Genomic DNA, 72089 nt, shown 5'->3' on the forward strand with positions numbered 1-72089 from the left:
TAGCCACCATACTTGCTAGTCGCTTGCTGCAACTCCACTCATATTTTACCTTGCCTTACCTATAAGCTTAAATAGTCTTGATCGCGAGGGTGCGAGATTGCTGAGTCCCTGTGGCTCACAAATTACTATTACACCAGATGCAGGGCCTGATGATTCCGCTCCAGGAGACGCGTGTGAGCTCAAGTGGCAGTTCGACGAAGATTCTCAATGTTACTATGTTTCCTTTCCCGATGATCAGTAGTGGTGCCCAGTTGGGGGTGATTGGGACCGTGTCGCATGTTGGGTTCTCTTTTATTTTGGCACCGTAGTCGGGCCATGAGTGTTTGGATGATGTAATGTTATTTATGTACTTGATTGACGTGGCGAGTGTAAGCCAACTGTGTTATCTCCCCTTTATTATTTACATTACATGGGATGTTGTGAAGATTGCCTAACTTGCGACATATGCCTTCAATGTGATTATATCTCTAAGTCGTGCCTCGACACGTGGGAGCTATAGTCGCATCGAGGGTGTTACACTATTGCACCAATTGGAATTGTTAGAGATGTTGAAGTCTTGTGTGGGAAAACTAAATATCCTGCTGATTTTCTTGTTCTTACTTCTCCACGAGATAGCTTTTGTCCAATTATATTTGGTAGACCCTTCTTAAATACTGTCAATGCCACCATAGACTGCACTAAGAATATTGTTACTGATGGTTTCGATGATATGGTTCATGAGTTTAATTTCTCTAAATTTAGTAAACAACATCGTGAGGAAGAATTGCCTAGTAAGGATGAAATTATTGGTCTTGCTTCTATTGCCGTACCTCCTAGTGATCCTTTAGAACACTATTTGCTAGACCATGAAAATGATATGTTCATGAATGAAAGAAGGGAAATAGATGAAGTATTCTTTAAACAGGAACCTATTCTAAAACACAATTTGCCTGTTGAAATTTTAGGGGATCCTCCTCCACCCAAGGGTGATCCCGTGTTTGAGCTTAAACCTTTGCCTGATAATCTTAAATATGCTTATCTCGATGAAAAGAAGATATATCCTGTTATTATTAGTGCTAACCTTTCGGAGCATGAAGAAGAAAGATTATTGAAAACTCTAAAGAAGCATCGTGCTGCTATTGGATATACTCTTGATGATCTTAAGGGCATTAGTCCCACTTTATGTCAACATAAAATAAATTTGGAAGCAGATGCCAAACCAGTTCGTGATCCTCAACGACGTCTGAATCCTAAAATGAAAGAAGTGGTAAGAAAAGAAATACTCAAGCTTCTAGAGGCAGGTACAATCTATCCTGTTGCTGATAGTGAGTGGGTAATTCATGTCCATTGTGTCCCTAAGAAGAGAGATATTACTGTTGTTCCTAATGATAAAGATGAATTGATTCCATAAAGAATTATCACAGGTTATAGGATGGTAATTGATTTCCGCAAATTAAATAAAGCTACTAAGAAAGATCATTACCCCTTACCTTTTATTGACCAAATGCTAGAAAGATTATGCAAACATACACACTATTGCTTTCTAGATGGTTATTCTGGTTTCTCTCAAATACCTGTGTCGGCTAAAGATCAATCAATGACTACTTTTACATGCCCTTTTGGTACTTTTTCTTATAGACGTATGCCTTTTGGTTTATGTAATGCACCTGCTACCTTTCAAAGATGCATGATGGCTATATTATCTGACTTTTGTGAAAAGATTTGTGAGGTTTTCATGGACTACTTTTTCGTCTATGGTTCCTCTTTTGACGAATGCTTGAGCAATCTTGATCGAGTTTTACAGAGATGTGAAGAAACTAATCTTGTCTTGACTTGGGAAAAGTGCCACTTTATGGTTAATGAAGGTATTGTCTTGGGGCATAAAGTTTCCGAAAGAGGTATTGAAGTTGATAAAGCCAAGGTTGATGCTATTGAAAAGATGCCATGTCCCAAGGACATCAAAGGTATAAGAAGTTTCCTTGGTCACGCTGGATTTTATAGGAGGTTCATTAAGGACTTCTCAAAAATTTCTTGGCCTCTGACTAATTTATTGCAAAAAGATATACCATTTGTCTTTGATGATGATTGTGTAGAAGCATTTGAAATACTTAAGAAAGCATTAGTCTCTGCACCTATTGTTCAGCCACCTGATTGGAATTTACCCTTTGAAATTATGTGTGATGCTAGTGATTATGCTGTAGGTGCTGTTCTAGGGTAAAGAGTTGATAAGAAATTAAATGTTATTCATTATGCTAGTAAGACTCTAGACAATGCTCAGAGAAATTATGCTACTACTGAAAAAGAGCTTTTAGCAGTTGTATTTGCTTGTGATAAGTTCAGATCTTATATTGTTGATTCTAAAGTAACTATTCAAACTGATCATGCTGCTATTAAATATCTTATGGAAAAGAAAGATGCTAAACCTAGACTATTAGATGGGTTCTCTTGCTACAAGAATTTTATTTGCATATTGTTGATAGAAAAGGAGCTGAGAACCCCGTTGCAGACAACCTGTCTAGGTTAGAAAATATTCTTGATGACCCACTACCTATTAATGATGACTTTCCTAATGAACAATTAAATGTTATAAGTACTTCTCGTAGTACTCCATGGTATGCTGATTATGCTAATTATATTGTTGCTAAGTTTATACCACTTAGCTTCACATACCAACAAAAGAAAAAGTTTTTCTATGATTTAAGACATTACTTTTGAGATGACCCACATCTTTATAAAGAAGGAGTAGATGGTGTTATTAGACGTTGTGTACCTGAGCATGAACAGGAACAGATCCTACGCAAGTGTCATTCCGAATCTTATGGAGGACACCACGCTGGAGATAGAACTGCACATAAGGTATTGCAATCTGGTTTTTATTGGTCTACTCTCTTCAAGGATGCTCATAAGTTTGTCTTGTCTTGTGATGAATGTCAAAGAATTGGTAATATTAGTAGACGTCAAGAAATGCCTATGAATTATTCACTTGTTATTGAACCGTTTGGTGTTTGGGGCTTTGATTATATGGGACCTTTTCCTGCCTCTAATGGATACACACATATTTTAGTTGTTGTTGATTACGTCACTAAGTGGGTAGAAGCTATTCCAACTAGTAGTGTTGATCATAACACTTCTATTAAAATGCTTAAGGAAGTTATTTTTCCGAGGTTTGGAGTCCCTAGATATTTAATGACTGATGGTGGTTCACACTTTATTCATGGTGCCTTCCGTAAAATGCTTGCTAAATATGATGTTAATCATAGAATTGCATCTCCTTATCACCCACGGTCTAGTGGTCAAGTAGAATTGAGCAATAGAGAGCTCAAATTAATTTTGCAAAAGACTGTTAATAGGTCTAGAAAGAATTGGTCTAAGAAACTTGATGATGCATTATGGGCTTATAGAACTGCATACAAAAATCCTATGGGTATGTCTCCGTATAAAATGGTTTATGGAAAAGCATGTCACTTACCTCTCGAACTAGAACATAAGGCTTATTGGGATATTAAAGAGCTTAACTATGATTTTAAACTTGCCGGTGAGAAGAGGTTATTTGATATTAGCTCACTTGATGAATGGAGAACCCAAGCTTATGAAAATGCCAAGTTGTTTAAAGAAAAATTTAAAAGATGGCATGGCAAAAGGATACAAAAGCGTGAGTTTAATGTAGGTGATTATGTATTTCTTTACAACTCTCGTTTAAGAATTTTTGCAGGAAAACTTCTCTCTAAATGGGAAGGCCCCTATGTCATCGAGGAGGTCTATCGTTCCGGTGCCATAAAAATCAACAACTTCGAGGGCACAAATCCGAAGGTGGTAAATGGTCAAAGAATTAAACATTATATCTCAGGTAATCCCATAAATGTTGAAACCAATATTATTGAAACCATAACCCCGGAGGAATACATAAGGGATACTTTCCGGAACATTTCAGACTCCGAAAAGGAATAGGTATGTGGTCCGGTAAGTAAACCGACTCCAAAACAATTTTTAAGGCAATATTTCTCCGTTTTGGAATATTTAGAAAAATAGAAAAATAAGTAGCAGTCCAGGAAGGACACGAGGGCCCCACGAGGGTGGTGGGCGCCCCCCCCCCCTAGGGCGCGCCCCCTACCTCGTGAGCGCCTCGTGTGCCTTCCGGACTCTGTTTTCTTGCACGTTACATATTTTGGTCGGTAAAAATTCATTATATATTCTCCCGAAGGTTTTGACTTCTGTATCACGCAAAAATCTCATGTCTTTGTTTCGAGCTATCCTGTTGCAGATTAAATCAACATGTCTTCCCAGGATTCGGAAGGAGAAAGCTATGTGGATGATTACTTAGCAAATCCAAAGGTCTACGGAGATGTGGAACATAATGGATGGACCACGGAGGAAGAAGAGGACTATGAACCCAAGGGGAAGGAGGAGACGAGCTTAGATGAAGATGAAGCACCATTACCTCAACCTGGGGACATGCAAGTGGAGTTCAAAAAGTCAAGTCTCCCTGATAGGGTAAAGAAACCCAAGTTCAAGTTTATCCCTTTTCGTCTCTTCCAGGAAAATAAGCAGGACCTATGCAAAAAGATATTAAACCTGGTGTGGGAAATTGATGATCTGAGGGATCAAAATGCTGTCCTCAAACGCAAATTAAGGGAGAAGCCTAAGCCATCAACTAAGCCTACAACACCTCCGTCGTCTCCTCCAACAAAGAAGAATTGAGTATCTGGGTATGGGCACTCCCCTTGGCAACTGCCAAGCTTGGGGGAGGTACCCCAGTATCGTATCACCATCACAACTCCTACCTTTACCGTTTTTCTTAGTTCGATCCTATTAGTAGTATCTTGATCTAGTAGAATAAAGTTTATGGCATGATCTAGTTTTGAGTTTTGCTTTATAATCTCTCTATGTAATCGAGTCCGTGAGTTATATATAATAAAGATTAGTGTTGAGTCAAGGGCTTGATTATTTTGCCATGATCTTGGGTGAATAAAAGAAAAGAGAAAAAGAATAAAAAGAAACAAAAAGTTCATATTGATCTTATTGAGAGTAATTACTTCACATAGAAAGAGTATGATGATTAAAAGTTGTTGGGAATTGGCAGACATAGCTTTGGTCATTGTTGCAATTAATAGGAAGTAATAAGGAAAGAGAGGTTTTCACATATAGATATATTATCATTGACATCTTTTATGATTGGGAGCACTCATTAAAATATGACATGCTAAAGAGTTGATGTTGGACAAGGAAGACAACGTAATGAGTTATGTCTTTCTTATATCTGATATAAAGTATGTTGTCATGGTTCCTCTAACTTGTTGAGCTTGCCTTTCCGCCTCATGCTAGCCAAATTCTCAGCACCAAGTAGAAATACTACTTGTGCTTCCAAATACCCTTAAACCAGTTTTGCCATGAGAGTCCACCATATCTACCTATGGATTGAGTAAGATCCTTCAAGTAAGTTGTCATCGGTGCAAAGCAATAAAAATTGCTCTAAATATGTATGATTGATTGGTGCGGGAGAAATAAGCTTTATATGATCTTGTGATGTGGAAGTAATAAAAGCGATGGACTGCATAATAAAGGTTCATATCACAAGGGGCAATATAAAGTGACGTTCTTTCGCATTGAGATTTTTTATATCCAACCATAAAAGCGCATGGCAACCTCTGCTTCCCTCTGCGAAGGTCCTATCCTTTATTATTATCTTCTACCTTATGCAAGAGTCACGGTGATCTTCACCTTTCCTTTTTCATTTTATCCTTTGGCAATCTCAACATGTTGGAAAGAACATGATATATATATCTAATTGGATGTAGGGGAGCATGAACCATTATTGTTGACATTACCCTTGAGGTAAAAGGTTGTGGGGCAAAACTATAAGCCCCTATCTTTCTCTGTGTCCGATTAAAACTCTGTAACCACAAGTATCGCGTGAGTGTTGACAATTATGGAGGACTAAATGATAGTTGAGTATGTGGACTTGCTTTTTAGCTCTGACATAGACTCTTTCCGATGTTATGATAAATTGCAATTGCTTGAATGAATGAGATTATAGTTTGTCGGAGTCCAATAAGGTTTATGATTTATACTTTTGCATTGTGAATAGATCATCACTTGAACATAAGTAATCATATGACAAAATCTATATATGTTGCTGTTATAAGAATAATCATGATGCCTTCATGTCTGTATTTTATTTTTATCGACGCCTCTACCTCTAAACATGAGGACATATTTATTGTTATCGGCTTTTCGCTTGAGGACAAGCGAGGTCTAAGCTTGGGGGAGTTGATACGTCCATTTTGAATCATGCTTTTATATCGATATTTATCGCATTATGGACTGTTATTTCACTTTATATCACAATACTTATGGCTATTCTCTCTTATTTTACAAGGTTTACATAAGGAGGGAGAATGCCGGCAGCTGGAATTCTGGTCTGGAAAAGGAGCAAGTATTATAGACCTATTCTGCGCAACTCCAAAAGTCTTGAAACTCCACGGAACGTCTTAAAAGAAATAAAGAAAAATCCACGCCAAAGATGAAGGCCAGGGGGCCCACACCATTCTCACGAGGGTGGGGGGCGCCCCCCTACCTCGTGGGCCCCCTGGTGACTCTCCGATGCCCATCTTCTCCTATATGAGGTCTTTCGATGAGAAAAAAATGAGGGGGAACTTTTCGGGACGAGACTCCGCCGCCACGAGGTGGAACCTTGGCGGATCCAATCTAGAGCTCCGGCAGAGCTGTTCTGCCGGGGATACCTCCCTCCCGGAGGGGGAAATCATCACCATCGTCATCACCAACGCTCCTCTCATCGGGAGAGGGCAATCTCCATCAACATCTTCACCAGCACCATCTCATCTCCAAACCCTAGTTCATCTCTTGTATCCAATTCTTGTCTCGAAGTCCGGGATTGGTGCTAGTAGGTTGCTAGTAGTGTTGATTACTCCTTGTAGTTGATGCTAGTTGGTTTAATTGGTGGAAGATCATATGTTCAGATCCTATATGCATATTATTACCCCTCTTATTATGAACATGAATATGCTTTGTGAGTAATTATGTTCGTTCCTGAGGACAAGGGAGAAGTCTTGCTATGAGTAGTCATGTGAATTTGGTATTCGTTTGATATTTTGATAAGATGTATGTTGTCTAGCCTCTAGTGGTGTTATGTGAACGTCGACTACATAACACTTCACCAGTATTTGGGCCTAGAGGAAGGCATTGGGAAGTAATATGTAGATGATGGGTAGCTAGAGTGACAGAAGCTTAAACCCTAGTTTATGCGTTGCTTCGTAAGGGGCTGATTTGGATCCATATGTTTCATGCTATGGTTAGGGTTTACCTTAATACTTTTGTTGTAGTTGCGGATGCTTGCAATAGAGGTTAATCATAAGTGGGATGCTTGTTCAAGTAAGAACAACACCCAAGCACCGGTCCACCCACATATCAAATTATCAAAGTATCGAACGCGAATCATATGAACATGATGAAAACTAGCTTGACGATATTCCCATATATCCTCGGGAGCGCTTTTCCTATTATAAGAGTTTGTTCCGGCTTGTCCTTTGCTACAAAAGGATTGGGCCACCTTACTGCAATTTATTTACTTTTGTTACTTGTTGCTCGTTACAATTTATCCTATCACAAAACTATCTGTTATCACTTATTTTAGTACTTGCAGAGAATACCTTGCTGAAAACCGCTTATCATTTCCTTCTGCTCCTCGTTGGGTTCGACACTCTTACTTATCGAAAGTACTACGATAGATCCCCTATACTTGTGGGTCATCACTGCACAAACGATCAAACACTTGCACCCAACGCAATAAAGGGGTTGTCAATCTCTTCATGGTCACATGCAAAAGTGAGATCTGATAGAGATAGATAAAAACTAAACAAAAGATAAAGTAAATATTTTGGGGGGTTTTTTGGTTTATATATCAGAAAGTAAAAGATTGCAAATAGTAGATCAGAAACTTCTATGATGGAAAATAGACTCGGGGGCCATAGGTTTTACTAGAGGCTTCTCTCAAGATAGCAAATAATATGGTGGGTGGACAAATTACTGTCGAGCAATTGATAGAAAAGCACAAAGTTATGACGATATCCAAGGCAATGATTATGAAATATAGGCATCATGTCCGTGTCAAGTAGAACCGACTCCTACCTGCATCTACTACTATTACTCCACGCATGACCGACTCCTACCTGCATCTAGAGTATTAAGTTCATGAAGAACAGAGTAACGCTTTAAGTAAGATGACATGATGTAGAGGAATAAACTCAAGCAATATGATGTAAACCCTCTGTTGGAAAAGACAGTGCCTAGGAGGCGCTTAGGCACGCCTAGGCGCTAGGCAATGGCCCAACGCCTCGCCTAGGGCATAAGCAGAAGTCTAGGCAGAGCAACTAAGAAATTGTCTACCCAAGCGAGAAATCATGCCATATTGCACTGATATGCCAAAAGGGCCATATTCCAATCGTAATAGCTGATCGTTAACGTACTTATATGCCCTAAATTAATAGAATACACATATAATAACCACATATACACCCTAATAGTAAAAATTATATAATCGCCTAGGCTACGCCTAGGGCGTTTAAGCACCGCCTAGGCACTAGGTGAAGGACAACCGCCTCGCTTACGCCTACCGCTTTTTCCAACCTTGTGTAAACCCCATCTTTTTATCCTCGATGGCAACAGTACAATACGTGCCTCGCTGCCCCTACTGTCACTAGGAGAGGACACTGCAAGATTGAACTCAAAGCTAAGCACTTCTCCCATTGCAAGAAAACCCAATCTAGTTGGCCAAACTAAACCGACAGTTCAAAGAGAATTACAAAGATATCAAATCATGCATAAAAGAATTCAGAGAAGATTCAAATAATAATTCATAGATAAGCTGATCATAAATCCACAATTCATCGGATCTCGACAAACACACCTCAAAAGAAGATTACATCGATATATCTCCAAGAACATCGAGGAGAACATGGTATTGAGAATCAAGAGAGAAGAAGCCATGTAGCTACTAGCTATGGACCTGTAGGTCTGAGGTAAACTACTCACGCTTCATCGGAAGGGCAATAGAGTTGATGTAGTGCCCTCCGTGATCGAATCCCCCTCCGGCAGGATGCTGGAAAAGGCCCCAAGATGGGACCTCACGGGAACAGAAGGTTGCGGTGGTGGAAAAGTGTTTTCGTGGATGCTTCTGGTGGTTTGGGAATATATGTGATTATATAGGAGGCAAAATTAGGTCAGGAAAGTCACGAGGGGCCCACGAGGCAGGGGCGCGCCCTACCCCCCTAGGCGCGCCCTCCCACCTTGTCGCCGCCACGTGGCTCTTCTGACTTGATCTTCAAGTCTCTGGGTGTCTTCTGGTCCAAGAAAAATCATCTCGAAGGTTTTATTCCGTTTAGACTCCGTTTGGTATTCCTTTTCTGCGAAGCTCAAAAACAAGGGGAAAACATAAACTGGCATTGGGCTCTAGGTTAATAAGTTAGTCCCAAAAATAATATAAAATAACATATTAATGCATATAAAACATCTGAAACAGATAATATAATAGCATGGAACAATAAAAAATATAGATATATTGGAGATGTATCAAGGGTTTATACCTGGAAAAAAATCAAGAGGAAACTTTCGGGACGAAGCGCCGCCGTCTCGAGGCGGAACTTGGGCAGAACCAATCTAGGCTCCAGCGAGTTGTTCTGCCGGGGAAACTTCCCTCCCGAAGGGGAAAATCAAAGCCATCCTCATCACCAATGATCCTCTCATCGAGAGGGGGTCAATCTCCATCAACATCTTCACCAGCATCATCTCCTCTCAAACCCTAGTTCATCTCTTGTATCCGATCTTTATCTCAAAACCTCAGATTGGTACCTGTGGGTTGCTAGTAGTGTTGATTACTTCTTGTAGTTGATGCTAGTTGGTTTATTCGATGGAAGATCATATGTTTAGATCCTTAATGATAATTATTACTCCTCTGATTATGAACATGAGTATGCTTTATGAGCAGTTATGTTTGTTCCTGAGGACATGGGAGAAGTCTTGTTATAAGTAATCATGTGAATTTGGTATTCGTTTGATATTTTGATAAGATGTATGTTGTCTTTCCCCTAGTGGTGTTATGTGAACGTCGACTACATGACACTTCACCATTATTTGGGCCTAGAGGAAGGCATTGGGAAGTAATATGTAGATGATGGGTAGCTAGAGTGACAGAAGCTTAAACCCTAGTTTATGCGTTGCTTCGTAAGGGGCTGATTTGGATCCATATGTTTCATGCTATGGTTAGGTTTATCTTAATTCTTTTTTTGTAGTTGCGGATGTTTGCAATAGGGGTTAATCATAAGTGGGAGGCTTGTCCAAGAAGGGCAATGTTACGTCTCCAACGTATCTATAATTATTGATTATTCCATGTTGTTATATTATCATTCTTGGATGTTTTACAATCATTTTATAGTCATTTTATATCTTTTTTTGGGTACTAACCTATTGACATAGTGCCAAGTGCCAGTTCCTGTTTTTTGCATGTTTTTTACATCGCAGAAAATCAATACCAAACTGAGTCCAAACGCAGCGAAACTTTTTGTGGATTTTTTTTGAACCAGAAGACATCTAGTGGTCCAAAGAAGTGCCGAAGAGGGAGCCCGAGGTGAGCACAAGACACCAGGGCGCGCCTGAAGGCCCAGGCGCACCCTGGTGGGTTGTGCCCACCTCAGTGGCCTTCCGAACCGCATTGTGACCTACTCCCTCAGTAAACTTTTATAAGACATTTTAGGTCGACCTAAAACGTCTTATAAAAGTTTACAGAGGTAGTATTTATGATTTCCTCGATGTCCTATGCATATGTTCATTTTTGTTTGTGATCACGCAAGGTAATTTTTATACAGATTATGCGGTGTTCTAGTTTTGTATGAACACTAGAATGAGCCGCGGACCTAATTAAATGGGTTGCTTTCTTTTTTAATCAACTAGATACGTGTCTGTGCGTTGCCACGGGGTCAAATATTTTTTATCTCAAAATAATTTCGTAGTCTAGGTTATGCATGGTAAGTAAATTAATATAATTAAGCGGCATACATGAAGGTGTGATGAAATATGGTGTGAAATTGAATGGCGTAATTCCACGTTATTGGAAAAGGTAAGTTAGTTAAGCTGGAGTTCATGTAGTGCTGCAAAAGGTAAGTAAATTAATATGATTGAGTGGCGTATTTGAAAGGTGTGATCAAATATAACGTGGTGGGAAAAAACAGCTAAATAAAAAATAGATGGAGGAACATGGTAGGAGGGGAGAAAACCCCGTTGACGAAGAAGAGTTTGACAAAAAAAGGAACACTACTTATTTATTGGGAAACGTTCCCTGCCGGACGACCGGCCGCGCGTTGAGCCGGTCGCGTGCGCAGCGTACGATCCGCCTTGATCAGTGACCGGTGGGCCCCGATCAGTTTTTTCTTTAGCTGCTAGACCGCTTTTTTCCCTACACTTGTCTCTATCCTTACCGTGTCCACTCATTTCTTCTTTCCATTTTTTCATTGCACCTGCCATGAACAGTTCGTCGGAGCCCTAATCGGTTGATATCGAGCTACAACTGGCGAGTTGTTTTTTAGGGACCGGCGTGATTTTTTGCTGCGACTGGCGACAGCGAGGCATTTTTTCTACAACCGACGAGTAAATTTGCTAGGACTGGTGTGACCTTCTGTAGCTACCACCGACGACAAACTTTTTTTCTACGAACGACGACGAGTTGTTTTGCTTGGACAAGCGAAATTTTTTTTGCTGTGTCCTAGCGATGGCAAGCCATGTTTTTTGCTGCAACCGGCTATTATTTTTGCTGGGATCAATGAGATTTTTTGTCGCGACCGGTGATAATTTTTTTTGCTACGACCCGCTGATGGCAAGTCATTTTTTTCTGGAACTGGCAATCATTTTTGCTGGGACCGGCGAGAATTTTTTTGTGAGAAGCGGCCGACGAGAATCTTTGCCGCGACCTGGCGATGGCTAGCCTTTTTTATGCTGCAACCGACGATCAACTTTGCTCATACCCGGGAGAATTTTTGTTGAGCCAGCGACCGGCGTGAATTTTTGCTAAGACCGGATGATTGCAAGCCATTTTTTTTGCTGCAACCGGCGTTTATTTTTGTTGCGACCAACGAGAAATTATATTTTTGACTAGTGACCAGCGAGAATTTTTGCTATGACCCGGTGATGGCCATTTTTTCTGCTGCAACCAGCGTTCATTTTCGCTGGGACCAGCAAGAATTTTTATTGCGACCGGCGAGAATTTTTGTTACGACCAATGACCGGCGAGAATTTTTGCTACGACCCGGTGATGGCCATTTTTTTTTTGCTGCAACCGGCGTTCATTTTTTCTGGGATCAGCAAGAATTTTTGTTGCAACCAGCCAACGAGATTTTTTGTGGCTGAGATTGTTTTTGCTAGGATAGGGGAGATGATTTGCTGGGACTAGTGAGACGGAAAACTGCAACCGGCAAGACAATTTGTTGGGATAAGGAGAGGCCATGCTACAACGAGCTTTTTGCATGAAGCAACGACGTCCAGTTGCAATGGTGATGCAGGGCGGCGGCACCGAGCTACAACAGTGGACGGGATATTCATGGGAGCTGGGGTATCAGGAGTCGACGAGCAAATCATCGGAGCATGACACTGGCAACTCGTTTCGTGCACGCGCGGCTGGACGACGGAGTGCCTGCGAGGCGACAACAGCAAGTTGCAACCACGATGCAGGGCAGCCATGGTGTGCTATGACAGTGGACATTCACGGAAGCTGGGCGTCATGAGAAAAGCTACGGCGCATGGCAACCACTACCCGTTCCATGCGGGCCGACAAAGCGGGCTCGTTTTGCATGGGATTCAGTGGTTTCAGTTTTGCATGACCCAACGTTTCAAACGAGCTAGATCCAATGTTTCAGAATGGAGGAATCCAACGGATGCAAGTGGATCGGCGGAACGACTCGGCCGGTCGACCGGCGCAGAGTAGCGCCCTTATTTATTTGTTTATAATAGGTGGCAGAGAAATGGTAACTGCGGGTGGCATCCGGCGGGTCAAACTCAAACATTACTCAAAGATGCACATGACAGCGTGTGTGGAACAGTGGAAGTTTAAGTGTGAGCATTTATGATTCCTCTAAACTAATCAACCGGCAAGCTCCATCACGTCCACACTACTACTACACGGCCTAGTACTGTATATGTACTTTGGATTACTCTTAACACAAGAGCACAGGACACTAGATAAAAGCTCTGCTGGCCATCGACAAGCCATAGCTAGCTCCCAAGCTCAGGCTCCATGGCGCGCCTTCTACCAGCGGCCGCGTTAGCCGCAGTCGCCGCGCTGGCCGTCCTGGCAAGCCCGGCGACGGCGCAGGACGCGCCGTCGGCCTTGCCGGCGCCGCTGGCGTACATGAACCACACGGTTGGGGGCGCCGACGGGTGGTTCTTCAACGCGACGAGCAACACCACGTCGGGCAACTACTCCTCCTGGGCCGCCGGCGAGACATTCTACCTCGGCGACTACCTCAGTACGTTCCAACCTAAACCAACTGCTACTTCAATTTGCTTCTGCTTCTTTCCGCGGTACAGTTCCTGTCGCGCAATGTGCAGTGAGTGTGAGAAAGAAAGAAACCAATCGAGCTAGTGTTCTGAACTTCTGATGCATAATGAGGAAAATGGGGATCCATAATTCTAGATGTCATAAAATGGTTGGGTCTTGGCGGTTTAGCTAGTTAAGCAGATTATAATGAGAAGTCCAGTACTATATGCGAGTACAAACTTGCTTCATCCTAGAAAAGGAGGACAGGTCCTGAAGAAGTATGTAACAGAGGCCATGAAACATGAAGCAGCCAAGAATTCAGAACTTAGATCCAGATCTAGCTATGCAGGAAGGAAGCCAGTAACTTCCGAGCTTCATGCGCCAAGAACCAAGGAAAAATAGAATCTTTCTGTAGTGGAAGGCATGTGCCGGCTGATCTCTAATAGCACCACAAGTCAACGCTCTGGCTAAAATAGCTGCCCCGATTCTAATCTACTAGAAACTTTAGACCTCTTTTGATTCATAGGATAGGATTATCATAGGAATAGGAATCTTGTAGAAAATGAGATGGTATGTATCTCAAATCTTATGAGTAGGAATAGGAAACAAGATGTCATTTGATTGACACCAAAGGAATTTTTTCATTGAGTCTAGACTCTTTTTTATTTTCCTATGAAATATGAAGGATAGAAACCAATCCTATCTAGAAATAGGAATCCATTCCTATGAACCAAAGTGCTCTAAAGGAAAAAATCTTATAAAAATCATATTCTCTAGAATTCCTATGAAATTCCTCTAAACCAAAGGAGGCCTTAATGCTACACTACATTGAGAAACACAGGTTTAATCAGTGGATCTTCACCTCTGTTTTGCCCTCTGAGCGTGGATTTACATCTCTGTTTACATTCTGACATTCGTCGACTTTAATATACTGGTAGGTTTTTGTATGTCACCTAGTAAAGTACATTTTTATTTAATAATAATGGAAGATGCACCTCCCTTAGCCTCCGCACCATGTCATCCGCACAGTGCAAATTTATTACAAAGTTCAATCCTCTCAAGCACAAAATAATCTAACAAAAACAAATTTAGTGTTACAAATGTTGGCACGGAACTTCCTCAAATCAAACTTAAAATGTTTTAACTTAGGACAGAGCTTAAACTTTTAAAAAAGTTGAAACAGAGTTTAAATATTTCTCTAGCATCAGCAATTAAGTGATCATCCAGTGTCATGTACTGGTAGTAGTTCACTTAATCACTGATTTGTGTAGCTATATTTTTCTTTGCATCGTACAGCTTAACCATGAGCCAGTTATACTCAACTAAACCAAACCCATGCTCATCAGCTACCTTTCTTCTTACTACCAGTATTCAAGACGAACGATAACTCGTCGGTGGTGGTCACCTCGAACTCCACCACCTACTCCCTCTGCGATCCCAGCGAGGACGACGGGCTGGAGACCTACATCTACAGCGGCGGCGTAAGCGGCCTCGAGGAGACAGACGCCATCTCTGTCCCTCTCCTCTACGAGGGCACCAACTACTTCTTCTCGGAAGCCGACGGCGGCGTGCAGTGTCAGCAGGGCATGCGCTTCCAGATCAAGGTAGCCCACGGCCACGGCCTGCCGCCCGCTCTCGCCCACCCGCCGTCGCCACCGCCAAAGGAAGGCGCCCTCGCACCGGCACCCACTGGGCCAGCCTTCTCGGTCTCGCAGGGGCCGGTCGCCGCTAGTGCCAGCACCGGCGCCGGCACCGCCAGTGACTACACGGATGGCAACAACGCTGGCTGTAGAGCGGTCGGCAGTCGTTTCTTGGGGGTTGCTATTGTGGTTAGCTTAGCATTTTTGGTTGCTCCCTGAGCGAACAGGGTCACGCTGTGTCGCTCGTGGTTGGAACTAAACGGTATTCCAATTTATATGTAGTCAATGTTTCTGCTGGTCAGTGAAGAAATATAAGAGCGTTTAGATCATTAAAATAGTGATTTAAATGTTTTTATATTTCTTTAAGGAGGGAGTAGTTTTTTTTCTCATCGTAACATGTTTTTTATTTGAGATATGCTTTTGTACATTCATGAAAAGTTTACAATCTTCGAGGCATATCTATGACACAGATTAAAACCTTTTCTTTACAGGTTTTTTTAACTTTTCCCTTGCTCAAAAAGTAATAAAAACGGTTGGCCAACCAACTAACTAGGGAGCCTCCACCCAGTTCGATATGCCACAGAGTGGCCACTGCAAGCATCTGAAAGCGAGGGAGGAAAACATTCACCTTACGTCGCTCTTGTGTGGCGACACAAGTGGCTCAAACCCTAGCCGCCACCGGACTCTCCGGACTCTTCCTCTATCCCGGCCCCCTCTCCCGTAGTCATGTTGCCGCTGTTGGAGGTGGATCCGACATGAGGTTCTCTAATAAGCTTGCATGCCTGCAGGTCGACTCTAGAGGATCCCCGGGTACCGAGCTCGAATTCGCCCTATAGTGAGTCGTATTACAATTCACTGGCCGTCGTTTTACAACGTCGTGACTAGTGCTCTGTGGGATATAAAGCTCGCTTGGATGCTTGGTCTTCCTTCGCCCATTGGCCACCATATCAACATCAGCTACGGCGGTTGAAGATCAACTCAATATAAGTCTTCGGTATGCCGCTACATTAGCTAGGGTTGATGCCTAGCGCCGATCCCGTTAGTTGCCATATCCAACTTCAATCAAGGGAGGCACTCTTCCCCTTGCCCATCTTCGGCAAAGTTATGGTCGGGGACAGCATCCTGAGCTTCTCTCAAGACCGGATTGTGTTATTTGTGTCATATTTAGAGCATGTATAATAAGCTTATGTAAGCAGGATATAAGGGTTAAAATATTATTTTTCTACCGACATGAAGGGGACAGAAGAGGAGAGAGAAGAGAAACTGGCTATAGAATAAGAGCCAACTGTAGCACGTGCTCGTTTGACACTATGTGAGAACAAGAGGTGGACCGTGTATTAATAAAGTAGCACATCTTTATATCTTATTATTGTATCTGCCAGCTACAAGGTTGGCTACAGAAGACATGGCACTATCATATAGCCATCAGCTGGTTGTACTATTAACCATGCTCTTAAAGAAGGGATGACCGTCGTGTTTCATTTGAAATCCTCTGTGCAGTGTTGTAACAGTTTTGCAATCATTCTGCTTCTTCCAGACTCCAGATAGTGAGCGTGATCAGAGAGGCTGAGCCGCAAGCGTGGCGGCCGCCCACCAAGATGGGAAATTCACACTCTGGCACTCTGCTGAGGTGAGGCAGCGGCAGATTTCAGCCATGAAAGCACCTCGGTGCCAAGTTCCGGAGAGCAATGAAGCACACATGCATATTTATTTATATACAGCTGAGAAATGAGTCACACACAGACAAGTTGTGTTCAAGACTTCTGGGAAATACATGCGGGGGAACAGCACCATATGGTTCACGCACTAGTTGTTATTATGTAAACGACCATACTGGAGGAGGCTGCCATATGTTCTATCCCACACACCGACGAAAAGAGCGTCCATATCCGGGCTGAAGGAGATCCCAGATATCTCGCCAAAGAAGTCCAGCTCTTGCCTTTTGGTGTAGTCGCTCCGGGCGTCGAAGATCTGGACGAAGTCCGCATGTTCCGCCATCGCCAGGAACTGCCCGTCAGAAGTGAAGCGGATCGACCTAATGGCCCCAAGGTTGCCCTTCAGTACATGGACGGCTTTCGACAGGTTTCTAACGTCCCAGACTCGGCATGTCTTGTCTTGGTTCCCGGTAGCGAATGTTCGTCCATCAGGGCTCCAGGCCGATGCGAAAGAGTAGTCGTGATGGCCTTTCATGGAATGAAGCGTCTGCATCCAGAATAAGAAATGGTGCTCTCACTTAATTACACGTCAGCTATTCAATTCGAAAAATAAATCAGAGTTTGGCTAACATGGGATCTTTGATGTATGGGTTGGCATGGGCTAGTAGTATACCTCTCCTGAATTCGCATCAACAAGTAAACCATCAGGATGGTCCCCCACGGCGAGAACAAGCTTTCTGTCGGGACTCAGCGATGTATGCTGCATTAACAAAATAATAGTCAGGCCAGAGTAAACCAACAAGTGCACTTAGAGCATTCACTGATTCCGATACTGGTATTGGTCTCCGTTTACTATGAATACTATGTCGAAAAGGCAGCCACCCGAAATGAGGGGCATGTGAAAGACTAGCCCTCAAGGATGCCAATTGCTGCAGATGAGGCACCATAATTCTCAGTTCTCGTTAAGCCCTAGATCCAGAAAACAGAAGTACTGTACATAACTGCATAGTGCTGTCAGCTCTGGAAACAGATTTTTATTCCTTTTTTTTAACACTGCCAACTTAAAGTTTGATACTCCTGTTTTGCACTTGACATCACAAATTCTTGTCTAATTTTATTAGATTGGTGAACAACAGGGTACCAAAAGTAAGCCCCACATGACATATGACATATCAAGATGATTGTAAAGAAGCATGTTGACGGAAGCAATGCGACGAGATCACAACGCCATGTACCCAAAAAAGAATGTTCCAGCTTTCCAAAACAAATAAAAGAACTAAAAGAAATAACCAAAGGGACTTACATTCACTGGACAATCAAACTGAAAGTGATTGCACAACTGGAATCTCTCCATGTCATAGTCTCTTACACCGTTGTCATTACTCGATGCCATGAAATGAACAGCGCCACTAGGGGAAAAAACAGAACTGGCATGAACATACACCCAATGAGGCCGCATCATTAATAACGGGGACATGACATTACCTAGAAGTATTGAATATCTCAATTGCATTAGTCATAGCATTATCATCATGTGATGTTCGACAACAAAAGCTTATCCCCTCTCGATCAAGGTGCTGCATTCCACATCAACATTAGATCAACACTCAGAGTTCATAAACATATTAAGCAATTTGAGTACATGCACGACAACATTGCATTTTGATTCCAAAGGATTCGAGTCAAACTGTCAATCACCATGCCAAAAGATAGCACAATATGGATTTGATTCAGAAGGTTTGAGTCAAATTGGGGAACATACCTTGCAGATTAGCTCCCCTTGAAATCCACCAGCTACCAGCAAATTGTCCTTCACTGCCATGGTACTAACCTTAGTCTGAGAAAACCCCTCTAATAGACTTCCTGGGTGCTTCTGTAATAAGAGATCCATAACCATCAATAGAAGAAGAATAACAAGATAAGCTGTAGCCTATAGAGGATGTGAAAAATGGAGACAGATAATAAATTGCAATCAGGTATATAGTACCTCCTTTGGTGCCACATGACCACGGACGTTCATAAGTTCAGTATCCACACCACTCAATGCAGACCAGTGAAGGACTGAGTAATGATACATCAGGTAGACATCATGCTTGGATGTGGCCCATACTAAATTTCTCAGCTGCAGGCACAATTCAAGTCAATTGTTTGATGCTCTTGACAGCGCAGATCAAATCGGTTTAAAAATAGGAAGGGTATCAATGAAGAATCTGATACCAAATGCAAATGGTTAGCTGAAACACAGCAAAAGCACTTATTCACAAGAGATTACACAGAGACACATAATCAGGACTTGCAGAGATCCCTGAACAAATTAAATTCATACGGTAAAAGTTTCTTCAAACTGCCATGTAAATTATAATTAATCCAAAAGATACAAGAACCAGCCTCAGTCCTGATGTTCAAGACTACCTCCATCTCTTCTTTCACGTATGGATGCATTTCATCATCTATGCAATTTTTAAGCAAGCATTTCAGAGACAGAATAAAAAACACACCTGGAAATGTAGTATAGTTGATTTTACAGATCTAGTATTTTTTCTGAATTCGTAATACATTCCGTCTTTCTCAGTCTGTTTGCATTCCTGTTTTAAGACATGTATCAACTGTTAGAAACATCTAGACAGAAAACTTTGCATAAGCTCTTGAACTTTCTACAAGACACACCTCGGCTGCTTCTTCTCCAGAATTAGGAATGCTCTCATAGTTTTTGTACTGCTGCAACCTGGTCTGTCTGTACTGTTCCCGTGTGATATCCAGCCTCTTCCATTGTATTCCTTGGATGTCTTTTTCTTTTCTTGTGGGCGCTGCCCCCCAAGTATCTGGAAACTGACTCTAAACAGAGAAGAAGGAATAACTATTTAGAGCATCACAGCTTGGTTTATGTAATTAACACAATGGTGGATTAGCAACAAAATCATATTTACACTCTTGTTGTTCAAGTTCAAGATTGGTCCATAAACTTAACAGCTGAGCAAGACAAATAACTGCTTCTTTATCCTATGACCAGAATTACAACAAACCCAGAGTGGTTTAGAAATGGAAGACAGAATAGACGGAACAATAGAAACATTTTACATAGCATGGCAAGCAGATACCATTAGAAGAGAGACTTGCAACAGATATCTATGTAGATGGCAAAAAGACAGGGCAATGAACAGTACAAAACAAATGACATTGTGCAACTGGTAAGGGGACAAGCTTCATAGATCCAGACAACCCTCTAAACCAGAAACAAATGTATCAGGCTCCCAAGCATAAAATTTCTGCCACTTCATTCACCCCTCTCAAAACAAGAGAATGAACAATCAGTGCCCCAATCAAGCCAATCATATGGTCATATAACTGATTCATGCCTAGTAGTTAGTACATTACAAACAGAGCTACATAATTGAATCCTAACAGCAGCATTCAAGTGTCCACACTTGCAGTTCTAGTCATCATTGGAATAGTAATGTTCAAACTTCTGCTAACCCAATACGAAGTGCATTTAAACCAATCTTGCGTAGGCTTAGTTCCAACCGTGATGACACGACAATACAAAACAACTGATGGACATACCAAAAAGGTCCGATCTTCATCATCCAGGTCTAAATCGGAGTTCCTTGCTCCTTGCTCATGGTGCCTATCATCGCCCGTGTCTTCGGCGTGGTCATCCGTATCAGAATCATCATACCAGTCATCGACGTCGCCACCGCCATAACTGCACATCGATCCTCGCCTAGGAGAGAAGCGTCACAAACCTGTAAACAGAACAAACACTGCCCACCATCAGCAACCGCGCTCCCGCCGAAATGACTAGCACATCAGATAAAGAGACAGGCACAGCTAGCACTTCCTACGCCAGTCCACGAGTAATAGCAGCTGCTAATTAAGCACAACAGCAATTAGAGCAACTCCAACGGGCCGACCCAAACGGACGGCATTTTTGTCCGCTTTTTGTCCGTTTGGGTCGGCCGTCCGCCCTCTTTTAGTTTTGGGTCGGCAGTGCGCCCAACGGGCCGGCCCATTTCATGACCGCGCGCGTTTAAGATCATGCCGTCTAGAGCGTGGGAAAGGTTCGCGCGCGGGGGGGGAAGCGGCCTAGCGCGGGGGAAAGGTTCGCGCGCGCGCTGCGGCCGGCGCTCGTTATAAAGAAGGCGCTCCCTCCACACTCTGTCCGCCCCCCACTTTCGCCGCCTCTGCGCCACCATGTCGATCCGCCGCCTGGGCGCTTCGGATTTTCGCGGAGTCCGCGAGCGCCGCTCCGGCGCATTCTCCTCCGAGATCTGGTTTTGCGAGAAACGTCTCGTCCTCGGCACCTTCAACACCGTAGAGGAGCCGGCCCGCGCGCACGACTCGGCGGCGTGGCGCCTCCTGAGGCCTCGTCGGGATATGAATTTTCCCAACGTGTCGAGCCAGCGGGCGCAGGATCTGGCGCCTCTCCCGCGGCTTTTCACCGACGAGGATCGTCGTGTCCACCGGAGGCGGCAGCGTCGCCTCGCCATCGTAGAGAAAGACGTGGAAGCCTTGGTGGTGTGGCGCGGAGGCTTCCCGCAGGACATCGTCGACGAGCGTCAGTTCTACAAGCAAATGAGATCGAAGAGGGACGCGAGGAGGAGGGAGCGAGCCGCCTATCGGGAGGACAAGCATTCGCGGAAGCAGGCAGCTCAATTGAAACTGAAGCTACGAGAAACGTCGGGTTGGGACTTTGAAGACGAGCAGCTAGCTGACGCCTACCTTCAGACGTCGGAGGAGGACATTACCGAGTCGGAGTCAGAAAGCGACGAGTAGTGGTCCTTTTCTTTTATCTGTGTGCGCTAGAACTATCTACGTACTGAAAAAATGGCCGGCGGTAGCAGGCGGGCGAAGGGTGTGAATCCACAGTGCCACCGACAAGCGGGCCCGGTGAGGAAAGAGGGCGAGCACACGCGTGTCCGTCTTGTGTACGCGCCGACGCAAATCAGGCTAAAAATGGCCGGGAATGGGTCCGCAGGCGGACGAAAGCGGACGCGCGTCCGTTTGGGTCGGCGCGTTGAGCCGGCTTTTTTGTCCGCGCCGCCCCAAACGGACGGCCGCGGACGAAATGGGTCGCCCCATTGGAGTTGCTCTTACTACAAATCTAGCGGCTCTCCGTGCAGTTTCTATTAGCACCACAGCATATCAGCAGGTTCTGAACATCTGGACACTTACGGACAATCATAAGCAAACACGATGTGAACTGAACTAAGTCAACACGGGGAAACGGATCGAACAGAGAGCCAACAGTCGCATGATTAGCCGCCCCAAACCCTAGGAGCCGCGACCTCAACCCGCCCACCGCCCAGATTCACCCCTGATCGAGCCGATCGCGGTTCCCCGCCGCGGGAAATTTCACAGAAGGATCGCCAAAAACGACGGAGAAACGGAGGGCGCGACAGGACACACTGTACCTCAGAAGACGTCGCCCGAGATGGCTCTTCTCCCGGAAGTGTGAGGAACTGCTCGTTGGCGGAGCGGCTTCTTCCTTCTCTCCTCCCTCCCGAACAGTAGACTGTTTTCCAATTTGTACTCATGTTTGCGTGTTCGTCAGTTAGATGGATGGGAGCGGAAGCGGAGCGGCGATAGCGCCTCGGAAGAAGCAATGGGGTGGCGGGGGCATTTCGGTCACGTTGGTATCTGGGCGATTGGAAGAGGTCACCGGTAAGATCTCCAGCCGCGCCCCAACAGTGGCCCTCCTCCGACGATATTGTCGCGCCGGCATCAAAAAATCGATCCAGTCGCATCTTTAATAGTCTGTTTTTCGCCGGTTTAGGCCGAAACTGACGCCGGCGGATCCAGGCCGAACCCAGCACGCTGGGGGGTGCCCGGGGACGCCAGGGCGAACTGTTTTGGCGTGAAAGAGCCACGGGCCAGGCTCGTCTTCCTCAGCGCGTCTCGGTTTCCCGCGGGGGATCAATGGAAGGCTAACCGGCGGCAGCCTTTCATTGATTCCTCATGGGCCGGCGCGTTACGGGCGGCGCGGCGACGCCTCCCCTCCCACCACGCGTACACATGGCGCAGACTATAAAGACCCCCCCCCCCCGCCCTGCCGCTGGCCACACCATCCCGAGCCCAAACTAGCCGCCGCTGAGCTCTGCTCTCCCCCAGTACGCCGCCGAGCTCTACCCTCTCCCGTCCGCGTCGCCGAGCTCTACCTCCTCCGTCCTCCCCTTTCCTCCTTCCCTCTCCAGCGATGGCCGAGCGCTTCCCCGGCGACCAACGGCTTCGGCCGCCGCTCGCTCCAGTCGTCGGAGGCGTGGCTTCTGTTCGAGGCCAACATTCCGGGCTCGCCGGCGGCATCAAGGAGGAGGAGCTCGACGACGAGGCGGCCCTGAAGTGGGCGCGCGACGACTGGGCACAGACGAAGTTGCAGCGCCAGATCGCCACTTTCGAGCGCTTCGAAGCCCAGCGCCGCGGCCGGGACGAAGGAGGCGTCGTCGTCCTCGACGACAGCGACGACGACGACGCGCCGCCGCCACCACCGGTCCGCCTTGGAGACGCCGGGCAGGGGTCCAGCAGGGGTTGCCGCTCCATCAAGAAGGAGAAGGCCGCCGACGACGAGGAGGACGTCGGTGACTTCACAGTGCTCAGCGACTTCTTCGCCCCATAGATGTATTTTTTAAAATAATTTATATAAACGCCGAACATGTTTAATATGAATGTCAAGTTAACCGAATTTATTTTGAATTTGGCCAAATTTTGCCGAATTCATATGTTCTAAAATTAAAAAAAAATGTGCGTCCGGGGCGACCCTGGGGCGAGTGGCTGGGAACCCGCTCGCCCCCACGCGCCAATCTAGCGTCGGCTCGTCCCCAGGAGGCTTTTTTTCAGCATCCTGGGGGGGGGGGGGGCAACGGCTGGAGATGCTCTAACGAGGGCAATGGACTGATAGCGAATCAATGGTCGCGGTTGCAGCAGGCTAGACCGTCACTTTTTGGCCGTTTTTTCGTGTTTTGAAACCCTTTCGATCTTCGATGGAATCAAAAGGACTTTTTTCTTTGCGTGGAGAAAGAGTTTATTCCATTAGTAAAGGGTTACAGTCAAAAGGCAATAATTCCTCAATACACAGAGGACCATGATTAAGCCACACAAACAGTGGTATGTTTTGTACGACTGTAAAAAGCCAATCGATCTGCTATCGTATTTTGTTCCCGTCTAATCTGATGGGGAATGAACTCCTTGTTCTGCATTAGAGCTTTGATCTCTGCCACTAAGTGTCTGTATGCCGATCTACATAAGCGATCATCGATGAGACTTGATAAGGCTTCGGAAGAATCAGATTGCACCATCACAGTACCCTTTGAATGTTGACAGACGAGGGCCATTGCCTGCATGAGAACATGTAATTCTGCTTCCAACGCGTTATTGCAATTGAAAATAAATCTGTACATTGCAAAAATCACATTCCCATCCTGCCTTCGGAGTACCATATCAGCCGCCGCCGTGCCATCCACTTCTGAGTATGACCCATCAACCGACAGCGCCACTTGACCCGCCAAAGGTGCCGGCCAAGGAGCAGCATGACGAGTCAACATTGGGGCTTTAGTTCCAGGATCAGCCAACGCCATCTTCCCTTTAATAATCTCTTCTACTGTGTAACGTTTTGATAGCATGAGTGAACTTATGTAGCTCTGGAGGGAGGCAACAGAGGTCTACAACGGTGGAATATCTTTGCCGTGCATCATATCCGACCGCAACTGCCAAATCCTCCAGGTAAGCATCAAAAGGACATATTTAGTGACGTGTAAAAAAGGGACATATTTAGTGATGTAAAAAAAGGACATATTTGATAGAATCATAACCATAGAATACGGTTGAAATGGAGCAGCAGAAATGCCTAGTGTATGCACGGTTTCTCAATAAAATAAATATGCATTGAGTGTTATTATTACATCAACCAAATACAATCATAATTTGACCTGCAAAAAAAAACCATAATTTGATACACCATCTGTTCGGGGAGTATTAGGCTAGTGAGATCCATTCCTACTAGGTCGTTGCAATTAAGTCACGTGAAAACCTATGTGGCTCAATTACCCTTCCAACCGTCGAGATAAATTAATTAAATTGTAAGATTCTCTTTACGATTTTTTCATACCACCTACTTTGTATGGAATCCATAGGAAAACGCCCATTGAAGTCAACCTCGTGGGAATGTTTTAATGACAATCATGACATGTCCCTAGTCCTTTAAAACATATTTTTTGAGTTTTTTCGTTGTGTGGCCAAATAACTTTTCTGACACATTCGTGTGTTATCAATTCATGCATTATTCAACATGTCATGACATCCAGTTCATATGTTTGTTATATTATTTTGATTTGGAAATCATGCAAAGCAAAAAGACCATGAGATGCCAAACATATCCAAACCAAAGGTAGCAAGAAACATTATATGGTATCTTAGAGGAATGAGAGTCACAATACAAACCCTACCCGTGGCAAATAGTGTAAGTTTTACTCTCCGCCCACCCTACTCATAGGAGATAGCCATTTTTCGCGTGGTGAGATGGGAGGACCACGGTCCACTGATCATGTCTGGTGTGTAATTCGGTACCTCTTTTGTGAGTTTTATGTCATTCGTGGCAATAGTACAAGCATTGTCATACCGAATAAAATGTCTCCCAGTTCTATTTCCGGCCTAGAGTAGCAATCCCAGTCTACTCCATGGAGCAAGTGGTTCTCACAGTCTAGACCACAGTGTTCTTGGTCCTTCATCATTGGTTTGGCTATGGAGCGGCAATTTTGACGACCTGGAGCTTGCGAGGGGGTCATCCCCTATTTCATTGCATTCATCCACATTAGGTTTTCACCTTGTACAGTGGTGACTAGTCATGTGAATCTTCAAAATCTGTAAGATTATCTCGGTTTTCATTGGTCTCATCTTCTGTTGTTTTATTATCATCAGACATGGAAAATTATTAAGATGCAGAAGACGAAGCTAGAGATATGACTTCAAAGAACCTTGATATAACTTCCAGTGCTTATTAGAGGTCTATGTTGTTGGTGTTCATTTCAGTTATTCGGTCAATTGTACTCTCTTTACTAAACATAACCAAATCTAGATAGTTGCTTCTAAAAAAGACCAAGAGAGAGGTATCAATATGAAGAAAGAAAAAAGAACTAGACTACCATTCATGTTGTCCACATGGGAGAGGGGAGGATCCCTGATCAACCCTCCAACTGTGCACTTGTTACCTCCACCATCTCTTTCCCTTTTTGCGACAAACCAACTCTTTCCTTTTGACTATTGAAGCATATGCCAAACATAAAGACAGAGTGTAGATCTACAACGAAGAAGAGTTTTTCCCCTTAGCAAAGACCATGTCATTTCAGCATAGCCATTGGGACCAATAGGGGTCATTGCCCCAACCAAGATTTTGGTTCTTAGTTTTGTACGGAAACAAACAACAAATTACCAAACGTATTGGAAACACAAAGAGATACACACGTGCATATGTTCAGAAGCATGCTCGGCCCAAAAAGTAACTAGGGGGGCAAGTGAGTGGGAGCGCTTTATTCGGCTAACTAGGGCCCACCCAACTAGTAAATTATTGGGCTTCAAAGATGAAAAAATAGAAACCGAATGAGTACCAAGGCCCCAACTTGACCCAATGTGGGTCCTGTTGGGGAACGTAGCAGAATTTTAAAATTTTCTACGCATCACCAAGATCAATCTATGGAGTCATCTAGCAATGAGGGAGAGGGGAGTGCATCTGCATACCCTTGTAGATCGCGAGCGGAAGCGTTCAAGAGAACGGGGTTGATGGAGTCGTACTCGTCGTGATCCAAATCACCGATGACCTAGCGCCGAACGGACGGCACCTCCGCGTTCAACACACGTACGGTTGGGAAGACGTCTCCTCCAACTTGATACAGCAAGGGGGAAGGAGAGGTTGATGGAGATCCAGCAGCACGACGGCGTGGTGGTGGAAGCAACGGTGATCTCGGCAGGGCTTCGCCAAGCTCAGGGAGAGGGAGAAGTGTCATGGGAGGGAGAGGGAGGCGCCAGGGGCTAAGGTGCAGCTGCCCACCCTCACCCCCACTATATATAGGACCCCTAGGGGGGGCGCCAGCCCTAGGAGATGCAATCTCCTAGGGGGGGCGCCAGCCCTAGGAGATGCAATCTCCAAGGGGGGGCGGCGGCCAAGGAGGGTGGAGTGCCACCCAAGCCAAGTGGGGCGCCCCCCACCCCTAGGGTTTCCAGCCCTAGGCGCAGGGGGAGGCCCAAGGGGGGCGCACCAGCCCACTAGGGGTTGGTTCCCCTCCCACTTCAGCCCATGGGGCCCTCCGGGATAGGTGGCCCTGTTGGGGAGCGTAGCAGAATTTTAAAATTTTCTACGCATCACCAAGATCAATCTATGGAGTCATCTAGCAACGAGGGAGAGAGGAGTGCATCTACATACCCTTGTAGATCGCGCGCGGAAGCGTTCAAGAGAACGGGGTTGATGGAGTCGTACTCGTCATGATCCAAATCACCGATGACCAAGTGCTGAACGGACAGCACCTCCGCATTCAACACACGTACGGTTGGGAAGACGTCTCCTCCTTCTTGATCCAGTAAGGGGGAAAGAGAGGTTGATGAAGATCCAGCAGCATGACGGCGTGGTGGTGGAAGCAACAGTGATCTCGGCAGGGCTTCGCCAAGCGCAGGGAGACAGAGGAGTGTCACGGGAGGGAGAGGGAGAGGCCAGGGGCTTGGGTGCGGCTGCCCTCCCTCCCTCCACTATATATAGGGGCCCTAGGGGGGCGCCGACCCTAGGAGATCCAATCTCCTAGGGGGGGCGGCAGCCAAGGGGTGCCTTGCCCCCCAAGGCAAGGGTGGCGCCCCCCACCCCTAGGGTTTCCAACCCTAGGCGCAGGGGGAGGCCCAAGGGGGGGCGCACCAGCCCACTAGGGGCTGGTTCCCTTCCCACTTCAGCCCATGGGGACCTCCGGGATAGGTGGCCCCACCCGGTGGACCCCCGGGACCCTTCCGGTGGTCCCGGTACAATACCGATTACCCGCGAAACTTTCCCGATGGCCGAAACTTGACTTCCTATATATAAATCTTTACCTCCGGACCATTCCGGAACTCCTTGTGACGTCCGGGATCTCACCCGGGACTCCGAACAACTTTCGGGTTACCGTATGCTAATATCTCAACAACCCTAGCGTCACCGAACCTTAGGTGTGTAGACCCTACGGGTTCGGGAGACATGCAGACATGACCGAGACGCCTCTCCGGTCAATAACCAACAGCAGGATCTGGATACCCATGTTGGCTCCCACATGCTCCACGATGATCTCATCGGATGAACCACGATGTCGAGGATTCAATCAATCCGTATACAATTCCCTTTGTCAATCGGTACGTTACTTGCCCGAGACTCGATCATCGGTATCCCAATACCTCATTCAATCTCGTTACCGGCAAGTCACTTTACTTGTACCGTAATGCATGATCCCGTGATCAACCACTTGATCACATTGAGCTCATTATGATGATGCATTACCGAGTGGGCCCAGAGATACCTCCCCGTCATGCGGAGTGAAAAATCCCAGTCTCGATTCGTGCCAACCCAACAGACACTTTCGGAGATACCTGTAGTGTACCTTTATAGTCACCCAGTTACGTTGTGACATTTGGCACACCCAAAGCACTCCTACGGTATCCGGGAGTTGCACAATCTCATGGTCTAAGGAATGATACTTGACATTCGGAAAAGCTACAGCAAACGAACTGCACGATCTTTGAGCTATGCTTAGGATTGGGTCTTGTCCATCACATAATTCTCCTAATGATGTGATCCCGTTATCAATGACATCCAATGTCCATAGTCAGGAAACCATGACTATCTTTTGATCAACGAGCTAGTCAACTAGAGGCTCACTAGGGACGTGTTGTGGTCTATGTATTCACACATGTATTACGATTTCCGGATAACACAATTATAGCATGAACAATAGACAATTATCATGAACAAAGAAATATAATAATAACCATTTTATTTTGCCTCTAGGGCATATTTCCAACAGTCTCCCACTTGCACTAGAGTCAATAGTCTAGTTACATTGTGATGAATCGAACACCCATGCAGTTCTGGTGTTGATCATGTTTTGCTCTAGGGAGAGGTTTAGTCAACAGATCTGCCACATTCAGGTCCGTATGTACTTTACAAATCTCTATGTCTCCATTTTGAAAACTTTCAAGAATGGAGTTGAAGCGACGCTTGATATGCTTGGTCTTCCTGTGAGACCTATTACAATTTCACATATTATATTCCCCGTTGAAAACTTCAACTAGTTTGTCATCAATCACCAAAAAGGGGGAGATTGTAAGTGCATCTAGTGCCACCCCTAGTTGGTTTTGGAGTATTAACGACAAACTTAGTTGAGGGACTAATGTGTTTGTGAGAATTGCAGGATAACACAGGTAGAAGTCCCTCATTGATTCAGTTTTCCTACCAGAGATGACCCCTAAAAATGTATGAAGACATTGATGTCAAAGGTGGTTTATGAAGATATTCTCATTGAAGACTATGACAAGAGAAGACATCGGATCAAGCCTATGGAGCTCGAAGACTTAGATCTTTCGTAGTTTTGTTTCTTCTTTGTTGAGTCATAGGAACCACTGTACTGTTAAGTGGGGTCCAAGAGAACCAGTCAGAATGACTGAAGTGATGCTTAACCAAAACCTATGTCTTTGAGTGAAGACTATGAGAGCAAATCTTGTCCAGAGTCGGACAAGTCAGCTTTACTTGTAGCCCAAGTAAAGTTGCCGTGTGTGTTTGAAATCTGACCATTGGAACACGTGTCAGTTCCTTAGTGACCCAGGGTCATTTCGGACAAATCAGGTCGGGTTGCCTAGTGGCTATAAATAGCCCACCCCCTACAACCATAAATGGTTGTAGCAACCCACCTCGAAGCCTTTGAGAGAGAATTCCTTGCGAGGATAAAGCCCTAACCACCCAGAGCCAAAGAGAGTTAGGCATCACTTAAGTCTTCTTGTCTGTGTGATCTGAAGACTTATTACACTTGAGGACTGTGAATCCTCCAGCCAGTTAGGCGTCGCGTTCTGAGCATCCAAGAGACATTGTGGATCGCCGGTGAATGAAGTCTGTGAAGGTTTGGGAGTCTACCTTGAAGACTTACCAGAGTGATTTGGCGAGGTCTGTGTGACCTTAGCTCAAGGGGAATACAGTGAGGACTGGGTGTCCTGAGCTGCGTGTTCAAGACTGGGTGTCCGGGACTGTGTGTCCTCAGGTTTAAATACCTAGCCGCCCTAACCAGACGTACAGTTGTCACAGCAACTGGAACTGGTCCAACAAATCATTGTCTTCAACGAGTCACTGGTTTCATCCTTCCCTTCCCTTTACTTACTGTTGGTCCTTGTGAAGTCATTGTATGATTGCACTATCTTTTGTCTTCACTGAGTGACTGTGTGTTCTGTTTGGCTTCATAATATCTTCCTACCTGATCTTTACTACATTGATGCTATTAGTCATTGTGCTTTCACTCCATTGAATACTTGACTATGGTTTGCCTAGTGTAGTCTACCTTCCGCTGCATGGTAATAGGTTTATTTCTATCGTTTGTCTTCAAAACTTCCATGTTTTGAAGACTTTCATAAAAATTGCCTATTCACCCCCCTCTAGTCAATATAACGCACTTTCAATTGGTATTAGAGCAAGGTACTCCCTTGTTCTGTGTGATTCGGTTTAACCACCTGGAGTTTTAGCTATGTCGACTGCAGGGATAATTAAAGTCTCCGCTGCGTGCCCCGTCTTCGATGGAACTGAATATCCCTACTGGAAGAATAAGATGTGCATGCATCTTGAAGCCATTGACGTCGACCTATGGTATGTCGTCAAGAACGGCGTTCCCAAGGCTGGAGAAGGTGTCACTGATGCTGATGTCAAGAAGTTCATTCAACTAGACTCTACTGCCATGAATATCATCTGTGGTCATCTGACCAAAGGACAGTATGGCCGTGTGAGTGCTGTGGAAACATCTAAGCTAGTCTGGGACTGGCTCTCCAAGGTCAACGAAGGCGTATCAACCCAGAGAGATCAGAGAATCAGTGTCCTTCGCAACCTCTTCAACCGCTTCAAGAGAAATGACAATGAGAATGTCCAACTCACGTTTGATCGACTCACTGACATCACAAATGAGCTTCAAGCCCTTGGCGCTACTGAGATCACCAAGCATGAAGTCGTCAATACACTACTGAGATCACTTGACAGTTCGTTTGACACCCTAGCCCCGATGATTCAAGAACGTCCTGATTTCAAGACACTCGATCCATCTGACATACTTGAGAGGCTCAACACACATGAGTTTCAGCTTTCTGAGAAAAGAGATATCTGCGGTCCAAACTATGGGCGAACTCGTGCCTTGAAGGCAAAAGCTGTCTCCTCATCTGAAGAAGAATCTGACAGCAGTTCTGATGATCCTGAAGACATTGGAAGGGAACTTGCAATGCTTGTGAAGAAGTTCCAAAAATTCACCAAGAAGAAAGGTTTCAGAAAGTCTTCACGATCAAGCTCAAGGAATGATGAAGCTTCTGCTCATCACTACAAGAAGAAAGCGTGTCACAAGTGCAAGAAACCTGGCCACTTCATCTCTGAGTGTCCGTAGTGGGACAATGAGAACAAAAAGAAGAAGAAGAGCAAGGAATATGACTCTGATGACAAGAAGAAGAAGAAATACTCAAAGTCTTCTTCCAAGTCTTCCTCAAAGTCTTCATCACATAAGAAGAGCTCATCTGGTAAGGCACGTGCGTTTGTTGGCAAGGAAATGGATTCAGAGGAGGAGTCCGCTTCTGAGGAGGCGGAGGTGGAGTCTGAGGAGGAGTCCGATTCTGGCGTTGCAAGTCTGGCTACAGCATACGTTGCCAAGTCCATCTTCAACACTGAAGACAATGACTTCATCACCGACACCGATGCAAATGACAAGGACTACTCCGCTCCTACCTATTGCTTCATGGCACGCGGTGCCAAGGTAAACACACGCACTACTCACTATCAAACATCTAGTGAAGATGACTCTGATTGTGGTTCAAGACCCAACTACAAAACACTTGCTAAAATTGCAACTGAACAACAGAAAGCTATGGAACATATTCAAAAACTGTTAGACAAAAGCGATGATCTGTTAGGCGCTGAAATGACTCGATCTGAGTCCTTAATTGAAGACATAAAAAATCTTCACGTTAAGTATGAGGAACTTGAAAGTCGTCATGAAACGCTCTCAACAACTCATGAAAAGCTTTCCTATGATTATCTTCAAAGGAAGCAAGATCTTGAGAAATTGAGAGCGGCTCATGAAGATCTTCAAAAGGAAAACGAGTCACTTCGCGCCAAACAGATCAGTTCCGCTCAGGAAGGATTTGAACCACCATGTCTTAAATGCATTGAGCGTGATAATGCTACTTCTGTTGCTGAATGTTCTACTACTGCTACTGTTGCAATATCTTCAACTATTGATGTGGGAACTAACCCCTCTGCTGAGGATACCACTGCTATTGCTGATGAGAATGCTAGGTTGAAGACATTGCTTGAAACAGGGATGTACAAAAGTCTTAAAGGGCATCAGACACTATGTGATGTCCTCAAAAGGCAGATCCTGAACCGAAACCCGAGGAAAGAGGGTGTTGGGTTCGTAAGGAAAATGAATGCTGATGGCTCTTACTGGAAACCTGAGCAGTACCCCAAAACCACATGGGTTGCTGCAAAGGAACCTTCAGCAGATCCATCCAATCTATCTGGCTTCACTTGTGCTAACCCCATTGTCATTGATAATCCTTTGATGCAAACTATAAACTGTTTAAGAATCAGAATGGTGAAGTGTTTGCCAGGTATATTGGTACTAACTGCAGGAATGGGCCGCCTATGAAGAAGATCTGGGTGCCGAAAAAGTGTTTGGAGAATCTTCCTGTGAATGTCATCATGACACCACAGGTGAAGAAGACAAACCCCAGACCACAGGCTTCATACGGTCCAAAGGCTTCATACAGACAGAGGACTCACCTGAGTCGCACTAACGCAAATGTTTTGCAGGGAAACCATACTCAGGCCTATGAATATGAGCGCGGTTCATCAAACCGCCATGTTCATAAGACCAAGAACTATTCTGCTTATTCTTATGAGTACTATTGTCCACCTGCAAGACTGTTTGCTAGGGCTCCAAAGCCAAAGTTCTCAGATGCTGCACTTAGACTTATTGCTTCTAAGCCACCCTTGAAGATGTGGGTGGCTAAGAAAGCTTAACTCTCTTTTGCAGGGAAAGGTCTCCAGCAGAAAACCAAAATCGTCTGACGCTATTGCTGGGGACCTTAAACATCTTGTAGGGCGCAAGATCAAATGCCCGAATGGTCTTACTATGTACTTCGTTCCTGAATCGCTTGCTACTCTCCCTATTAGTCCTAATCTGGATCTAAGCTTTCATAACCCACTGGTTCGTCAAATGTTTTTGCTTCACAATTCTCTTCGTGAAGCCTATCCCCCTAACTGCACTGTAGGGTACGACACCAGCGTCTTCAGAATGGATTATTGATAGTGGGTGTACCAATCACATGACTGGCAAAAGAAGCCTTCTTATAGACTCAACCTTACGTCCATCCGACAAGAGTCACATCACATTTGCTGACACTGGTAAAAGTAAGGTATTGGGTCTAGGTAGAGTTGCAATCTCAAAGGATCAACACATGGATAAAGTCATGCTTGTTGAATCCCTTGGCTTCAACTTAATGTCTGTCTCAATGCTTTGCGATTTGAACATGATCGTAATGTTTGGAAAATATCGCTGCCTTGTTCTAATGGAATCTGACAAGTCTCTAGTGTTTGAAGGGTATCAGAAAGATGATTTGTACGTGGTAGATTTCTCAGCAGGACCACAGCTTGCCGTATGTCTTCTAGCAAAAGCTTCAGAATGCTGGCTCTGGCATCGGAGGCTAGGGCATGCTGGCATGAGGAACCTCCACACCCTTGCAAAGAAGAAGCATGTCATAGGCATCGAGGGCGTCAAGTTCAAGAAAGATCACTTATGCAGTTCCTGTGAAGCAGGAAAGATGACGAGGGTCAAACATCCCTCGAATACAATCATGACAACTACTCGACCCTTCGAACTGCTCCACATGGATCTTTTCGGTCCTACTCATTACTCAACTCTTACTACTACTGCTTGTCTCTACGGCTTTGTCATTGTTGATGATTATTCTAGATATACTTGGGTGCACATAATCCTCTACAAGACTGAAGTGCAGGATGTCTTCAGACGCTTCGCCAATCGAGCAATGAACAACTATGGCGCCAGGATAAAGCACATCAGAAGTGACAATGGCACTGAATTCAAGAACACTGGCCTTGATACATATCTTGATACTTTGGGCATCACACATGAATTCTCAGCCCCGTACACGCCACAGCAGAATGGCGTCGTCGAACGCAAGAACAGAACACTCATTGAGATGGCCCGAACGATTCTTGATGAATACAAGACTCCAAGAAAATTCTGGCCTGAAGCCATTGATACTGCATGCCATACAATCAATCGTGTTTATCTTCACAAGCTTCTGAACAAGACATCTTATGAGCTCCTTACTGGCAAGAAGCCAAATGTTAGTTACTTCAGAGTATTTGGAGCCAGGTGCTGGATCAAGGATCCACATCACACTTCAAAATTTGCACCAAAAGCACATGAGGGTTTTATGCTTGGATATGGAAAGGATTCGCACTCCTACAAAGTCTTCAATCTCTTTCATTATAAAGTGGTTGAAACAGTGGATGTGCGATTTGATGAGACTAACGGTTCACAAAGAGAGCACCTGCCAAATGTGCTAGATGAAGTTCCATCCAGCGAATCAATCAAGCTAATGGGAACTGGAGAAATCATACCCTCTGAAGCTCAACCTGAAGAGGAACTTATCATCTCCGCACCTGATCAACCTGAAGACAATGCTCAGCCTGAAGACAATCCCACTAACAATGACAATGATCAGCAAGAGCTAAATCTTCGCCCTGCACATCCTCGTGTTGCCAATGAAGTGCAGATTGAGAGAATAATTGATAGCATCAATGCACCTGGTCCGCTCACTCGTTCAAGCGCAACTCAGCTAGCAAATTTCTGTGGGCACTTCGCATTCGTCTCAATAACAGAACCCAGGAAAGTTGAAGAAGCCTTCATGGAACCTGAATGGATTCAAGCTATGCAAGAAGAGCTTCAACAGTTTGAGCTGAATAATGTATGGGAACTGGTTAAGCGTCCTAATCCTCGGAAGCACAACATAATAGGCACCAAATGGATATACCACAACAAGCAAGATGAGCATGGTCAAGTTGTCAGAAACAAAGCTCGTCTCGTTGCTCAAGGATATACTCAAGTGGAAGGCATTGACTTTGATGAAACATTTGCTCCTGTGGCTAGACTTGAAGCCATACACATACTGTTGGCCTATGCAAATCATCATAACATACTTCTATATCAAATGGATGTGAAGAGTGCCTTTCTCAATGGCAAGATTGAAGAAGAAGTGTATGTTGCACAACCGCCTGGCTTTGAAGATCCAAAACATCCTGACATGGTATACAAGCTCAACAAGGCACTGTATGGCCTCAAACAAGCCCCTCGATCTTGGTATGACACACTCAAATACTTCCTGAAGAGCAAAGGCTTCATACCTGGTTCCCTCGACCCCACTCTCTTCACGAAGACATATGATGGTGAATTGTTTGTGTGCCAAATATATGTGGATGACATCATCTTCGGCTGCACCAATCAGAAGTACAGTGAAGAGTTTGGATATATGATGCAAGAGCAATATCAGATGTCCATGATGGGAGAGCTGAAGTTCTTCCTCGGTCTTCAAATACGACAGCAACGCAACGGCATCTTCATATCTCAAGAGAAGTATCTCAAAGATTGCCTGAAGAAGTTCGGTATGCAAGACTGCAAAGGCTTCACGACGCCAATGCCAGCCAAACATCATCTGGGTCCCGACGACAATGGTAAAGAGTTCGATCAAAAGGTATACCGCTCCATGATTGGTTCTTTACTTTATCTATGTGCATCTAGGCCAGATATTATGCTTAGTGTTTGCATGTGTGCTCGATTCCAAGCGGCACCAAAGGAGTCGCATCACTTAGCTGTGAAGCGAATTCTTCGATATTTGGCTCACACCCTAACTCTAGGATTATGGTATCCAAAGGGCTCAGAGTTTGATCTGGTTGGATTCTCGGACGCTGATTATGCAGGTGACAAGGTGGATCGCAAGTCTACATCAGGCACATGTCATTTTCTGGGACGATCACTTGTATGTTGGTATTCAAAGAAGCAGAACTGTGTATCTCTCTCCACTGCTGAATCTGAATACATTGCTGCTGGATCTTGCTGCGCTCACCTTCTGTGGATGAAGCAAACACTCAAGGACTATGGCATTCATCTGAAGCAAGTGTCACTCTACTGCGACAACGAAAGCGCCATCAAGATTGCCAACAACCCAGTTCAGCACTCGAAGACAAAGCACATTGAAATTCGTCATCACTTTCTCAGAGATCATGTTGTGAAGGAAGATATTGATATCATACACGTCAACACTGAAGAGCAATTGGCAGATATCTTCACCAAGCCCTTGGATGAGAAGAGATTTTGCAAGTTACGGTGTGAGCTAAATATCTTGGAATCCTCAAATGTCCTGTGATCAGGCACACATCCTAACACTTATGCATATTGATGACTTAGATGTGAAACACACGAAGTAAAGTATATCTTCAATCAATGAAGACATACATTCTAAGTGTGAATACATTAATATGGAATTTGACTTCGGAGCGCCACGATAATTGTGCGCCGTGTCTGGGTCTAATACTTCCTATACGGTGGGTAACGCCACCACAAAAGGTTCTGTTCGAAGTGTTTCACTCATGGCCTTACATTTGCTATGTCTTCACATTTGGTTTGGCTTCAATCTCAACATGTCTTCATGATTATCTTCACTATGTTGAATATATATATACTAGTGTTCTGTCCTCTACAGCATTCACTTATAGCTATGTCTTCTTGTTGAATCTTTTGAACTAAGTGAATGTGATCGGAACCTCTCTATGCTTTCTATCTCAAACTCTATCTCTCCAAATCATATGCATTCTATTGAAACTGTCGAATGTCTTCTCTGCGTCCTTGTCAGCAGAAGATACAGAGACAAACATTAAGTCTGTTTTCAATGCTCATTCCTTCACCTGAAACCCGGAGAAGTGGGAACGACCACCCGACAATCCAGACGTGCTTGGGACGTGGAACAACCCCCGATATGCTGCATGATGGCCACGTGTTCCTCAGATGTGAATCGCCAGGGGCACCTGTGTAATAACGCAGTGCCGCCCCTGTACCTATAAATACACGCCTCACAGCAGTCATTATCTCTTCTTCCACTCTCGCACGAACCCTAGCGCCACCGCTAGCCCTCGACGACACCGGCGACGAAGCGCTTCGCTGCCGCAACCTCTCCGACGCCGTCTTCACGCCGACCGTGGACATCGTCTTCTCCGCCGTCGCCGTAGGTGTCCTCCGTCGCCAAGTTAGGGCACGGACGATCGAACTGCTCGGCCTCCTCTTCCACTCCGTCTAGCAGTTCTTCGTGTGAATTCTTACAACATCATATAAATTTTCCCGAAGCCAGTTCCTGTTTGTCTAGCAAGCGAAAGCCTTTGAAGCCTTTGAACGTATTGAAGCCTTTCAGTTTAAAGTTCATGGCTTCAGAGAAATCTGCCAGGAAGGGAGGCAGACAGCGTCGTGGGGGAACATCAAAAGATTTGCATGATGACCTCTGAGAGCTTTACAAGACATATCCTGAAGAGGAGTATAATCAGCGCAAGACCCAAATCCAGTGGATTCGAAGATATTGGACAGAAAAGTGGTACAAATACAGATTCGTGACCAAGGAATATGCTGAGAAGAGTGCTATCAAAAGTCCTTGGGGTGATATTCTCTTCCGAGGCCTTCCACCCAAGAACAAAGCTGAAGCTATTGCTCAGGGTTTCTATCCATGTATGGTCCGTGGACCTCAGCCTGAAGATGCCGACCCATCATCATTGCTATGGTGTCGTGACGATAATCTCTTCAAGCGCAACTTCCAGCACGCAAAGGCATCGGCCAAGGAGAACAAGAAGTCATTGGGACTAGACTTCAACCCTGGTCCTTCTGCTCCCCGGGCTGACGGCACACGCGATGCAGAACCCAATGTCATCGGTCCTTTCTACAATCTTGAAGGTCTCATCACCCATATCTTGGTTCAAGGGACAGCCGTGAATGAGCCTGCAGATGACGCTGAATCAGATGAAGCGCCTGCCATGCCGAAGCCAAAGAAACTGAAGCAGCCAAAAGCTTCAAAGCCTGCCTCCTCACCAAAAATCTCACGGGCGAAGCCACTGGCCACTGCACCTCCTGAAGACAGTGTGCAGTCTAAAGATTTGTCACGCATCTCCAAGCCCCAGAAGGTCAAGATGCCTCTGCCACACACTGGCCAAGAAGTGACAGCTGCTGCTATTCTGCGCAACGATGCCATTGATCTGTCCAGTGATGAAGATCTTGCAGATGGCGCTCTTGAGCAACTGATCAAGAGCAAAGAAGAAGCAGAAATCTTCAATGATCTGCCTCTCTTTGACGTGGCAATCATCCACAATTTCATTGATGAGTGGTTTGAAACGCCCAACCTCAGCTTCGAAGACCTGCAACTTCCCATTGGTCTCAGTGTCGCCTTCCATGGCGCCATTGCTTCAGAGCTAGCTCTAGCTCAGCGCATCGTCGAACTGAAGCAAAAGATTGACTATGAAAAAGCTCAGTTCAAGAAGCATATGGCCAAGCTCAGTGTGCAAGAGGTCAAGAACTTCAAGATCATGCTGCACGAGCTTAAAGAAGCCTTTCTCAAAAAACGTGAAGAAGCTCAAGGTTCTCGTGAGCGCATGAAGAGCCTGGCTGACAAGTGTGTGCAAGGCTACAACGAGGCTGAGAAGCGCAAGGCCCTTGGGCGTCCGGGCATTGATCCCAGGATGGCTGCTAAGCAGAAGAAGAAGCACACTGTGGCCGAACCCAACGCACCAAGGCAGGAAGCAGATCTCATTGTCTTCCCAACTAGCATGACTGGCTCGAAGCCAAAGGCCAGGTCAACCGCTTCAGAATTGAAGAAGACGAGGACTGCTGAGGCTGAAGCCATAAAGAGGAAACATCCTAAAGCCTCTGCTACTACTCCCTCCAAGAAGAAGAGGAAGACCAAGAAGGAACGAGCTGCTCCCATAGAGCCCTTGATTGTTGAACCCATCTCCATGGTTCGCCCTGATGCTGAACCTCAGGAGCGCCAACTGACTGTCCATGAGCCTGCTTTCACAGAGGCTCATGAAGCTGAAGACTTTCCAGCAGCTGATCCCACCGCTGCTGAAGACATTGGTCACCATGACCATGTTGAAGATGATGCAGTTCTTCCTCAGATCGAGCACCAACAGGTATCATCGCCTGTGCTAACGCACAGTGAACTCATTGGCATTGGTCATCCTCTGACGCCAATTGCTCAGGATGCATCATGGGCTGATCGCCCACAAGCACAAGAGGAAGAAGACTTTGAGGCCCAGCCAACTCCAACTCCACAGGCGTCGCCAGCGTTACGCAGGCTGCGCAAAGGACCAAGGCCTCCAGTCTCTGAGTCTGAAGCTAAAGTTGCTGAAGACATTCCGGCTGCATCAGCCGATGAAGAAGAAACCCCAAAAGATGCTACTCCCCCATCCCACCAAGAAGCTGTTCTCGAGGAGAACGTGACAGTGACCGACCCTCCAGCTCGTCAAGTGGAGGTTGAGAATCTTGAGGCTGCCACCACCAACACCAATGAAGCCACTGATGCTGTCATGGCTGAAGCTAATGTGGAGCCTTCACCAACCCAAGCACCAGAAGTCAGTGAAGCCACTGATCCCACTGCTTCTGTTCCTGCGCCTGCTGCTGGTCCTCAGTTCGACTATCATGTTGAGCACAGGCCTCAGGTACAGAAGCCAATCCCAAGATTGCCCAGGTTTCTAGGTCCTGCATCAGCACCTGGATCCTTCAATGTCAATGGCTTCAAAGCAGACAACACTTTCTTCAATAGCTCCAGAAACCCCTACTCAAGGGAAAGAATATCATCTGATCAGTTCTGGAGCTATCCGCAGCGAAGCTATTACTCCTGCATTCTATACAATCAAGGTCGCATCTTCCCACATAAGCGTCTTGACATTGAAGCAATAGCTGGTCTGCCCTGTCTGGAAGAAGCTCTGGATTGCTTCAAAGAGGTTGGATTGCTGCCGTTCGTCACCGACCAAGAGCATTGGAATGAAGAGTTGCTGCTCCAATTCTATGCCACACTTCACATCCGTGGGTACAACAGAGATCCGAAGACTTGGGTCATGGAGTGGATGACAGGAAATGTTCATCACGAAGCCAAAGACTTTGATATCATTGAGCTCACTGGTCTACCCACTCCTGGCGATCTCTACGAATCTGGCTGTCAACTTCACAGTGAAGCTGTGGAGAGCATCTTTCAGAAGCCTGAACCTAACATGAGTCAGATGCTCAGTATGATGAAGCCATTGCCCCAAGATGCTGCATATCCCAAGGAGTTCTTCGTTAAAGACCTTGAGTATCTGCCAAGGACTATTTATCACATCATAAGGCAAACTCTCTGGCCCATCAAAGGACATTCTCCATAGCTAAGCTGGAAGGTGCAATGAAGACTTTGGTCTTCTATATTCTTCATGGCAAATGCTTCAATGCACAGGACTTCTTCATCCGCCAACTTGCTGCATCAGGCTCTGATCTTTTTGGCTTGAAGTTGTACGCTCCATGGATAACGCGGCTGATCAAACTCCACTCCACTATCTCATATCAGCCATCTGCTCGCAATCATCGGATCTTTCTGCCTGATGTGGATATGTCTATTGAAGCCATTTATCCTGAGCCTACCAAGGAACCTCTAAGTCTTCAGAATGTGGAGCATCAAAGTTTTTCTCAGAACATTGAAGGAGTTGAAGCAGTCACTCGTGTGTATCCTTTGGCTGGAACTACACGTGCACCACATCCCGCTCTCACTGAAGCCACCGATAGCACAATTGCCCAATGACCCAAGAAGCGCACTCGTGTTCTCAATGACCGAGAGCTTCTTGTGGCTCTTCATCAGAAACAGGATAGGCATCATGACTGGCTGAAGCGCCAAATGAAAAGCCTCTTGGTGGATGTTAACCGCATTCGCAATCTTGCCACCAAGAATGCCTTTGTTGCACACAAAACCTCTCGACGCACCTGGAAAGGGCTGACGCTAATGTGCTCCGAAGATGATCTTCAAGAGGATGGCTTCTCTGAACGCTTCAAGTTTGACTCCACACCTCCTCAAAGGGCAGTGCTACGACGAACTCCATCTCTTGAAGACTCTGAGTTCTCTTCCTCTGCTGCAACTGTGAATGCCAGAGTGATCGAGGATGAAGACGATGCTACTTCACCGCCACCTCCTTCAGCACGCTTCGACACTGCTCCAAGTTCTTCTGCACCGCCGAACACCACCGACGACCCTGCTGCTTCACCTACTCTTCATGGGAACGAGTAGATGCTCTATGTCTTCAAGCCTTTTTGGTCCTTACTGACAAAAGGGGGAGAAGCATATGAGTTTGATAGTCTTCAAGCGGGTCCATATGGGCGGTTGCTTTATATTTTGCTTCGTGTTTACAACTCTCATTTGATATATTTGGTTCTTTGAGTTGTAACACTTAAACTCGATGGTCGTCTGCTACTTATTTGCCACTTTATGATGCGATGATAAATTCCGCATGTGCGACGATAAATTCCGCACTTAGATCATTTTGCAGACGTCCATTTTCCATTATGCATGTCATTATCTTCACATACCTTCTCATGCATAATGAATTGTCATCATAAGTTGAAGAGGATCTCCACAAGCACAACCTGCCATGTGCATTTGCATTCCAAAAGCAAATTACTTAGATGCACATCTTCAGGGGGAGCCCTCACAGCTTATGAAGAAAATTCCCTATCCTCTTACAATTTCACATATTATATTCCCCGTTGAAAACTTCAACTAGTTTGTCATCAATCACCAAAAAGGGGGAGATTGTAAGTGCATCTAGTGCCACCCCTAGTTGGTTTTGGAGTATTGACGACAAACTTAGTTGAGGGACTAATGTGTTTGTGAGAATTGCAGGATAACACAGGTAGAAGTCCCTCATTGATTCGGTGTTCCTACCAGAGATGACCCCTAAAAATGTATGAAGACATTGATGTCAAAGGTGGTTTATGAAGATATTCTCATTGAAGACTATGACAAGAGAAGACATCGCATGAAGCCTATGGAGCTCGAAGACTTAGATCTTTCATAGTTCTATTTCTTCTTTGTTGAGTCATAGGAACCACCGTACTGTTAAGTGGGGTCCAAGAGAACCAGTCAGAATGACTGAAGTGATGCTTAACCAAAACCTATGTCTTCGAGTGAAGACTATGAGAGCAAATCTTGTCCAGAGTCGGACAAGTCAGCTTTACTTGTAGCCCAAGTAAAGTTGCCAAGTGTGTTTGAAATCTGACCGTTGGAACACATGTCAGTTCCTTAGTGACCCAGGGTCATTTCGGACAAATCAGGTCGGGTTGCCTAGTGGCTATAAATAGCCCACCCCCTATAACCATAAATGGTTGGCTGCTCAGAGTTAGAGTACGGCTTTTGTCGTTTGAGAGCAACCCACCTCGAAGCCTTTGAGAGAGAATTCCTTGCGAGGATAAAGCCCTAACCACCCAGAGCCAAAGAGAGTTAGGCATCACTTAAGTCTTCTTGTCTGTGTGATCTGAAGACTTTACACTTGAGGACTGTGAATCCTCCAGCCAGTTAGGCGTCGCGTTCTGAGCATCCAAGAGACATTGTGGATCGCCGGTGAACAAAGTCTGTGAAGGTTTGGGAGTCTACCTTGAAGACTTACCAGAGTGATTGGGCGAGGTCTGTGTGACCTTAGCTCAAGGGGAATACGGTGAGGACTGGGTGTCCTGAGCTGCGTGTTCAGGTCTGGGTGTCCGGGACTGTGTGTCCTCAGGTTTAAATACCTAGCTGCCCTAACCAGCCGTACAGTTGTCACAGCAACTGGAACTGGTCCAACAAATCATTATCTTCAACGAGTCACTGGTTTCATCCTTCCCTTCCCTTTACTTTTTGTTGGTCCTTGTGAAGTCATTGTATGATTGCACTATCTTTTGTCTTCACTGAGTGACTGCGTGTTCTGTTTGGCTTCATAATATCTTCCTACCTGATCCTTACTACATTGTTGCTATTAGTCATTGTGCTTTCACTCCATTGAATACTTGACTATGGTTTGCCTAGTGTAGTCTACCTTCCGCTGCATGGTAATAGGTTTATTTCTATCATTTGTCTTCAAAACTTCCACGTTTTGAAGACTTTCATAAAAATCGCCTATTCACCCCCCCTCTAGTCGATATAACGCACTTTCACTTGCACCAGCCCATAAATCGAGCGTTGGAGCTTGCACACCTTGTCAGCATTCTTAGGATCGACAAAACCTTCTGGCTGCATCATATACAATTCTTCCTTAAGGAAACCATTAAGGAATGCCATTTTGACGTCCATTTGCCATATCTCATAATCATAGAATGCGGCAATTGCTAACATGATTCGGACGGACTTCAGCTTCGCTACGGGTGAGAAAGTCTTATCGTAGTCAACCCCTTGAACTTGTCGATAACCCTTAGCGACAAGCCGAGCTTTATAGATGGTTACATTACCATCCGCGTCTGTCTTCTTCTTAAAGATCCATTTATTTTCTATGGCTCGCCGGTCATCGGGCAAGTCAGTCAAAGTCCATACTTCGTTTTCATACCTGGATCCTATCTCGGATTTCATGGCTTCCAGCCATTTGTCGGAATCTGGGCCCGCCATCGCTTCTTCATAGTTCGAAGGTTCACCGTTGTCCAACAACATGATTTCCAAGACAGGGTTGCCGTACCACTCTGGTGCGGAACGTGTCCTTGTGGACCTACGAAGTTCAGTAGCAACTTGATCTGAAGTTTCATGATCATCATCATTAACTTCCTCTCTAGTCGGTGCAGGCACCTCAGGAACATTTTCTTGAGCTGTGTCACTTACCGGTTCAAGAGGTAATACTTCATCAAGTTCTACTTTCCTCCCACTTATTTCTTTCGAGAGAAACTCTTTCTCTAGAAAGGACCCATTCTTAGCAACAAAGATCTTGCCTTCGAATCTGAGGTAGAAGGTATACCCAATAGTTTCTTTAGGGTATCCTATGAAGACACATTTTTCCGATTTGGGTTCGAGCTTTTCAAGTTGAAGTTTCTTGACATAAGCATCGCATCCCCAAACTTTTAGAAACGACAGCTTGGGTTTCTTCCCAAACCATAATTCATACGGTGTCGTCTCAACGGATTTTGACGGAGCCCTATTTAAAGTGAATGCGGCAGTCTCTAAAGCATAGCCCCAAAATGACAGCGGTAGATCGGTAAGAGACATCACGGATCGCACCATATCCAATAGAGTGCGATTACGACGTTCGAACACACCATTACACTGAGGTGTTCCAGGCGGCGTGAGTTGTGAAACTATTCCACATTTTCTTAAGTGTGTGCCAAATTCGTGACTCAAGTATTCTCCCCCACGATCTGATCGTAAGAACTTGATTTTCCTGTCACGTTGATTCTCAACCTCACTCTGAAATTCCTTGAACTTTTCAAAGGTCTCAGACTTGTGTTTCATTAAGTAGACATACCCATATCTACTCAAGTCATCAGTGAGGGTGAGAACATAACGATAGCCACCGCGAGCCTCAACACTCATTGGACCGCACACATCAGTATGTATGATTTCCAATAAGTTGGTTGCTCGCTCCATTGTTCCTGAGAACGGAGTCTTGGTCATTTTGCCCATGAGGCATGGTTCGCACGTGTCAAATGATTCGTAATCAAGAGACTCCAAAAGTCCATCTGCATGGAGCTTCTTCATGTGTTTGGCACCTATGTGACCAAGGCGGCAGTGCCACAAGTATGTGGGACTATCATTATCAACCTTACATCTTTTGGTATTCACACTATGAATATGTGTAACATTATGCTCGAGATTCATTAAGAATAAACTATTCACCAGCGGAGCATGACCATAAAACATATCTCTCATATAAATAGAACAACCACTATTCTCGGATTTAAATGAGTAGCCATCTCTAATTAAACGAGATCCTGATACAATGTTCATGCTCAAAGCTGGTACTAAATAACAATTATTGAGGTTTAAAACTAATCATGTAGGTAAATGTAGAGGTAGCGTGCCTATGGCGATCACATCGACCTTGGAACCATTCTCGACGCGCATCGTCACCTCGTCCTTCGCCAGTCTCCGCTTATTCCGTAGCTCCTGCTTTCAGTTACAAATGTGAGCAACCGCACCAGTATCAAATACCCAGGAGCTACTACGAGTACTGGTAAGGCACACATCAATTACATGTATATCACATATACCTTTAGTGTTGCCGGCCTTCTTGTCCGCTAAGTATTTGGGGCAGTTCCGCTTCCAGTGACCACTTCCCTTGCAATAAAAACACTCAGTCTCGGGCTTGGGTCCATTCTTTGACTTCTTCCCGGCAGCTTGCTTACCGGGCGTGGCAACTCCCTTGCCATCCTTCTTGAAGTTCTTCTTACCCTTGCCTTTCTTAAACTTAGTGGTTTTATTAACCATCAACACTTGATGTTCCTTTTTGATCTCCACCTCTGCTGATTTCTGTTGGGGGTCGTAGCAGAAATTTAAAATTTTCTACGCATCACCAAGATCAATCTATGGAGTAATCTAGCAACGAGGGGAAGGAGAGTGCATCTACATACCCTTGTAGATCGATAAGCGGAAGCATTCAAGTGAACGGGGTTGATGGAGTCGTACTCGTCGTGATCCAAATCACCGATGATCCTAGCGCCGAACGGACGGCACCTCCGCGTTCAACACACATACGGAACGGAGACGTCTCCCACGCCTTGATCCAGCAAGGAGGAAGGAGAGGTTGAGGAAGAGAGTCCAACAGCAGCACGGCGGCGTGGTGGTGATGGAGTGGCAGTTCTCCGGCAGGGCTTCGCCAAGCTCACACGGAGGAGGAGAGGTATTGGAGGGGAGGAGCTGTGCCAGGTTCAAGGGTGTGGCCGCCCTCCCACCCCTCCACTATTTATAGGTGGGGAGAGAGGGGGCCGGCCCCCCTAGATCCCATCTAGGGTTGGGGCGGCGGCCAAGGGGGGGAGGAGTGCCTCCCAAGTCAAGTGGAGGCCCTCCCCTTAGGGTTTCCCCTCTCCCATGCGCATGGGCCTTGGGGGGGCTGGTGCCCTTGGCCCATTAAGGTTAGGGCGCCCCCCTACAGCCCATGCTGTTGTATTGGACGTGGTGGAACATTTTCCGGACCTCCGGACCCCTCCGGAATCCTCCGGAACCTTCCAGAAGCTTCCCGGTACAATACCAGAAAAAACTGAACTTTTTCCGGAACCCGAACAACAACTTTCCATATATAAATCTTTACCTCCGGACCATTACGGAAATCCTCGTGACGTCCGGAATCTCATCCGGGACTCCAAACAACATTCGGTAATCACGTACAAGTCTTCCTAATAACCCTAGCGTCATCGAACCTTAAGTGTGTAGACCCTACGGGTTCGGGAACCATGCAGACATGAACGAGACAACTCTCCGGCCAATAACCAACAGCGGGATCTGGATACCCATGTTGGCTCCCACATGTTCCACGATGATCTCATCGGATGAACCACGATGTCGAGGATTCAATCAATCCCGTATTCAATTCTCTTTGTCCAGTGGTATAGTACTTGCCCGAGATTCGATCGTCGGTATCCCGATACCTTGTTCAATCTCGTTATCGGCAAGTCTCTTTACTCGTTCCGTAACACATCATCCCATGATCAACTCCTTGGTCACATTGTGCACATTATGATGATGTCCTACCGAGTGGGCCCAGAGATACCTCTCCGTTTACACGGAGTGACAAATCCCAGTCTCGATTCGTGCCAACCCAACAGACACTTTCGGAGATACCTGTAGTGTACCTTTATAGCCACCCAGTTACGTTGTGACGTTTGGCACACCCAAAGCACTCCTACGGTATCCGGGAGTTGCACAATCTCATGGTCTGAGGAAATGATACTTGACATTAGAAAAGCTTTAGCAAACGAACTACAGGATCTTGTGCTAGGCTTAGGATTGGGTCTTGTCCATCACATCATTCTCTTAATGATGTGATCCTATTATCAACGACATCCAATGTCCATGGTCAGGAAACCGTAACCATCTATTGATCAACGAGCTAGTCAACTAGAGGCTTACTAGGGACATGGTGTTGTCTATTTATCCACACATGTATTTGAGTTTCCTATCAATACAATTCTAGCATGGATAATAAACGATTATCATGAACAATGAAATATGATATAATAATAACTAATTTATTATTGCCTCTAGGGCATATTTCCAACAGTATCCCACTTGCACTAGAGTCAATAATCTAGTTCACATCGCCATGTGATTAACACTCACAGGTCACATCGCCTTGTGACCAACATCAAAAGAGTTTACTAGACTCAATAATCTAGTTCACATCACTATGTGGTTAACACTCAATGAGTTCTGGGTTTGATCATGTTATGCTTGTGAGAGAGGTTGTAGTCAACGGGTCTTGCCATATTCAGATCCCTATGTATTTCGCAAAACTTTATGTCATATCGTAGATGGCTACCACGTTCCACTTGGAGCTATTCCAAATTGTTGCTCCATTATACGTATCCGGCATCTCTACTCAGAGCTATCCGAATAGGTGTTAAGCTTGCATCGACGTAACTCTTTACGTCGAACTCTTTATCACCTCCATAACCGAGAAACATTTCCTTATTCCTCTAAGGATAATTTTGACCGCTATCTGGTGATCCATTCCTAGATCACCTTTGTACCCTCTTGCCAGACATGTGGCAAGGCACACATCAGGTGCGGTACTCAGCATGGCATACCGTATAGAGCCTATGACAAAAGCATAGGGGACGACCTTCGTCCTTACTCTTTCTTTTGCCGTGGTCAAGCTTTGAGTCTTACTCAACTTCACACCTTACAACTCAGGTAAGAACCCCTTCTTTGACTGATCTATTTTGAACTCCTTCAAAAACATGTCAAGGTGTGCGTTCTTTGAAAGTATCATTAGGCGTTTTGATCTATCTCTATAGATCTTGATGCCCAATATGTAAGCAGCTTTATCCAGGTCTTCCTTTGAAAAACCCTCTTCAAACAACCGTTTATGCTTTCCAGAAATTCTACATTATTTCAGATCAACAATATGTCATCCACATATACTTATCAGAAATGTTGTAGTGCTCCCACTCACTTTCTTGTAAATACAAGTTTCTAACAAACATTGTACAAACCTAAAAGCTTTGATCACTCCATCAAAACATGTATTCTGACTCCGAGATGCTTGCTCTAGTCCATAGAAGGATCGCTGGAGCCAGCATACCTTTTAGCAGCCTTAGGATCAACAAAACTTTGATTGTATCACATACAACTCTTTCTTACGAAAACTGGTAAGAAAACTTGTTTTTGACATCCATCTGTCAGATTTCATAATCGAAAAATACAGCTAATGCTAACATGATTCCGACGGACTTAAGCATCGCTACGGGTGAGAAATTCTCATCGTAGTCAACTCCTTGAACTTGTGAAAAGACTCTTTCCCACAAGTCGAGCTTCATAGACGGTAACATTACCGCCCACGTCCGTCTTCTTCTTAAAGATCCATTTATCTCAATGGCTCGCTGATCATCGGGCAAGTCCACCAAAGTCCATACTTTGTTCTGATACATGGATCCTATCTCGGATTTCATGGCTTCTAATCATTTGTCGGAATACGGGCCCACCATCGCCTCTCCATAGCTCGTAGGTTCATTGTTGTCTAACAACATGATATCTAAGACAGGATTACCGTACCACTCAGGAGTAGTACATATCCTTGTCGACCTACGAGGTTCGATAGCAACTTAATCCGAAGCTTCATGATCACTATCATTAACTTCCTATTCAACAGATGTAGGCACCACAGAAAACATCTTTCTGTGTTGCATCACTCTCTGGTTGAAATAAAGGTTCGACAACCTCATCAAGTTCTATATTCCTCCCACTCAATTCTTTCGAGAGAAACTCCTTCTCGAGAAAGGACCCGTTCTTAGCAACAAAAAATTTGCCCTCGGATATGAGATAGAAGGTATACCCAACTGTCACCTTTGGGTATCCTATGAAGATGTGTTTGTCCGCTTTGGGTTCGAGCTTCTCCGGCTGAAGCCTTAAGCATCGCAGCTCCAAACATTACGAAACGACAACTTTGGTTTCTTGCCAAACCAATGTTCACACGATGTCGTCTCAACGTACTTAGATGGTGTCCTATCTAAAGTGAATGCAGCTGTCTTTAACGCATAACCTCAAAATGAAAACGGTAGATCGGTAAAAGACATCATAGATTGCACCATATCTCATAAGGTTCGATTACGACGTCCGGACACACCATAACCCTGTGGTGTTCCAGGTGGCTTCAATTGTGAAACAATTCCACAATGTCTTAAGTGATTGCCAAACTCATAACTCAGAAATTCTCTTCGATCAGATCGTGGGAACATGATCTTCTTGTTATGATGATTCTTAACTTCACTCTGAAATCGCTTGAACTTTTCAAATGTTTCAGACTTGTGCTTCATTAAGTAAATATACCTATATCTACCCAAATCGTCAGTGAAGATGAGAAAATAGCGATATCCACTGCACGCTTCAATTCTCATTGGATCACACGTATCAGCATGCATGATTTCCAACAAGTCACTTGCCCGTTTCATTGTACCTGAAAACGGGGTCTTAGTCATCCTGCCCATGAGGCATGGCTCGCATGTGTCAAGTGATTCAAAATCAAGTGACTCCAAACATCCATCGACATGGAGTTTCTTCATGCATCTTACGCTAATATGACCTAAGTGGCAGTGCCACAAGAAAGTGGTACTATCATTATTAACTCTACATCTTTTGGCGTGAACATGTGTATTACCACGACCAAGATTCAATGAACCATTCACATAGGGTGCATGACCATGAAAGGTATCATTCATGTAAACAGAATAACCATTATTCTCTAACTAAAATGAATGACCGTATTGCAATGAACATGATCTAATCATATCCATGCTCAACGTAGACACCTGATAACATTTATCTAGGTTCAATACTAATCCCGAAGGCAGATGGAGCGTGCGATGGTGATCTCATCAACTTTGGAAACACTTCCAACACACATCGTCACCTCGCCCTTAGCCAGTCTCCGTTTAGTCCGTAGCTTTTGCTTCAAGTCACCAATAATAGTAACTGAACCGATATCCAATACCCAGGTGCTACCAGGAGTACTAGTGAGGTACACATTAATAACATGTATATACTTTGAAGTTGCCAACCTTCTTATCTACCATGCATTTGGGGTAATTCCGCTACCAGTGACCGTTCCCCTTACAATAGAAGCACTTAGTCTCGGGTTTGGGTTCAACCCTGGGCTCCTTCACTGGAGCGGCAACTGGTTTGCCATCCATGAAGTTTCCCTTCTAGCCCTTGCCCTTCTTGAAACCAGTGGTCTTGTTAAACCATCAATACTTGATGCTCCTTCTTAATTTCTACCTTTTGCGGTCTTAAGCACCGCGAACAGCTCCGGTATCAACTCCATCCCTTGCATGTCATAGTTCATCACGAAGATCTAGTAGCTTAGTGATAGTGGCTAGAGAACTCTATCAATCACTATCTTATCTGGAAGTTTAACTCCTACTTGATTTAAGTGATTGTAGCACCCAGACATTCTGAGCACATGCTCACTAGCTGAGCTATTCTCCTCCATCTTGTTGGCAAAAGAACTTGTCAGAGGTCTCACACCTCTCAACACGGGCATGAGCCTGAAATCCCAATTTCAGCTCTTGGAACATCTCATATGTTCTATGGCGTTTAAAACATCATTGGAATACCGATTCTAAGCCGTAAAGTATGGTGCACTAAACTATCAGGTAGTCATCAGAATGTGTCTGTCAGGTGTTCACAACATCCACAGACGACGTTGTAGGGGTTTGCACATCGAGTGGTGCATCAAAGACGTAAGCCTTCTGTGTAGCAGTGAGGACACTCCTCGGACTACGGACCTAGTCCGCATCATTGCTTACAATATCTTTCAACTTAATCTTTCTCTAGGAACATATTGAAACAGAGAGCTACAACGTGAGCTATTTATCTACAACATATTTGCGAAGACAATTTAGACTATGTTCATGATAATTGATTTCATCTAATCAAATTAATTTAATGAACTCCCACTCAGATAGACATCTCTCTAGTCATCTAAGTGAAACATGATCCGAATCGACTAGGCTGTGTCCGATCATCACGTGAGACGGACTAGTCATCAACGGTGAACATCTCATGTTGATCATATCTTCTATACGACTCATGTTCGACCTTTCGGTCTTCCGTGTTCCGAGGCCATGTCTGTACATGCTAGGCTCGTCAAGTCAACCTAAGTGTTTCGCATGTGTCCCGAGGCCATGTATGTACATGCTAGGCTCGTCAAGTCAACCTAAGTGTTTCGCATGTGTCCCGAGGCCATGTCTGTACATGCTAGGCTCGTCAACACCCGTTGTATTCGAACGTTAGAATCTATCACACCCGATCATCACGTGGTGCTTCGAAACAACGAACCTTCGTAACGGTGCATAGTTAGGGGGAACACTTTTCTTGAAATTTTAGTGAGGGATCATCTTATTTAAGCTACCGTCGTTCTAAGCAAATAAGATGTAAAACATGATAAACATCACATGCAATCAAATAGTGACATGATATGGCCAATATCATTTTGCTCCTTTTGATCTCCATCTTCGGGGCTCCATGATCATCGTTGTCACCGGCATGACACCATGATCTCCATCATCATGATCTCCATCATCGTGTCTTCTTGAAGTTGTCTCATCATCTATTACTTCTACTACTATGGCTAACGCTTTAGCAATAAAGTAAAGTAATTACATGACGTTTATGTTGACCCGCAGGTCATAAATAAATTAAGACAACTCCTATGGCTCCTGCCGGTTGTCATACTCATCTACATGCAAGTCGTGATTCCTATTACAAGAACATGATCAATCTCATACATCACATATATCATTCATCACATCCTTTTGGCCATATCACATCACAAGGCATATGCTGCAAAAACAAGTTAGACGTCCTCTAATTGTTGTTGCAAGTTTTTACGTGGCTGCTATAGGTTTCTAGCAAGAACATTTCTTACCTACGCCAAAACCACAACGTGATATGCCAATTTCTATTTACCCTTCATAAGGACCCTTTTCATCGAATCCGATCCGACTAAAGTGGGAGAGACAGACACCCGCTAGCCACCTTATGCAACTAGTGCATGTCAGTCGGTGGAACCAATCTCACGTAAGAGTACGTGTAAGGTCGGTCCGGGCGGCTTCATCCCACGATGCCGCCGAATCAAGATAAGACTAGTAACGGCAAGTAAATTGACAATATTGACGCCCACAACTGCTTTGTGTTCTACTCGTGCATAGAAACTACGCATAGACCTAGCTCATGATGCCACTGTTGGGGATCGTAGCAGAAATTTAAATTTTTCTACGCATCACCAAGATCAATCTATGGAGTCATCTAGCAACGAGGGAGAGAGGACCGCATCTACATACCCTTGTAGATCGATAAGCGGAAGCGTTCAAGTGAATGGGGTTGATGGAGTCGTACTCGTCGTGATCCAAATCACCGATGATCCTAGCGCCGAACGGACGGCACCTCCGCGTTCAACACACATACGGAACGGAGACGTCTCCCACGCCTTGATCCAGCAAGGAGGAAGGAGAGGTTGAGGAAGAGAGTCCAACAGCAGCACGACGGCGTGGTGGTGATGGAGTGGCAGTTCTCCGGCAGGGCTTCGCTAAGCTCACGCGGAGGAGGAGAGGTATTGGAGGGGAGGGGCTGTGCCAGGTTCAAGGGTGTGGCCGCCCTCCCACCCCTCCACTATTTATAGGTGGGGAGAGAGGGGGCCGGCCCCCCTAGATCCCATCTAGGGTTGGGGCGGCGGCCAAGGGGGGGAGGAGTGCCTCCCAAGTCAAGTGGAGGCCCTCCCCCTAAGGGTTTCCCCTCTCCCATGCGCTGGGCCTTGGGGAGGCTGGTGCCCTTGGCCCATTAAGGTTAGGGTGCCCCCCTACAGCCCATGCTGTTGTATTGGATGTGGTGGAACATTTTCCGGACCTCCGGACACCTCCGGAATCCTCCGAAAGCTTCCCGGTACAATACCAGAAAAAACCGAACTTTTCCCGGAACCCAAACAACAACTTTCCATATATAAATCTTTACCTCCGGACCATTCCGGAACTCCTCGTGACGTCCGGGATCTCATCCGGGACTTCGAACAACATTTGGTAATCACATACAAGTCTTCCTAATAACCCTAGCATCATCGAACCTTAAGTGTGTAGACCCTACGGGTTCGGGAACCATGCAGACATGACCGAGACAACTCTCCGGCCAATAACCAACAGCGGGATCTGGATACCCATGTTGGCTCCCACATGTTCCATGATGATCTCATCAGATGAACCATGATGTCGAGGATTCAATCAATCCCGCATTCAATTCCCTTTGTCCAGTGGTATTGTACTTGCCCGAGATTCAATCGTCGGTATCCCGATACCTTGTTCAATCTCATTATCGGCAAGTCTCTTTACTCGTTCCGTAACACATCATCCCGTGATCAACTCCTTGGTCACATTGTGCACATTATGATGATGTCCTACCGAGTGGGCCCAGAGATACCTCTCCGTTTACACGGAGTGACAAATCCCAGTCTCGATTTGTGCCAACCAAACAAACACTTTCGGAGATACCTGTAGTGTACCTTTATAGCCACCCAGTTACGTTGTGACGCTTGGCACACCCAAAGCACTCCTACGGTATCCGGGAGTTGCACAATGTCATGGTCTGAGGAAATGATACTTGACATTAGAAAAACTTTAGCAAACGAACTACACGATCTTGTGCTAGGCTTAGGATTGGGTCTTGTCCATCACATCATTCTCCTAATGATGTGATCCCGTTATCAACGACATCCAATGTCCATGGTCAGGAAACCATAACCATCTATTGATCAACGAGCTAGTCAACTAGAGGCTTACTAGGGACATGGTTTGTCTATTTATCCACACATGTATCTGAGTTTCTTATCAATACAATTCTAGCATGGATAATAAATGATTATCATGAACAATCAAATATGATATAATAATAACTAATTTATTATTGCCTCTAGGGCATATTTCCAACAATTTCAGCATTGAATATGCCTCAGGAATGGTCTTTTCCATCCCCTGCATATTGAAGTTCATCACAAAGCTCTTGTAGCTCGGTGGAAGGGACTGAAGGATTCTGTCAATGACCGCGTCATCCGGGAGATTAACTCCCAGCTGAGTCAAGCGGTTATGCAACCCAGACATTTTGAGTATGTGCTCACTGACAGAACTATTTTCCTCCATCTTACAACTGAAGAACTTGTCGGAGACTTCATATCTCTCGACCCGGGCATGAGCTTGGAAAACCATTTTCAGCTCTTCGAACATCTCATATGCTCCGTGTTGCTCAAAACGCTTTTGGAGCCCCGGTTCTAAGCTGTAAAGCATGCCGCACTGAACGAGGGAGTAATCATCAGCACGTGACTGCCAAGCGTTCATAATGTCTTGGTTCTCTGGGATGGGTGCGTCACCTAGCGGTGCTTCTAGGACATAATCTTTCTTGGCAGCTATGAGGATGATCCTCAGGTCCCGGACCCAGTCCGTATAGTTGCCGCCATCATCTTTCAGCTTGGTTTTCTCTAGGAACGCGTTGAAGTTGAGGGAAACATTAGCGTGGGCCATTTGATCTACAAGACATAGTGTAAAGATTTTAGACTAAGTTCATGATAATTAAGTTCATCAAATTATTCAATGAACTCCCACTCAGATAGACATCCCTGTAGTCATCTAAGTGAAACATGATCCGAGTCAACTAGGCCGTGTCCAATCATCACGTGAGACGGACTAGTCAACATCGGTGAACATCTTCATGTTGATCGTATCTTCTATACGACTCATGCTCGACCTTTCGGCCTTCTGTGTTCCGAGGCCATGTTTGTACATGCTAGGCTCGTCAAGTCAACCTAAGTGTATTGCGTGTGTAAATCTGGCTTACACCCGTTGTTTTCGAACGTTAGAATCTATCACACCCGATCATCACGTGGTGCTTCGAAACAACGAACCTTCGCAACGGTGCACAGTTAGGGGGAACACTTTCTTGAAATTATTACGAGGGATCATCTTATTTAAGCTACCGTCTTTCTAAGCAAATAAGATGCAAAACATGATAAACATCACATGCAATCAAATAGTGACATGATATGGCCAATATCACTTGCTCCTTTTGATCTCCATCTTCGGGGCTTCATGATCATCGTTGTCACCGGCATGACACCATGATCTCCATCATCATGATCTCCATCATCGTGTCTTCTTGAAGTTGTCTCGTCATCTATTACTTCTACTACTATGGCTAACTCTTTAGCAATAAAGTAAAGTAATTACATGACGTTTATGTTGACACGCAGGTCATAAATAAATTAAGACAACTCCTATGGCTCCTGCCGGTTGTCATACTCATCGACATGCAAGTCGTGATTCCTATTACAAGAACATGATCAATCTCATACATCACATATATCATTCATCACATCCTTTTGGCCATATCACATCACACGACACATGCTGCAAAAACAAGTTAGACGTCCTCTAATTGTTGTTGCAAGTTTTTACGTGGCTGCTATAGGTTTCTAGCAAGAACGTTTCTTACCTACGCCAAAACCACAACGTGATATGCCAATTTCTATTTACCCTTCATAAGGACCCTTTTCATCGAATCCGATCCGACTAAAGTGGGAGAGACAGACACCCGCTAGCCACCTTATGCAACTAGTGCATGTGAGTCGGTGGAACCAGTCTCACGTAAGCGTACGTGCAAGGTCGGTCCGGGCCGCTTCATCCCACGATGCCGCCGAATCAAGATAAGACTAGTAACGGCAAGCAAATTGACAATATCCACGCCCACAACTGCTTTGTGTTCTACTCGTGCATAGAAACTACGCATAGACCTAGCTCATGATGCCACTGTTGGGGAACATAGCAGAATTTTAAAATTTTCTACATATCACCAAGATCAATCTATGGATTCATCTAGCAACGAGGCAGAGGGGAGTGCATCTACATACCCTTGTAGATCGCGAGCAGAAGCGTTCAAGAGAACATGGTTGATGGAGTCGTACTCGTCGTGATCCAAATCACCGATGACCTAGCGCCGAACGGACGGCACCTCCGCGTTCAACACACGTACGGTTGGGAAGACGTCTCCTCCAACTTGATCCAGCAAGGGGGAAGGAGAGGTTGATGAAGATCCAGTAGCACGACGGCGTGGTGGTGGAAGCAACGGTGATCTCGGCAGGGCTTCGCCAAGCTCAGGGAGAGGGAGAAATGTCACGGGAGGGAGAGGGAGGCGCCAGGGGCTAGGGTGCGGCTGCCCTCCCTCACCCCCACTATATATAGGACCCCTAGGGGGCGCCGGCCCTAGGAGATGCAATCTCCAAGGGGGGGCGGCGGCCAAGGGGGTGGAGTGCCCCCCAAGCCAAGTGGGTCGCCCCCCACCCCTAGGGTTTCCAACCCTAAGCGTAGGGGGAGGCCCAAGGGGGGCGCACCAGCCCACTAGGGGCTGGTTCCCCTCCCACATCAGCCCATGGGGCCCTCCGGGATAGGTTGGCCCACCCGGTGGACCCCCGGGACCCTTCCGGTGGTCCCGGTACAATACCGATTACCCCCGAAACTTTCTCGATGGCCGAAACTTGACTTCCTATATATAAATCTTCACCTCCGGACCATTCCGGAACTCCTCGTGACGTCCGGGATCTCATCCGGGACTCCGAACAACTTTCGGGTTACCGTATACTAATATCTCAACAACCCTAGCGTCACCGAACCTTAAGTGTGTAGACCCTACGGGTTCGGGAGACACGCAGACATGACCGAGATGACTCTCCGGTCAATAACCAACAACGGGATCTGGATACCCATGTTGGCTCCCACATGCTCCTCGATGATCTCATCGGATGAACCACGATGTCGAGGATTCGATCAATCCCGTATACAATTCCCTTTGTCAATCGGTACGTTACTTGCACGAGACTCGATCGTCGGTATCCCAATACCTCGTTCAATCTCGTTACCGGCAAGTCACTTTACTCGTACCGTAATGCATGATCCCGTGATCAACCACTTGATCACATTGAGCTCATTATGATGATGCATTACCGAGTGGGCCCAAAGATACCTCTCCGTCATACGGAGTGACAAATCCCAGTCTCGATTCGTGCCAACCCAACAGACACTTTCGGAGATACCCGTAGTGTACCTTTATAGTCACCCAGTTACGTTGTGACGTTTGGCACACCCAAAGCACTCCTACGGTATTGTAACACCCCAGATGTAACTTTCCCAATTTGCACTCCAACTCTTGCCGTTTCGGCGTTAAGTTATTTCATTTTCTTGACTTTGGGTCTTTGTTTCCATGTGTTGTTATCGTTGTCATGCATCTCATATCATGTCATCATGTGCATTGCATTTGCATACGTGTTCGTCTCATGCATTCGAGCATTTTCCCCTTTGTCCGTTTTGCATTCCGGTGCTTCGTTCTCCTCCGGTGGCCATTTCTACCTTTCTTTCGTGTGTGGGGATTAAACATTTCCGGATTGGACCGGGACTTCCCAAGCGGCCTTGGTTTACTACCGGTAGACCGCCTGTCAAGTTTCGTATCATTTGGACTTCGTTTTGATACTCCAACAGTTAACCGAGGGACCAAAAAGGCCTCGTGTGTGTTGCAGCCCACACCCCTCCATTTTGGCCCAAAACCCACCAAAGCCTTCTCCATCATCTAGATCGTTCGATCACGATCGCGTGGCCGAAAACCGCACCTCATTTGGACTCTCCTAGCTCCTCCTATGCCTATTTAAAGATCCCCCGAAAATCTCCTTCTCCTTCCCCCCGAAAACCCTAGATCCACTCGTCATCGCGTGCCGCCGAACATTTTCCCCGCCGACGGACACGTCCGAATTCCGCCGCCGCCGCCGCCACGTGGCATCACGCCGTTGGTCCGCGCCCCGCGGGACCGCATCGCCGCGCCGCCACCCGCGCGGGCCCGCCAGGCCCAGCGCCGGCCCCCGCGGCCCGTAGCCGCCATCCGCCGCCCTTCTCCTCCCGAGCCGGCGCCGCGCTCCGCCGCCTCCGCCGCGGAAGCTCGCCGCCTCCATTCTTCGTCGCCGCGCGCCAAGGCCGAGCTCGCCGCCCCGGCCACCGTCGCCCCGCGCCCGTCCTCCTCAACGCCGGCGACCCCACCGCCCTCCGCCGTCCTCCTCGTCGCTTCCGGCCGCCCCGCGTCAACTCCGGCCGGCAAACTCCGGCGAAGATTCCGGCCGTCCTCGGGATCCGTGCCCCCGATCCAGATCTGAAAATATCTCCCCGCGGTTGACTTTTTCCCTCCTAACCCTAGCTCATGTGCCCTTCTTCATCATGCTATAACTTTGCATCCGTAGCTCCGATTCATGCATCTAGCATATCAAAATGTTCATCTCAGAGAGTACATCATTTCATTCCATTGCATCATTTTCATTTGAGTTCATCTTGATGCCCGAAATGCTGTTAGAAGAGGGCTACTTGAGATAATTGTCAGATCTGCTACTCCGTTTAGCTTTTTGTCATTTTTGCCATGATTAATGTGTGCATGATATGCCCTGATGCTCTACATATGTTTTGTTAAGGGTTTTGTCATCTTTCCAGAGGTGCAACCCATGTATTTTTGTGATGTGTGTGGTGACTAGCACGAGCTTGCCAAGTGGTGCACTTGTTAATTCTGATTTCAGGGACTTAGCATTTCCACTAAGTCTTGAGCTGTTTATCTCATGTTGCCATATGTTCATGTTGTTTCTTAGTGATCCGTGCCTCTTTTGAGGATGATCAGTAAGGATGTTTTGTTAATCTTGTAGTGCTCTATCCATCCATGTCTTTGTTTGCAATTATGGAGCACCCTAGCTTGAGTCAATCGAGCTCTACTTTTGCTACTTTGTGAATCTGGGCAGATTGTCAACTTGTTTGCAATTTTGCCGATGATGTTATAGTTGATCCGTGCATGCTATGCTATTGTTCTTGCCATGTCTATCTTGAATTTTGTGTATTCTTGATGGGTGTATGCTTATCTTATCATGACTTGCACCGTAGTGAGTGCATCGAGCTCGTAAACATGCCTACTTGAGTTATGTTTCAGCATGTGCCAGTTTTCACTAAGTCTGAAAACTGATTATGTTTTTGCTATGTTCACATGCTTGTAATTGTATTTTCTGATCCCTTTTGGCTCAAGGTCACTAAGGGACTTTTGTTAAGCTCTTTGAGTAGCTCCATGCCATGCTTTACTTTGCCATGTTCAGGTCCTGTAGCATGTAGTTTTGTTGCTCCGAAGTGTGCTACCTGATCTGAAATTCCAGACAAGTGTTAATTTCACTAAGTCTGAAATCTGTTTGCCATATGCATTTTTGCCATGCTTGTTTGAACCTGTTAATGGATGAATTGGCCGTAGCTCAGTGCTAGACTTTCGTTAAGAATCATGAATGCATCCCTGCCATGTATTTTTTTTGTCATGTTTGGATGTTGTAGCATGTTCATCTCATTGCATTTAGATGGCTACTTGCTGTAAATCGCAGACCGGTGTCATATTTGAATCGCTTGCCATTTCCAAAACGTAACTCCGATTCCGGCGTTCTTTATATCTTTTTCAAGCGATTTCATCTCATCTTTCCAGTGGCACTCTTGGATTTCCATGTTGAGGCCAGGATCTTGCATTTCCTGTCATATCTTTCATATGCATCCCGCATCGCATCCCGCATAGCATACCATCCTTGCATCATTTTGTTTGATCCTTGCACGTGGTTGATTGTGTCCTTGTTGCTTGTTTGTCTTGTTTGGGTAGAGCCGGGAGACGAGTTCACTAACGAGGATCCCGTTGAGTTTGTTTTCGAGGATCCAGTCAACTTTGACAACTGTGCAGGCAAGATGATCATACCCTCAAAATCACTACTATCTTTGCTATGCTAGTTTGCTCGCTCTTTTGCTATGCCAATGCTACGATGCCTACCACTTGATTTCAAGCCTCCCAAATTGCCATGTCAAACCTCTAACCCACCATGTCCTAGCAAACCGTTGATTGGCTATGTTACCGCTTTGCTCAGCCCCTCTTATAGCGTTACTAGTTGCAGGTGAAGATTGGAGGCCGTTCCTTGTTGGAACATTTATTTACTTGTTGGGATATCATTATATTATCTTGTTATCTTAATGCATCTATATAATTGGTAAAGGGTGGAAGGCTGGGCCTCTCGCCTAGTGTTTTGTTCCACTCTTGCCGCCCTAGTTTCCGTCATATCGGTGTTATGTTCCCGGATTTTGCGTTCCTTACGCGGTTGGGTTATAATGGGAACCCCTTGATAGTTCGCCTTGATTAAAGCTTTTCCAGCAATGCCCAACCTTGGTTTTACCATTCGCCACCTAGCCTCTTTTTCCCTTGGGTTTCCGGAGCCTGAGGGTCATCTTATTTAAACCCCCCCCCCCCCGGGCCAGTGCTCCTCTGAGTGTTGGTCCGAACTGAGCTGCCTGCGGGGCCACCTCGGGGAAACTTGAGGGTTGGTTTTACTCGTAGCTAGTCTCATCTGAGTGTGCCCTGAGAACGAGATATGTGCAGCTCCTATCAGGATTTGTCGGCACATTCGGGCGGTGTTGCTGGTCTTGTTTTAACCTGTCGAAGTGTCTTGAAGAACCGAGATACCGAGTCTGATCGGAACGTCTTGGGAGGAGGTCTATTCCTTCGTTGACCGTGAGAGCTTGTCATGGGCTAAGTTGGGACTCCCCTGCAGGGATTTGAACTTTCGAAAGCTGTGCCCGCGGTTATGGGCAGATGGGAATTTGTTAATGTCCGGTTGTAGATAACTTGAACCTTAACTTAACTAAAATGAATCAACTGAGTGTGTTACCGTGATGGCCTCTTCTCGGCGGAGTCCAGGAAGTGGACACGATGTTGGAGTAATGCTTGCGCAGGTTGTTCTCTAGTTTCTCGCTCGCGCTTTGCCTCCTCTTCTCGCTCTCTTTTGCGAATAAGTTAGCCACCGTATTTGCTAGTCGATTGCTGCAGCTCCACATATTTTACCTTGCCTTACCTATAAGCTTAAATAGTCTTGATCGCGAGGGTGCGAGATTGCTGAGTCCCTGTGGCTCACAGATTACTATTACACCAGATGCAGGGCCTGATGATTCCGCTCCAGGTGACGCGCTTGAGCTCAAGTGGGAGTTCGACGAGGACTCTCAACGTTACTATGTTTCCTTTCCTGATGATCAGTAGTGGTGCCCAGTTGGGGGTGATCGGGACCGTGTCGCATGTTGGGTTCTCTTTTATTTTGGCGCCGTAGTCGGGCCATGAGTGTTTGGATGATGTAATGTTATTTATGTACTTAATTGACGTGGCGAGTGTAAGCCAACTATGTTATCTCCCCTTTAATTATCATATTACATGGGATGTTGTGAAGATTGCCTAACTTGCGACATATGCCTTCAATGCGATTATGCCTCTAAGTCGTGCCTCGACACGTGGGAGATATAGTCACATCGAGGGTGTTACAGGTATTCGGGAGTTGCATAATCTCATGGTCTAAGGAAATGATACTTGACATTCGGAAAAGCTATAGCAAACGAACTACACGATCTTTAAGCTATGCTTAGGATTGGGTCTTGTCCATCACATCATTCTCCTAATGATGTGATCCCGTTACCAATGACATCCAATGTCCATAGTCAGGAAACCATGACTATCTTTTGATCAATGAGCTAGTCAAGGAGAGGCTCACTAGGGATGTGTTGTGGTCTATGTATTCACACATGTATTACGATTTCCGGATAACACAATTATAGCATGAATAATAGACAATTATCATGAACAAGGAAATATAATAATAACCATTTTATTATTGCCTCTAGGGCATATTTCCAACAGGTCCACCCCTGCGTCTTCAAAAGTGTCTAGGCTAATCTTCTAAGTAGACGCCTCCACATAAGTGCACCATAGAGTTAGTTTTTTGTGCTATCTTTATCACCGCTATTTCGAACCATATTCAAAATTGACTACCACATGAAACCTAACTCCATAGGGCTACTGTACATTTAAGTGTCAAAAGACAAAGGAGATAAGTTTGCATCAAATCACCAAACTCTGGTCATGATTTTAGTTTCAAAACCCAACTACGAACCAAGTATGGTTTTGATCAGACAATCAAATCTCCAGACTCTTGTTATGATATATTGCTCTCTCTTAACTCTTAAAATTGTTTACTTTGCTCACTCAAGATATAATAAGATTACTTATCTAGACATGGTGGTTGGGCATGCGGTTGTGCAGCCTAGCGACCTGATTTCGTTTCCTAGAATTGACAGGTGATGCACAGGGGGTTTCCCCTGTTTATTGAGGATCAAGCTTGATGTGTGGTGGAACCTCTCATCAATAAATATCTTTATACTCATTTAAAAAAATTCGGAGGACCATGTTTATCTTGGTACTCATACTAAAATGGTTGTATGCATCCCTCGTTGGTGCAGAGGCCGGGAAGTGAAAGCCTCTCCCATTTTTTAGACTTTGTATCAAGTTGGCAGCTAACTAGCCTAGCCGCCCGATGTGCGGATCCAAAAGTAGAGGATGGGCGACCTGGGCGACGACCCACGGCCGTCCGACACGTGGTTGCCCTCGTCGCCGTCGCCGGTGATCTCAACGCCGGCAAGGCATCTCCTCACGGCGCCGGAAGGGGGGAGACAAGCGTGTTTGATCGAGTCAGATCTTGTTGGGGATGGCGCGATCCAGGCTCAGGCGGAGCACTGGGCGGTTCATTTCTCCGACCCGATCTCCGGCAGATGGATAGAGGGGCGGCTGCAACACACTCTGACATCGCGGTGGACGTCACTTCGGAACATGGACAATGACATCCTTGCGAGCGACTATCTGGCGGCAGACATCCAGATCAAGGTAGGGTTTCGTTTTCTGCTTGATGATTTCGACGTGCATGTATTGTGTTGTTTGCAGGATGAGCATAGGGAGGAGATTGAGGTGATCGACTTGACGACGATGCCGGTGAACAACACACCAGATCGGCGTTTTGGAGGGCATTTTTGGGTATTAGCCGATAGCGAGGAGGACGAGGAAGAGGGTGTGATACGTCTCCAATGTATCCATAATTTTTTATTGTTCCATGCTATTATATTATCAACCTTGGATGTTTTATATGCTATTTTATATGATTTTTGGGACTAACCTATTAACCTAGAGCCCAGTGCCAGTTTCTGTTTTTCCTTGTTTTAGAGTATCGCAGAAAAGGAAAATCAAACGGAGTCCAATTGACCTGAAACTTCATGGAACTTATTTTTGGAAGGAAAGCAACCCGAGAGACTTGGAGTCCACGTCAAGAAAGCAACGAGGAAGCCACGAGGTAGGGGGCGCGCCCCCCCCCCCCCCCCCCCCCCCGCCTGGGCGCGCCCTCCACCCTCGTGGGCCCCTCATGGCTCCCCTGACGTACCTCTTCCTCCTATATATCTCCATATACCCTAAAACGATCGGGGAGCACAATAGATCGGGAGTTCCGCCACCAGAAGCCTCCGTAGCCACCGAAAGCTAATCTAGACCCATTCTGGCACCCTGCCGGAGGGGGAAACCCCTCTCCGGTGGCCATCTTCATCATCCCGGTGCTCTCCATGACGAGGAGGGAGTAGTTCTCCCTTGGGGCTGAGGGTATGTACAAGTAGCTATGTGTTTGATCTCTCTCTCGTGTTCTTGAGGTGGTATGATCTTGATGTATCGCGAGCTTTGCTATTATAGTTGGATCTTATGATGTTTTCTCCCCCTCTACTCTCTTGTAATGGATTGAGTTTCCCTTTGAAGTTATCTTATCGGATTGAGTCTTTAAAGATTTGAGAACACTTGATGTATGTCTTGCCGTGTGTATCTGTGGTGACAATGGGCTATCACGTGATTCACTTGATGTATGTTTTGGTGATCAACTTGCGGGTTCCGCCCATGAACCTATGCATAGGGGTTGGCACACGTTTTCGTCGTGATTCTCCGGTAGAAACTTTGGGGCACTCTTTGAGGTTCTATGTGTTGGTTGGATAGATGAATCTGAGATTGTGTGATGCATATCGTATAATCGTATCCACGGATACTTGAGGTGACATTGGAGTATCTAGGTGACATTAGGGTTTTGGTTGATTTGTGTCTTAAGGTGTTATTCTGGTACGAACTCTAGGGCTGTTTGTGACACTTATAGGAATAGCCCAACAGATTGATTGGAAAGAATAACTTTGAGGTGGTTTCGTACCCTACCATAATCTCTTCGTTTGTTCTCCGCTATTAGTGACTTTGGAGTGACTCTTTGTTGCATGTTGAGGGATAGTTATGTGATCCAATTATTTTATTATTGTTGAGAGGACTTGCACTAGTGAAAGTATGAACCCTAGGCCTTGTTTCCTAGCATTGCAATACCGTTTGTGCTCACTTTTATCATTAGTTACCTTGCTATTTTTATATTTTCAGATTACAAAAACCTATATCTACTATCCATATACCACTTGTATCACCATCTCTTCGCCGAACTAGTGCACCTATACAATTTACCATTGTATTGGGTGTGTTGGGGACACAAGAGACTCTTTGTTATTTGGTTGCAGGGTTGCTTGAGAGAGACCATCTTCATCCTACGCCTCCTACGGATTGATAAACCTTAGGTCATCCACTTGAGGGAAATTTGCTATTGTCCTACAAAGCTATGCACTTGGAGGCCCAACAACGTCTACAAGAAGAAGGTTGTGTAGTAGACATCAGGGCGACGGTCATGATGGGGATGAGGAGGGGCCGGAAGATGGCAAAGAGCGGCTGCTTCCACAAACAGTCGGGCTTGTGATCGCGTCGACGACGTTGAAAGCATGCCCATGGGTAGGGCTGATTCTGAAGGTAAATCGCACTCCCATGACTTTGTCTGATTTCATTCTAGATTCATGGACTCTCGTTACGAAGAAGAAGAATATAAAGCGGAGCCAGGTGCCACCGCCGATGCGGCCGCCGTCGGTGGCTAGGAAGGCCAATGAGATTCGAGCGGTCAAACGGGATCACTTGAATTCTCTGTTGGGCCTAGTGGATGTACCCGTTACGGCGTTGGTCGTGGGCTCCTCTCAGACTAGGCAAGAGGCCCGGCTGGAGGCCCAAGCCACGCGCATTGACAGGTCAGGTTCGCCTAGTTTGCATGAGGTAGCATTTCACGAGCCGCCTGATCGAGCAAGTACCTCGGCTAGGGTTTTTCGTCCGCCTGGTTTCCCCCGGCTAGGGACGCGTCGCGCGGCAAGAGTCGCTGGGGGAGCTGTTCCTTCGATGGCGTGGCGAGGAAACATGCAGCAGGACAAGTCCCCGGCCCCGGCACCTGCGCCTGGTCGGGCTGCCGCGAGACAGCAGGAGGCACCGACCGAAGGGCGGGTCGCCGGGCGGGGCGGCGCTCAGGTTGCCGGGCGAGGCGGTGCCCCAGTTGCCAGGCGTGGTGGCGCCCAAGCTGCTGGGAGGGGCGATGCACAGGTCACCGGACGGGGCGGCGGTCATGGGCGGGATGGATATGCCGGCAATGCCTAGGACTATGGTGATGATGGTTACAGATATAACCGATATGGTCAGTGGGGTGATGAAGAATACAATGCGTACGGAGAGGGTCTGCATCGTGGATCTTCGTCGGGCGGTGGACGTGGCTCTGGATGGTACAATGGCGGCGGACCGGGACACGGTTTTCAAGGACCTCCCAGTAATTTTGTCGAAGGGGTGGCCGGCCCAACTAACCGGTATAACCGAGGAGTCCATCGTACGTTCCGAGGCGGGAGAGGAGTGATAACCCACAAGTATAGGGGATCGCAACAGTTTTCGAGGGTAGAGTATTCAACCCAAATTTATTGATTCGACACAAGGGGAGCCAAAGAATATTCTCAAGTATTAGGAGCTGAGTTGTCAATTCAACCACACCTAGAAACTTAATATCTGCAGCAAAGTGTTTAGTAGCAAAGTAATATGATAGTAGTGGTAACGGTGGTAAAAGGTAACGGTGGAAAAAGTAATATTTTTGGTGTTTTTTAGTAATGATAACAATAGCAACGGAAAAGTAAATAAGCGAAGAACAATATATGGAAAGCTTGTAGGCAATGGATCGGTGATAGAGAATTATGCCGGATGTGGTTCATCATGTAACTGTCATAACCTAGGGTGACACAGAACTAGCTCCAATTCATCAATGTAATGTAGGCATCTATTCCGAATATAGTCATACGTGCTTATGGAAAAGAACTTGCATGACATCTTTTGTCCTACCCTCCTGTGGCAGCAGGGTCCTATTGGAAATTAAGGGATATTAAGGCCTCCTTTTAATAGAGTACCGGAACAAAGCATTGACACATAGTGAATACATGAACTCCTCAAACTACGGTCATCACTGGGAGTGGTCCTGATTATTGTCACTTCGGGGTTGCCGGATCATAACACAGAATAGGTGACTATAGACTTGCAAGATAGGATCAAGAACTCTCATATATTGATGAAAACATAATAGGTTCAGATCTGAAATCATGGCACTCGGGCCCTAGTTACAAGCATTAAGCATAGCAAAGTCATAGCAACATCAATCTCAGAACACAGTGGATACTAGGGATCAAACCCTAACAAAAATAACTCGATTACATGATAAATATCATCCAACCCATCACCGTCTAGCAAGCCTACGATGGAATTACTCACACACGGCGGTGAGCATCATGAAATTGGTGATGGAGGATGGTTGATGATGACGATGGCGACGGATTCCCCTCTCCGGAGCCCCGAATGGACTCCAGATTAGCCCTCCCGAGAGAGTTTAGGGCTTGGCGGCGGTTCTGTATCGTAAAACACGATGAATCCTTCTCCTTGGTTTTTTTCTCCCCGAAAGTGAATATATGGAGTCAGGGTTGAGGTCGATGGAGTGTCAGGGGGCCCACGAGGCAGGGGGCGCGCCCAGGGGGTAGGGTGCGCCCCCACCCTCGTGGATAGGTGGAGGCCCCCCTGACGTGGATCTTCCTTCTAGTATTTTTTATATATTCCAAAATAATTCTCCGTTGATTTTCAGGTCATTCCCAGAACTTTTATTTCTGCACAAAAATAACACTATGGCAATTCTGCTGAAAACGGCGTCAGTCCGGGTTAGTTCCATTCAAATCATGCAAGTTAGAGTCCAAAACAAGGGCAAAAGTGTTTGGAAAAGTAGATACGACGGAGACATATCAACTCCCCCAAGCTTAAACCTTTGCTTGTCCTCAGACAATTCAGTTGATAAACTGAAAGTGATAAAGAAAAACTTTTACAAACTCTGTTTGCTCTTGTTGTTGTAAATATGTAAAGCCAGCATTCAAGTTTTCAGCAAAGATTATGAACTAACCATATTCACAATAACATTTAGGTCAGGTTTACTCATATCAATGACATAATCAACTAGCGAGAAATAATAATAATAAATATCGGATGACAACACTTTGTTAAAACAATCATGATATGATATAACAGGATGGTACCTCGCTAGCCCTTTCTGAGACCGCAAAACATAAATGCAGAGCACCTTTAAAGATCAAGGACTGACTAGACATTGTAATTCATGGTAAAACAGATCCAGTCAAGTCATACTCAATGTAAACTAACAGTAATGGATGCAAATGACAGCGGTGCTCTCCAACTGGTGCTTTTTAATAAGAGGATGATGACTCAACATAAAAGTAAATAGATAGGCCCTTCGCAGAGGGAAGCAGGAATTTGTAGAGGTGCTAGAGCTCAGTTTTGAAATAAGTATGAATAATATTTTGAGCGATGTACTTTCATTGTCAACATAACAACCAAGAGATGGCGATATCTTCCATGCTACACACATTATAGGCGGTTCCCAAACAGAATGGTAAAGTTTATACTCCCCCTCCACCAACAAGCATCAATCCATGGCTTGCTCGAAACAACGAGTGCCTCCAACTAACAACGGTCCCGGGGGAGTTTTGTTTGCAATTATTTTGATTTGATTTGCATAAAGCATGGGACTGGGCATCCCGGTGACCAGCCATTTTCTTGTGAGTGAGGAGCGGAGTCCACTCCTCTTAAGAATAACCCGCCTAACATGGAAGATACGGACAACCCTAGTTAATACATGAGCTATTCGAGCATACAAAACAAAATGTTTATTTGAAGGTTTAGAGTTTGGCACATACAAATTTACTTGGAACGGCAGGTAGATACCGTATATAGGTAGGTATGGTGGACTCATATGGAATAACTTTGGGGTTTATGGAATTGGATGCACAAGCAGTATTCCCACTTAGTACAAGTGAAGGCTAGCAAAAGACTGGGAAGCGACCAGCTAGAGAGCGACAACAGTCATGAACATGCATTAAAATTAATCAATACCGAATGCAAGCATGAGTAGGATATAATGCACCATGAACATAAATATCGTAGAGGCTATGTTGATTTTGTTTCAACTACATGCGTGAACATGTGCCAAGTCAAGCCACTCGAATCGCTCAAAAGAGGGTACCACCCTATCGTACCACATCACAACCATTTTACTAGCATGTTGGCACGCAAGGTAAACCATTATAAGCTCCTAGCTAATTAAGCATGGCATAAGCAACTACAATCTATAATTGTCATTGCAAACATGTTTATTCATAATAGGCTGAATCAGGAACGATGAACTAATCATATTTACAAAAACAAGAGAGGTCGAGTTCATACCAGCTTTTCTCATCTCAATCAGTTCATCATATATCGTCATTATTGCCTTTCACTTGCACAACCAAATAGTGTGGATAATAATAATAGTGTGCGTGCATTGGACTAAGCTGGAATCTGCAAGCATTCAATACATGGGAGAAGACAAGGTAATATGGGCTCTTTGTTAGATCAACAATAATGTGAATGAGAGTCACTCAACATATTCATCATGGTCTTCTCCTCTCGACCCCCAAAGAAAAGAAACAAAACTATTTACACGGGAAAGCTCCCAACAAGCAAAAGAAGAACGAGAAATTTTTTGGGTTTTCTTTTTAATTACTACTACTACAGGCATGGAAAGTAAACTAGCTAAAAGCTATAACTATTTTTTTTTGTTTTTATTAAGGTTTTTCAAACACACAAGAAGAAAGCTTAAAAAGAAAATAAACTAGCATGGATGATACAATAAAAAAGTATGAGCACCGACAACTGGCATGAGTGTGTAAACATGAATATAATGTCGGTGAGGAATACGTACTCCCCCAAGCTTAGGCTTTTGGCCTAAGTTGGTCTATGGCCACGGCTCAAAGCCGCCCTCTCTGGTGTACAGAGGAGTGTCCTCTGGGTGCCACTGGTTGGCAATCTCCTCCGGATCCCACTGATAAACAGACTGATGGTGAGGATCAAGTGGTTGCTCCGGCTCTAGCTCTGGAGCTGATGTCAGGCTCCGGTAGGCATGAATGGCCTTCGGCAGAACAAGGTACATGCCTGAAAATATGTTAAACAAAGAACGAGCAGGCAAGGTAATAGTCTCAAAGTAATTTTTATCAAATATCAGTCTATAGTTAAGCATCTTATTCTTATTCTTAACGATAAAATCATGTGCTACCATACTCTTACAATCTAGAAAAATAGGAGGCAGCAACTTTTCCTCTTTCTCATAATGCCTAATAGGTATGTTGAAGTGTGCGGCAAGGCGCGAGGCAAAGATGCCCCCAAAGACAGGACCCTTTGTACGGTTCAGATTCAACCGTTTAGCAACAATAGCGCCTAAACTAAAAGTAGCATCACGAAACAAGGCATGGCGCAAAATAACAATATCAGGGGCACTAAGGTTTCCACTATTCCCGTGACCAATTAAGCATCTACTAGCAAATATTGCAAAGTAACGTAGAACAGGAAAATGTATGCTAGTAATTCTTGCATCGGAAACCTTCATTGTTTCCCCTACAACAATCATATCAATAAACCCCTCCACATCATTACGATGTGCTTCATCTATGCTGCCCTCAAAAGGTATCTTACAAACCCGGCAAAAATCATATAGTGACATCTCCTTAACCTCATCATATAAATGAAATTCCACTGAAGGTGGTGATTTCTTAGCATGAAAGTAAAAATTTTGCACGAATATATTAGTGAGGAGGAGATACTGTTCGCGCTGGTCACGGAGGAAGTCGACGAGGCCTGCATTCTCATCCAAATAATAAAAGTCTTCATAAATCCCGGCTGCTCTTAAGAACTCATCACAAGGCCATTCGCAGAGCCGAACCTCCGCAGTGCGAGGGAGATTATATTTGGGCTTCTTATTCTCTTCACTTTGCTTATCCTTTGAGCTTCGGCTCGAAGAGCCCCTCAAAAATCTCTTCATCATTTTCTGAATTTTTTTGAAATTTTTAGTAACTTATAATAAAAGTAAACCAAACTCAACAAGATTGATAGCGACTACTCCTACAAGTAGTGCCTAGAGGCCATATCATGCAATAAAACTACTTTTGACCACATAAATTTGACATGCAAGCTCAAGAACAGGGTCACCTAGGCAGCAAAAATTTGCAATAAATAAAGCACTAGAACAAAAACTAATTGGACCATTGGAGGAGTCACATACCGAAGAACAATCCCCCAAAGCAGTTTTGTGAATGGAGCTTTGAGCAAGGAGATCTAAAATGGCAGCAAGATGAGCTAGAACTCGGGTTTGAGCTGGTGGAGGATTTTTTCTGGAGGAAGAAGGAGTGTGTGGGTGCAGGAATAAGTGCAGGGGACCCATGTGGGGTCCACGAGGCAGGGGGCGCGCCCTCCACCCTCGTGGGAACATGGTGAGGCCCCCTGGTGTGTTCTCAGTGCCAATAATTCTTAAATATTCTAGAAAAAATCATATTAAATTTTCAGGACATTTGGAGAACTTTTATTTTTGCGGTAATTTTTTTATTGCATGGATAATTCAGAAAATACTATTTTTACTTTATTTAATCTAAATAACAGAAAGTAAAAAGATGGTACAGAGAGTTGTGCTTTCTAACTTCATCCATCTCATGCTCATCAAAAGGAATCCACTAACAAGGTTGATCAAGTCTTGTTAACAAACTCATTCTGAATCGCATGAAACTGGAGAATTTTCGAATAACACTAGGTTACCTCAACGGGGATATGCATATCCCCAACAATAAGAACATCATATTTCTTCTTGATAGTAGGAAGAGGAAATTCAAAACCTCCGATTGTAATCGTTGAAAATTTACCAATAGAATTAATACTGTGGACATGAGGTTGTTTCCTCGGAAAATGTACCATATGCTCATTACCATTAACATGAAAAGTGACATTGCCTTTGTTGCAATCAATAACGGCCCCTGCATTATTCAAAAAGGGTCTACCAAGAATAATAGACATACTATCGTCCTCGGGAATATCAAGAATAACAAAGTCCGTTGAAATAGTAACGTTTGCAACCACAACAGGCACATCCTCACAAATGACGACAGGTATAGCAGTTGATTTATCAGCCATTTGCAAAGATATTTCAGTAGGTGTCAACTTATTCAAATCAAGTCTATGATATAAAGAAAGAGGCATAATACTAACACCGGCTCCAAGATCACATAAAGCAGTTTTAACATAGTTTCTCTTAATGGAGCATGGTATAGTTGGTACTCCTGGATCTCCTAGTTTCTTTGGTATTCCACCCTTAAAAGTGTAATTAGCAGGCATGGTGGAAATTTCAGCTTCCGGTACCTTTCTTTTGTTAGTAACAATATCCTTCATATACTTAGCATAAGGATTCATTTTAAGCATATCAGTCAAACACATACGCAAAAAGACAGGTCTAATCATTTCAGCAAAGCTCTCAAAATCCTCATCATCCTTTTTCTTGGATGGTTTAGGAGGAAAAGGCATGGGTTTCTGAACCCATGGTTCTCTTTCTTT

The 72089-nt window shown here is 45.3% G+C and overlaps 2 protein-coding genes across 3 annotated transcripts; one reads left to right on the plus strand and one right to left on the minus strand.

The window, feature by feature from the left end:
- Nucleotides 1–13175: 13175 nt before the first annotated feature.
- LOC125512464 (uclacyanin-2-like) lies at nucleotides 13176–15451 on the plus strand. Its single transcript, XM_048677558.1, has 2 exons — nucleotides 13176–13505; nucleotides 14885–15451. Exons 1-2 carry the CDS (start codon nucleotides 13274–13276, stop codon nucleotides 15373–15375), a joined length of 723 nt encoding a protein of 240 aa, XP_048533515.1. The 5' UTR covers nucleotides 13176–13273; the 3' UTR covers nucleotides 15376–15451.
- A 1394-nt stretch (nucleotides 15452–16845) lies between these two features.
- On the minus strand, nucleotides 16846–22441 carry LOC125514420 (uncharacterized WD repeat-containing protein C2A9.03-like). 2 transcript variants are annotated; one of them, XM_048679743.1, is made up of 10 exons: nucleotides 22223–22441; nucleotides 20373–20554; nucleotides 19479–19640; nucleotides 19310–19396; nucleotides 18799–18933; nucleotides 18574–18684; nucleotides 18297–18388; nucleotides 18115–18220; nucleotides 17485–17571; nucleotides 16846–17358 (listed from the first exon to the last, which is right to left on the minus strand). In XM_048679743.1, the coding sequence occupies exons 2-10, from the start codon at nucleotides 20520–20522 to the stop codon at nucleotides 16963–16965; spliced, it is 1326 nt and encodes a 441-aa protein (XP_048535700.1). In that variant the 5' UTR covers nucleotides 20523–20554; nucleotides 22223–22441; the 3' UTR covers nucleotides 16846–16962. The 2 variants fall into 2 exon arrangements, with proteins under 2 accessions (XP_048535700.1, XP_048535699.1); XM_048679742.1 differs by having other exon boundaries at nucleotides 19479–19646.
- Nucleotides 22442–72089: the final 49648 nt, after the last annotated feature.

The sequence above is a fragment of the Triticum urartu genome, chromosome 6 (genome assembly GCF_003073215.2).
Source record: "Triticum urartu cultivar G1812 chromosome 6, Tu2.1, whole genome shotgun sequence".
NCBI classification, from domain to species: domain Eukaryota; kingdom Viridiplantae; phylum Streptophyta; class Magnoliopsida; order Poales; family Poaceae; genus Triticum; species Triticum urartu.

Coding starts and splice junctions, on each gene's coding strand:
- LOC125512464 (XM_048677558.1), top strand. CDS start 13,274: ATGGCGCGCCTTCTACCAGCGGCCGCGTTAGCCGCAGTCGCCGCGCTG. Junction 13,506..14,884: donor CTACCTCGGCGACTACCTCA/GTACGTTCCAAC, acceptor TCTTACTACCAG/TATTCAAGACGAACGATAAC.
- LOC125514420 (XM_048679742.1), bottom strand. CDS start 20,522: ATGTGCAGTTATGGCGGTGGCGACGTCGATGACTGGTATGATGATTCT. Junction 18,685..18,798: donor GTCATGTGGCACCAAAGGAG/GTACTATATACC, acceptor CTCTTATTACAG/AAGCACCCAGGAAGTCTATT. Junction 18,221..18,296: donor GAGATATTCAATACTTCTAG/GTAATGTCATGT, acceptor TTTTTCCCCTAG/TGGCGCTGTTCATTTCATGG.